Source organism: Triticum urartu, chromosome 3A (genome assembly GCF_056163025.1).
Source record: "Triticum urartu cultivar PI428250 chromosome 3A, HENAU_Tu73, whole genome shotgun sequence".
Taxonomy (NCBI): domain Eukaryota; kingdom Viridiplantae; phylum Streptophyta; class Magnoliopsida; order Poales; family Poaceae; genus Triticum; species Triticum urartu.
In genome coordinates this window covers 206,373,650-206,444,227 of record NC_141875.1, presented here as the reverse complement: position 1 = coordinate 206,444,227, position 70,578 = coordinate 206,373,650, and the positions used below count along the sequence as shown (strand labels likewise).

General features: G+C 46.8%; 6 protein-coding genes across 11 annotated transcripts; 3 read left to right on the top strand and 3 right to left on the bottom strand.

The window, feature by feature from the left end:
- Positions 1 to 9,102: 9,102 nt before the first annotated feature.
- LOC147979214 (uncharacterized) lies at positions 9,103 to 9,531 on the bottom strand. The gene has a single exon (XM_087515086.1). The coding sequence runs from the start codon at positions 9,529 to 9,531 to the stop codon at positions 9,103 to 9,105; it is 429 nt and encodes a 142-aa protein (XP_087371212.1).
- A 1,021-nt stretch (positions 9,532 to 10,552) lies between these two features.
- On the bottom strand, positions 10,553 to 11,437 carry LOC147979213 (uncharacterized). The gene has a single exon (XM_087515085.1). The coding sequence runs from the start codon at positions 11,435 to 11,437 to the stop codon at positions 10,553 to 10,555; it is 885 nt and encodes a 294-aa protein (XP_087371211.1).
- A 14,724-nt stretch (positions 11,438 to 26,161) lies between these two features.
- Positions 26,162 to 28,043, top strand: LOC125548255 (peroxidase 72). Its single transcript, XM_048711909.2, has 3 exons — positions 26,162 to 26,498; positions 26,904 to 27,095; positions 27,213 to 28,043. The coding sequence occupies exons 1-3, from the start codon at positions 26,268 to 26,270 to the stop codon at positions 27,795 to 27,797; spliced, it is 1,008 nt and encodes a 335-aa protein (XP_048567866.1). The 5' UTR covers positions 26,162 to 26,267; the 3' UTR covers positions 27,798 to 28,043.
- A 1,634-nt stretch (positions 28,044 to 29,677) lies between these two features.
- LOC125548254 (peroxidase 72) lies at positions 29,678 to 31,452 on the top strand. Of its 2 annotated transcripts, XM_048711908.2 has the most exons (3): positions 29,678 to 30,018; positions 30,388 to 30,579; positions 30,664 to 31,452. In XM_048711908.2, exons 1-3 carry the CDS (start codon positions 29,788 to 29,790, stop codon positions 31,246 to 31,248), a joined length of 1,008 nt encoding a protein of 335 aa, XP_048567865.1. In that variant the 5' UTR covers positions 29,678 to 29,787; the 3' UTR covers positions 31,249 to 31,452. The 2 variants fall into 2 exon arrangements, with proteins under 2 accessions (XP_048567865.1, XP_087402926.1); XM_087546800.1 differs by having other exon boundaries at positions 30,388 to 31,452.
- Positions 31,453 to 32,281: 829 nt separating this feature from the next.
- LOC125543583 (G-protein coupled receptor) lies at positions 32,282 to 49,810 on the bottom strand. Of its 5 annotated transcripts, none has more exons than XM_087546798.1 (19): positions 49,558 to 49,810; positions 49,196 to 49,307; positions 48,438 to 48,541; positions 48,314 to 48,352; positions 48,135 to 48,197; positions 46,038 to 46,115; positions 44,716 to 44,781; positions 44,551 to 44,593; positions 43,331 to 43,379; positions 41,710 to 41,803; positions 41,585 to 41,637; positions 40,547 to 40,631; positions 40,092 to 40,194; positions 39,923 to 40,015; positions 39,130 to 39,196; positions 38,904 to 38,970; positions 38,753 to 38,806; positions 36,014 to 36,181; positions 32,282 to 33,262 (listed from the first exon to the last, which is right to left on the bottom strand). In XM_087546798.1, exons 2-18 carry the CDS (start codon positions 49,257 to 49,259, stop codon positions 36,047 to 36,049), a joined length of 1,257 nt encoding a protein of 418 aa, XP_087402924.1. In that variant the 5' UTR covers positions 49,260 to 49,307; positions 49,558 to 49,810; the 3' UTR covers positions 32,282 to 33,262; positions 36,014 to 36,046. The 5 variants fall into 5 exon arrangements, with proteins under 5 accessions (XP_087402924.1, XP_087402925.1, XP_048562914.1 ...); XM_087546799.1 differs by having other exon boundaries at positions 36,018 to 36,181; XM_048706957.2 differs by lacking the exon at positions 32,282 to 33,262 and having other exon boundaries at positions 35,912 to 36,181.
- Positions 33,682 to 35,887, top strand: LOC125543584 (peroxidase 9). The gene is made up of 4 exons (XM_048706966.2): positions 33,682 to 33,948; positions 34,145 to 34,336; positions 34,729 to 34,894; positions 35,293 to 35,887. The coding sequence occupies exons 1-4, from the start codon at positions 33,682 to 33,684 to the stop codon at positions 35,712 to 35,714; spliced, it is 1,047 nt and encodes a 348-aa protein (XP_048562923.1). The 3' UTR covers positions 35,715 to 35,887.
- Positions 49,811 to 70,578: the final 20,768 nt, after the last annotated feature.

The following is a 70,578-nucleotide window of genomic DNA, read 5'->3' as shown; positions in this document are numbered from 1 at the left end:
GGTCACCAAGGTAGAGTTCTGTAGAACTGTGTAGTGTGCTTGAGACCAAGAATGCCCGTCCCTACATATTATTGAGTCCGCTCCTAACGTGCCTTTTCCAGTCAGTCTCCCATCATACCGTGATTTAGGGAGACCTATCTTCTTAAGGCCAGGAATGAAGTCAACACAAAACCCAATGACATCCTCTGTTTGATGGCCCATGGAGATGCTTCCTTCTGGCCTAGCACGGTTACAGACATATTTCTTTAGGACTCCCATGAACCTCTCAAAGGGGAACATATTGTGTAGAAATACGGGGCCCAGAATGACAATCTCGTCGACTAGATGAACTAGGACTTGCGTTATGATATTGAAGAAGGATGGTGGGAACACCAGCTCGAAACTGACAAGACATTGCGCCACATCACTCCTTAGCCTTGGTATGATTTCTGGATCGATCACCTTCTGAGAGATTGCATTGAGGAATGCACAAGCTTCACAATGGCTAATCGGACGTTTTTCGATAGAAGCCCCCTCAATGCAACCGGAAGCAGTTGCGTCATAATCACGTGGCAGTCATGAGACTTTAGGTTCTGAAACTTTTTCTCTGGTATATTTATTATTCCCTTTATATTCGATGAGAAGCCAGTCGGGACCTTCATACTAAGCAGGCATTCAAAAAAGATTTCCTTCTCTTCTTTGGTAAAAGCGTAGCTGGCAGGACCTTCATACTGCTTTGGAGGCATGCCGTCTTTTTCGTGCAAACGTTGCAGGTCCTCCCGTGCCTCATGTGTATCTTTTGTCTTCCCATACACGCCCAAGAATCCTAACAGGTTCACGCAAAGGTTCTTCGTCACGTGCATCACGTCGATTGAAGAGTGTACCTCTAGCTCTTTCCAGTAGGGTAGGTCCCAAAATATAGATTTCTTCTTCCACATGGGTGCGCGTCCCTCAGCGTCATTCGGAACAGCTAGTCCGCTGGGACCCTTTCCAAATATTACGTGTAAATCAGAGACCATATCAAGTACGTGATCACCGGCACGCATGGCGGGCTTCTTCCGGTGATCTGCCTCGCCTTTGAAATGCTTCCCTTTCTTTCGACATTGATGGTTGGTCGAGAGAAATCGACGATGGCCCAGGTACACATTCTTCCTGCATCTGTCTAGGTATATACTTTCGGTGTCAGCTAAACAGTGCGTGCATGCGTGGTATCCCTTGTTTGTCTGTCCTGAAAGGTTACTGAGAGCGGGCCAATCGTTGATGGTTACAAACAGCGACGCGTGCAGGTTAAATTCCTGCTATTTGTGCTCATCCCACGCACGCACACCGTTTCCATTCCACAGCTGTAAAAGTTCTTCAACTAATGGCCTTAGGTACACATCAATGTCGTTGCCGGGTTGCTTAGGACCTTGGATGAGAATTGGCATCATAATGAACTTTCGCTTCATGCACATCCAAGGAGGAAGGTTACACATACATAGAGTCACGGGACATGTGTTGTGATTGCTGCTCTACTCCCCAAAAGGATTAATGCCATCCGCGCTTAAACCAAACCATACATTCCTTGGGTCACCTGCAAACTGAGCCCAATACTTTCTCTCGATTTTTCTCCACTGCGACCCGTCAGCGGGTGCTCAACTTCCCGTCTTTCTTACGGTCCTCACTGTGTCATTGCATAAACTTGGCATGCTATTTGTTTCCGAACAGTCGTTTCAACCGTGGTATTATAGGAGCATACCACATCACCTTCCCAGGAACCCTCTTCCTACAGGGCTCGCCCTCAACATCACCAGGGTCATCTTGTCTGATCTTATACCGCAATGCACCGCATACCGGGCATGCGTTCAAATCCTTGTACGCACCGCGGTAGAGGATGCAGTCATTAGGGCATGCATGTATCTTCTCCACCTCCAATCCTAGAGGGCATACGACCTTCTTTGCTGCGTACGTACTGTCGGGCAATTCGTTATCCTTTGGAAGCTTCTTCTTCAATATTTTCAGTAGCTTCTCAAATCCTTTGTCAGGCACAACATTCTCTGCCTTCCACTGCAGCAATTCCATTACGGTACCGTGCTTTGTGTTGCCATCTTCGCAATTGGGGTACAACCCTTTTTTGTGATCCTCTAACATGTGATCAAACTTCAGCTTCTCCTTTTCACTTTCACACTTTTCCCTTGCATCAACAATGACCCGGCGGAGATCATCATCGGGCACATTGTCTGGTTCCTCTTGATCTTCAGCTTCCCCCGTTGTAGCATCACTGTATTTAGGGGGCACATAGTTGTCATCGTCCTCTTCTTCTTCGTTGTCTTCCATCATAACCCCTATTTCTCCGTGCTTCGTCCGAACATTATAGTGTGGCATGAAACCTTTATAAAGCAGGTGGGTGTGAAGGATTTTCTTGTTAGAGTAAGACCTCGTATTCCCACAATCAGGGCATGGACAACACATAAAACCATTCTTCTTGTTTGCCTCAGCCACTTCGAGAAATTTACACACGCCCTTAATGTACTCGGAGGTGTGTCTGTCATCGTACATCCATTGCCGGTTCATCTGCGTGCATTATATATAATTATGTGTGTCAAAAGTAAGAAAATTAGACAAGTATCTATCTAAAGTAAGATTTTTTTTCTTTCAGAAAGAAGATAAGAACAAGAGGCTCGCCACGGTGGTGCCGGCGACGAGATCGGCGCGGGCGATCGACGGCGGTGAAGACGAGGACGGGGCGTGACGGACTGCTAAACCTAAACAAATCTCGGAAAAAATGGAGCTCCGAGGTCGAGCTTCGAGAGGAGAAAACTTAACTAATGTGGCTCGGGCATTTCATCGAACACCTCACATGCATAAGAGGTGAGCTAGAGCACCCAAATGCCCTTCCTCGCCGGCTAGCAAAAAACAGAGCATTGTGGAGTGCTCTGCTCGCCGGCGATGGGGTATATATAGGAAGCTCATTTGTCCTGGTTCGTGGCTTGAACCGGGACTAAAGCCCAGCCTTCTATCTCGATTTGAGTCAAGAACCAGAACCTATGTTTGTGGGCCAGGAGCGAGGCCCATTGGTCCCGGTTCGTGCCAAGAACCGGGACAAATGGGCCCAGAAGAACCGGGACCAATGCCCATGAGGCCCCGGCCGGCCCCCTGGGCTCACGAACCGGGACGAATGCATCCATTGGTCCCGTTCATGGCAGAATCGGGACTAATGGGCTGGCCAGGCCCGAACGAAAGCCCCTTTTTTCTACTAGTGCTCGTTCATGCATTTGATAGCGTCACGTCGATGTGCTACGTAGTACGTAATACATGCATCCTCGAGCCGCTCCCTCGAGCGTCCTCGGGGGAAACCCTAGCGCGCCGCCCCTCGTCCTCCCTTGTCGATCTCTCCCCCCGTCGCCACCGTACAGCGCCGCCGGGCAAAGTCCGGCCGGCGTTGGTGGCGGCGGGGATCTTGCCCCTCTCCTCGCGGTTGGCGTCCGGTGTAGGACGGCGCGACGCGAGACGGTGCTGGGCTGGGCGGGGTCCAGCGGCGCGGCGGAGGGCGTGCTGGGTGGCGGCACCCCTGCCTGGCGGCGATGCAGCTGCGGCTTGGGGCCCCTCCAATGCGCGGCGGCTGCGGCTTCTCTGGCGGCGGCGCGAGTTATCCCGGCGGCGGCGTGGCGCGGCGAAGCTCCGGCGATGACTCGGCGGCAGACTGGAGGGCTAGGCACCGTCCAGTGGTGCTGCCTCCGCGGCGGTTGTGGTTTGGGGCCCTTGACCCTGATCCGATCTGGATCTGGTGGTGCTTGGGTCTGGGCCATGGCTGCTGGCGAGGCATGGTGTTCGTCGGGGCTTGTCGGCCTCTAGGCACCATGGGGGTGCCGGCGGCGACGCATGCCCGGCGTGGTGACGTGGTGGACGTGGTGGTCATCTTCTCCTGAGATGGCCGGCCAGAGGCTAGGTGATCGGATCTCGAAATCCATCATCTTGTCCCGGCTGCGAGTAGGGGAGACATGGTTGCCGGTGAAAACCGAGCCGACGACAGGCGATGGCGGCGTTCTCGCCGTTACCTTGTTGGAGGCATCGTCGTGTAACTATTGTCGACCCACTCGTGCTGCTCCGGGGGAAATCCTAGGATCTGATGTTCCAGATCGGACGATGGCGGCACTGCGGTGTCGTTTCTCTTTTGGGAGCATCGTTTGCGGAGCAGCGCTGGAAGTCAGAGGCAGGAGATGGAGCGGCTTCGTCTTGCACGGAGCTCCGGTGGTGATGTCAAGTCATGCCTGACCGACAGGTGCTACGCTTTGTCATGCCTGGTCGGCAGGTGCTACGCACGACAGATCTTCCAAGGACTTCAAGCTGTGTCGGCTAGTGATACCTGACAGCATGGCGCTGAGGTGTATCGGTGGCAACCGCGACGTGCTCAGCTGTTTGCGCGCAGGGAGGAGGTACCGTTTGACGCCGTGGTGGCGTCAACGATAGCTAGACCGAGCAAGGTTGATGCATCAGTACAGTTCTGAAGATGGAGCGATGGCAGTTGGCGGCGGCGGCCTCTGAGAGCACGCCAGACCAGTGTGTGCTCCAGACCCGGCAAGAGGCTATGTTAAGGTCTCAGGTCTTAGATGTTAGGCTTGCCTGCGATGTCTGTTTGGTATTAGGCCCAGACTATCTGCGTCCCTTCATCAACTGAATAGGTATAGCGACAGTTTGTTACTTAGACGGCGGCTTTAGTTTTACTTTTGTATGATTTTGTAAGATCTTGTGAGAATAATTAATAAAGTGACCGTATGCATCGCCCAGATGCTCTCAGATCTTAGATATTAGGCTTGTCTGCGATGTCTGTTTGGTATTAGGCCCAGACTATCTGCGTCCCTTCATCAACTGAATAGGTATAGCGACAGTTTGTTACTTAGACGGCGGCTTTAGTTTTACTTTTGTATGATTTTGTAAGATCTTGTGAGAATAATTAATAAAGTGACCGTATGCATCGCCAAGATGCAAAGGCCGGGGATCATCCTCCTTTTCTAAAAAAACATAATACATGCATGCATGTTGCATGGTCGATCCGTTCACTGTCATTGACCTAGCTAGGAGAGCTGGAAAGAGCCAGCCAAGATGCCTGCATGATTAACAAACGAGTTACAACTCAAAAAGAAATTAGACAACTCGAAAAAAAAGATTAACAAACGAGTACTCAAAAAGGAGCCGACCGGTGCAGCCGGCCGGTCACCTAGATTTCCCGGCGGCCTTAATGCCGGATGCTACATCGACTTTGACACTGTTGTGTGCTGTCGCGTCGTCGCGTCAACTGCTGCACTACAGGTGAAGTTGCTGCCTTGCGCTGAGTGAGTAGCTCTATTCATGGCCCATCAATCTAGCTAGCCCCGCGCCGGTGTGGGACAGGGATCAGCTTTGCATGTCACTGTGTGACTTGCGGCCTAAATTCATATTTAAACATTGTAAAAAAATCTGAAAAAAATCATATATGTTCATAGCACATATTAAGATAATCCCTAAAAAATTCAGATCAAAATTCAAAACATACACCAAGAAGCAAAAAAGAGAAACTCATATATGAATAGTATAAGAGAGCCATTTGCAACTATTCATAACAGATTTCTCTTTTTTGCTTCTTGATGTATGTTTCGAATTTTGATCTGAATTCTTTAAGGATTATTTTAATATGTGCTATGAACATGCATGATTTTTTTAGATTTTTTTACAATATTTAAATATGAATTTAAGCCGCAAGTCACACGGTGACATGCAAAGGTGCATGTCACCTGATCCCTGTCCGCCGGCGTGGTGTTCAACTGTTCCTAGGCTAATTAACTTCTACTTCCTCCATTTCTAAATATTTGTTTTAGAGATTTCAAATAAACTACCACATATGGATGTATATAGACATATTTTAAAGTGTAGATTCACTCATTTTGTTCCGTATGTGGTCACTTGTTAAAATTTCTAGAAAGACAAATATTTAAGAACGGGGGAGTATATATGGCGGCACACCTATTTTAGGTAGTACATAGTAGGGTTTGGCAGGCCCGGAGGCGGATCTTTGGCCTATGGCCCACACTAATATATATACATCCTATATGAAAAAATAGTAATTTAAATAAAAAGTCAAAAAAATCTAAATATATTTTTGAAATAAACTTGACCTTCCATTGCACAGTACCTGTAAAGAAAATTCCACAAAAAGAAAAGCCCATGTCGACTTCTTAAAAAAACAAAAAAATCAGTCAAAATAGTGTGAATATTGCCTATAATAACAAAAAAAATTGAGTTTTTGCCCTGGAGTCAACGCTAGGTTCTTATTTGTGAAAATTTATATACTAGTGCAAAAGAAAGTCACATTTATTCCAAAAAAATCTAAACTTATTTGACTTTTTGTATTTATTATTTGACTTTTTTGTAAATAAAATTTACCCATATAGGGTGTATCTACAACCAGCAACCAAGGTGTATTTTCCTGGCAGCCCCCTCCTATTTTAGGTTAAAGTTTGACCTATAAATTGAACTAATAAAATATAAAATATATCTCATAAAAATTATACCGTTGAAAAACTCTTTCGAATACAAATCCAACAATGTATTTTTTTGTAGCATATACTTTATATTTTAATGGTCATATATAGATGGTTAAAGTCTAACCCAAAATATGAGGGGGGCCCAAATAATAGGGATGGAGGTAGAACGTACTACTTTGTCTCATAAGATTAGTAAAATCAAAAAATTAACCAGGAAAATAAAAATGCTGAAATATTGCGGTATCAAACATGGTCGATCATTCTAATCATGTGCAAAGTTTTGTGAAGAAACGACATCCGTGGTATTCTTAGTGAAGAAAATATAGTCCAACCTATGATGCATTCACACATTTTTTTCTATACAGTCGAATTTTTGGCTTATCCGCTGAGAATACCACGGACGACATTTCTTCACGAAACTTCAAACATGAGTAGAATGATCGACCAGATTTGATACCCTGAATTTTCAGAATATTTTGATTTTTTCTTGGTAATTTTTAAATTTTATTATTCATACAGGGTTCACGGGCACCAAGAGCCAAAAATCTGTGTCCCCCAAATCACCATATATTCTTGCATAATCACCTGAGTATATAAACCAAAGTACACTAAATATGAGCCTCTAACCCAAAATTAATGGAAATTTTTGGCATAGAAGTTGTTGGTTCACAGCTGACCATAGCTAGTATTGCTTCAACACTTCTATAAATATTTCTGTTTTTAATTACAGCGTGCAGATACACCCTGTGAAATACTTACCCACACGCCATACTTTGGTATTGCTGATCTAGTAGGTAGTAAAGCACTCAGGAGTGTGTTTTTGGTGAATCATGGAAACGAACAATTGACCATGCATATAATATATCGCTGTCAAACCAAAGGGTTTGATAGAGAGCACTAATTGCTGTCCATTCGTTATCTTCGTAGCACAAATGTAGCTAAGCTGCTCCACCGTACTAGCTCAATAATGCTCCCTTCTCTCTCAAAAAAAAAAGAAGGAAGGGTCAATAATGATCCTAAAAATAGGAGATGGTCTGTGACTAAATCATCTCTTAACGCAAGCGACGACACCACAGTTGTCAAAGAGAGAAGAAATACAATATATGTTGTCGAAGATTATGGGTCTTGACCTAAAGAACTATATAGAGAATTTCAATAAATTCTTTAGCAAAACATACACTAGATAAACATCATGAAGATATTTGAATCGCAAAGTCAAGCCGTTCTCTAGGTTCCATGCGCAGTTGCCGGCGGGCCGGCGGGGGCAGGTGAAAAGGCCCGGCTGGAAGAAGCGGACAAATACAACGGCTTCGACAGAGTTGGGTGGGTCCTCTCTAATCTCTAATTCGTTCACCACTAATCCTTTTTTCCCTAAAAAACCGAATCTTTTTTTCCTGGTTAGCCGTATCTTCTATCTAAATAGCTAGCCCTCATTAACTATTTTTCTCAACATGCAAGCATGTCACAACATCGACAACATACATCTATACTAAATAGCTAGCCTCCATTGACTATTTCTCTCAACATGCAAGCATGCCACATCATCAGACAACATGCATGAGAAAAAGCCCCACCTCCACTACCATATGTTTCTCAACATATAAGCATGCCACTTCATCATGAAACATGCATGAAAAAAACTACATGAGGATTTTCATTCTATTATGTTATTTATATTTGATAAATATTTTACAACTATATAGTCTAAAACATAATAAATTATATGTATTTTTAGTTTTAGCCTTTTATAATTACTACTTCAAATATTTATATTTCATACATTGAATCACATTGAAATATGTTGTAAAATATTCCCGCAACAACGTGCGAGGTATCATCTAATTTTCTTCAACGTTGTGGTGCACTTGTAGTAGGTTTTTGCTTCTTTTTTCTGCGGTGGCATACTGGCTTTTTTGTATCATGATTAAACTGGAGTGTTTTGCCTTCTTGAGGATCTTTTTCAATTATGTGCAATTGTGATCCGGATGTTGCCTACTTTTTACTAGCGATGACAGGACGACTCACCTTTCCTCTTTCTCGACTTCTCAGTATTAGTCGAGAAAGTTTTTTTTCAAAACGGAGGCAAAAGCTTTGCCTCATCCATTAATTAAGAAGGAGTTTAGAGTTGCTTTTACAAGAAAAGCGAAAGAAAATATTACAAAGCCGCTACTCTTCCGGCATGATTTGACCCAAGTGCTTAGCACCCGCAATTACCCAAAGGTTGGCGTCACTCTTAATGTTGGAGAACAATACAGACGGAAGCGTGGATTTGTGACGAAACACCCGTGCATTTCTCTCGCACCAAATGGTCCAGCAGGTTAGCATAGCAAGAGAAGCCATCGCCTTTCGGTTGGGCATGCTGGAGTTGGACATGTTGAGCCACCAGTCCTTGATGGAACGCATCGTGATCCAGGAGGAGATGTCGAGGTAGTCGAGTTTGAGCCAGCCTTTGATCATGCCCCACAGTCTAATGGAGTACCGACACTTGAAGAAGATGTGGCTCACCGATTCCAACGTCTGCTTGCAGAGTGGACATAGGCCGCAGTTCGGCCACCCTCTCCTCTCCAATCTATCTATCGTCCAGACTCGGTTTTGGATTGCCAGCCAAGCAAAGAATTTCATCTTAGGGGGAGCCCATGCTAACGGCGAATTCCATGGGCGAGCTGACCAACCCAAGGAGTTGCGCACTGTACGCGGATGTGGCGGAGTAGATTCCGCTGGCAGTATGCTTCCAGGTGATGGTGTCCTCGGCGTCCACCGCGAGGGGGATGGCCCTCAGCCGAGCCCAAAGCGTGACAAGCTGTCGGATGTGCTCCATTGTCCAGTTGTTGGGGAGCTTGATTTTGGACAGCCACGCGCCCGCATGCATGGCCTCCTGTACCTTCCATTTCTTCCTCGTGGAAGCCTCGAAGATGAGAGGTGCTATGATGGAAGGTTTCTCGCCATTAACCCATGGGGAGTCCCAAAATGGAGTGCATGCCCCGTTGCCAATGGTTATGCGCGTCGAGGCATAGAATAGATCACGGTCAAGCTCATCACAAGGGTTGTCCATTCCAATCCACGTCTTGGAAGGTTCAGTCCACTCGAACCACAACCATCTAAGCCGAAGGGCTCTCGCAAACTTAGCCAAGTCCAGGACAAAGCCCTCCGAGGTCAGTCGGCTGACAGACTGATCCCCAGTTAACCTTACACTTGGCCCTAGTTGTCTTATTAGAGCCCGCCCATAGGAATGCCCTCTCCAATTTTGTGATGTTCAGCAGGGTGCCCGATGGAGGCCAAAGGGCGATGATGTGGTAAATGACCTGAGAGGTTAGCACGGACTTGACAAGCGCCCCGCGCCCAATGGCGGTAATATTCTCTCCGTCCCACGGCACCAGCCTGGCCGCCACTTTGTCCTCAAGGAATTGGAACTCGCCTCGCCTCAGCTGCCGAACCGATAAAGGTAGCCCCAAGTACTTGATGGGGAAAGTTGCGCGGGAGGCCGGCAAGGCTGCTAGGATGTGGTCGAGGTTGATGTCTCTACATCGAATTGGGACGACCGAGCTTTTCTGGAAGTTTATGCAGAGGCCCGTGACCTGGCCAAAGTAGTTTAGGATCTGAGCGAAGTTGTCGATATCTTCCTTAATAGGAGCCATGAAGACCGCCGCGTCGTCGGCATATAGGGATGTGCGGAGAATGGCACGACGCCCTCGAAGCTTGTGTAAAAGTCCACGACGGGTCGCGAGGTCGAGAATTTGCTGCAAAGGGTCGATGGCAATGACAAAGAGCAGAGGAGAGATCGGATCTCCCTGCCGAATGCCGCGACCATACCTGATAATAGGTCCTGGGACCCCGTTGAGGAGGATTCGCGGGGAAGATGAACGAAGCAAGGCCGTGATCCACTCCCGAAAGCGCGGAGGAAATTCCCTCCGCTGCAGGAGGTCAATAATGTACTCCCACTTGACGGAGTCAAACGCCTTGCGGATGTCGAGCTTGAATAGCAGTGCTGGAGTTCTGCTTTTATGGAGGCGGCGGGCAAGGCCCCTCACATACATAAAGTTGTCATGGATGCATCTCCTCTTGATGAAGGCACTCTACGCGCTGGAGATGAGGACGTGCATGTGAGGGCCAAGCCGTAGAGAAAGGACCTTCGCGATGATCTTGGGGATGGCATGGATGAGGCTTATAGGTCTGTAGTCAGCTATCTCTTCCGCCCCATCTTTTTTGGGGAGAAGCACGATGTTCGTAGCGTTGAGCCAGTGTAGGTTTGCCGAATGCAAATTGTTGAAGGAGTGGATGGCTTGCATGATGTCAGTCTTGATAGTGAGCCAACATTTCTTGAAAAAAATTCCAGTGAAACCGTTCGGGCCGGGCGCTTTATCATTGGGCATCTCATTGATGGCAGCTCTCACTTCCTCCTCAGATATGGGGATGTCGAGGTCGGAGAGGTCATGATTACCAAAGTCGAGAGCGTCCCAGTTGAAGTCCACGGGATAGGGAGTCCCACGCCCCATCACGCTGGTGAAATGCTCGTGCATCAAGGCCTCCTTCTGCTCATGTCCAGTGACCCAGCCACCGTTATGCTTAATTCTATGGATGTGGTTCTTTCTCCGGCGTGCATTCACCCTTCGATGGAAAAACTTGGTGTTGGCGTCTCCCTCCTTTAAGTTTGAAATCCTAGAGCATTGCTTTCTCCTCGCCCGCTCAAGGACTGCAAGACTGACCACTCTTCTCTTTAGCTTTGCCCTCAAGTCTTTCTCCCCAGGCGAGAGCTCCCAGTCTTCTTGGGCGACGTCAAGGCGGAGTATCACCAAGAGGGCCACATGCAAGTGAAGCTTCTCCTTCGAGAAAAGTTTTCGACTCCACTCCGCTAGCCTGACACTAACTTTTTTCATCTTGTGGAAGAGTCGCAGGTACGGCTCCACATGAGGGCACACCTCGCTCCAAGCCTTGTCCACCACCTCCTGGAAGCCCGGCATGGACATCCAAAAATTCTCAAACTTGAAGCAACGCGGTCTTCTTGGTCCACTATCATCCGCGAGAAGGAGAGGGCAGTGGTCCGAAAGTGAAGTGGAAAGAGCATGCAGCACGTGGGTGCCAAAGGCAAGATCCCAACGCGTTGCAGAAAAATGAATCGAGCTTGCAAAGGGTGGGGTTGTCTCGCTCGTTGCTCCAAGTGAAACGACGATTTTGCAGGTGTATCTCGCTGAGTTCGCATGCGTGGAGGGTGTTACGAAACCGGTTGATGCGGCCATGGTTGATGTTCCGCTTATTCTTGTCGCGCGCGCGTTGTATTTGGTTGAAGTCACCCAGAGCAAGCCATTTGGTCCCTGGAGGTGGCTTTTGAGCCAGGAGCTCCGCGAAGAAGGCGTTTTTGCAAGAAGAAGCAGTAGGGCCATAGACCGCCGTGATCTTGAAGGAGACCCCAGACTCGCGGATGAGGACTGTGGCCGATAGGCAGTACACCGAGAGCACAATATCAGACACAACCACAACGCCGTCATCCCAAAGCAGCAGGATGCCGCCCCTAGTGCCCAGTGTCGGCCGGTGGGCAAAGCTTTTGAGCCTGGCCCCTCCCAGGAAGGAAGCCGTAAACTGGTCCAACACCTCAAGTTTGGTCTCCTGTAAACAAGCCAAATGACACGAAGTTGCAGCGATAGTCTCATGAACAGTGGCCCGTCAGTTTGGGACAGTTTAATCCCCTTACATTCCAACTAAGAAAGTTAATTGGTTGTCCTAACATGATAAACTAGAGACCCTGACAGCACAACAAACGAACACAACCTATGTGCTGGATTGCACCTCCTCCTCATGGTCCAGTGTTGCTGCGCCCCCATGACCAATGAGGGCCTCCTCCATCGCAGCAGCATGCGCGTTGTCGATCTTGAAGAGGCCACGGAGAGCAGTCATGACATTCTCAGGCAGCTGATCCTTGAACTGGCGCTCAAATTGGTCGAGAGCCCGGGCGGTGACGTCTTCGCCGTTGCGGATGATGCCAATAGTGCGGCAGACCAGCCCCTGCGCTTCCTTTGCCATGGAGGTGGCGAAGCCCACCTTGCGCGTCTGAACGCGGGCACTGGTACGACGAAGCGAGAATCCCCCACCCTGGGATGTGATAGCAACCCCGGCCAACGTTTTGCGTCTCCTTGTTGGTGCCTTGACCGGGGAAGACTGAGGAGTCGGAAGTAGAGTCCGTTCCCGCTCCCAGAAAAGGGCCTCCATTGGCGCGGCCACCGCAGTCACCCCGCCAGCAGCGAGCGGGGTTCTAGGAGGGGTCCTGCTTGGGAAGATTGGTGGAGTTGGCGATGGTGAGAACCCAGCAGCGCGCGGCAACGGTGGTGTTGGGAGCGACAGCCGCAGAGGAGAGCACAAACCGGCCACCAGCGCACTAGCCCCCTCCACCCTGACCGCCACTGCCGTGTCCCTGGCAGCAGAGCGGGCATCATCGCGCCTTGAACTTGACGAGGACGGCAGCATCGACGTAGGGGACAGCGGTGGAGAAGCCTATGGCGTCAGGTTGTCGTTGGAGCGGTTCCGTTCGGAGCGTGGCGAGGGGTGACGAACGCGGGAACGGCCACGCACAGGCGGAGGCACCGCAACGTCCACGATCTGCATGCCCTCAGTCGCCCGCACCAACGCGTTGCTAGTAGCACCCGACCCGTCCAGGAGCGCCGGCGACGGCTCCGACCCGCTTTGCCTGCGCCTCCCGTCTCGCCTGTCGTGCCGATCTCCATGACGATCATCACGGCGGCGCTGCTCATTGCGCCGCCCTCCATCTTCTCGCTTGTTGCCATCCGCTCGGGATCTGCTCCGGAAGATCCTGCCCGCCCAGGATAGGCCGCGGTCACCCTGCCTGCCGCGGTGGTCGTCGTGGTCCTCATGATCATCATCACGCCGCTGGCCCGCCCTCGGGCAGCATGGGAGTTGTGGCTCTCCCTTGTCTACCGCTCGCCGTCGATGACGCCCTTGGTCCAGTCGAGGGGGTGGCGTTGGGCGTTCCTCGGGATGTTGCCGGCGGCGTCCGGGCTGAAGTCCTGGATCAGCTCAAGGTGGATCAGCACCCTGTCCTCCAGCCCCGGCCCAGCAGGGGTGGCGCTGCCGATAGGCTGTTGGCCAGGCCTGTCGACGATGGTGGACCACATCACCTTGGGGATGGCCGACGGATTGGTAGTCCAGGCCCATAGGCTCATCATCGAGGCATCCTCCTTCTGCAGAGTAGCGATGTCGAAGTAGTGTAGAATGGTGTTCTTGCCTAGGGTCTTGGCGATCTCCTCCTCTCCCCAAGCGTGCAGGGGAACATTCTCCAAGCAGAGATGGACGTGGTAGTCCATCTTGGCGACCTTGGAGTGGGCGTTGGCACGCCACTTGGTGGCATGGATGTCGAGGTTGCGGTGCGGGAAGCGGCCCCTGGTGGTGAGCTCGTCGCGGTGGTGGGGGTGCCGGAAGGTGACCAGGAAGTCCTCCGGGAAGAACGGGACGTCGTTGAAGTAGCCCCTGGCGATGTTGGTCTCTGCCTCGATGGCGCGCGCAATTTACTCCGCATTGACCTGCGGCCGGTCCCTGTTGGAAATATTCCCTAGAGGCAATAATAAAATGATTATTATATTTCCTTGTTCATGATAATTGTCTATTATTCATGCTATAATTGTATTATCCGGAAATCGTAATACATGTGTGAATACATAGACCACAATGTGTCCCTAGTGAGCCTCTAGTTGACTAGCTCGTTGATCAACAGATAGTCATGGTTTCCTGGCTATGGACATGGGGATGTCATTGATAACGGGATCACATCATTAGGAGAATGATGTGATGGACAAGACCCAAACCTAAGCATAGCACAAAGATCGTGTAGTTCGTTTGCTGTAGCTTTTCTGGATGTCAAGTATCATTTCCTTAGACCATGAGATTGTGCAACTCCCAGATGCCGTAGGAGTGCCTTGGGTGTGCCAAATGTCACAACGTAACTGGGTGACTATAAAGGTATATTACAGGTATCTCTGAAAGTGTCTGTTGGGTTGGCACGAATCGAGACTAGGATTTGTCACTCCGTATGACGGAGAGGTATCTTTGGGCCCACTCGGTAATGCATCATCGTAATGAGCTCAATGTGATCAAGTGGTTGATCACGGGATCATGCATTACGGTACGAGTAAAGTGACTTTCCGGTAACGAGACTGAACGAGGTATTGGGATACCGACGATCGAGTCTCGGGCAAGTAACATACCGATTGACAAAGGGAATTGAGTACGGGATTGATTAGGTCCTCGATATCGTGGTTCATCCGATGAGATCATCGAGGAGCATGTGGGAGCCAACATGGGTATCCAGATCTCGCTGTTGGTTATTGACCAGAGAGTCGTCTCGGTCATGTCTGCTTGTCTCCCGAACCCGTAGGGTCTACACACTTAAGGTTCGGTGACGCTAGGGTTGTATAGATATGAGTATGCAGTAATCCGAAAGTTGTTCGGAGTCCCGGATGAGATCCTGGACGTCACGAGAAGTTCCGGAATGGTCCGGAAGAATTATATATAGGAAGTGTTATTTCGGCCATCGGGAAAGTTTCGGGGTCACCGGTATTGTACCGGGACCACCGGATGGGTCCTGGGGGTCCACCGGGTGGGGCCACCCATCCCGAAGGGCCCCAAGGGCTGAAGTGGGGAGGGGAACCAGCCCTTAGTGGGCTGGTGCGCCCCCCCCTTGGGCCCCCCATGCGCCTAGGGTTGGGAACCCTAGGGGAGGGGGCGCCTCCACTTGCCTTGGGGGGGTACTCCACCCCCTTGGCCGCCGCCCCCCCTAGGAGATCCCATCTCCTAGGGCCGACGCACCCCTTGGGGGGTCTATATAAGGGGGGGAGGGAGGGCAGCCACACCTCAAGCCTTGGCGCCTCCCTCTCCCCTGCTACACCTCTCCCTCTCGTAGAAGCTCGGCGAAGCCCTGCTGCGGTGACTGATGTATCCACCACCACGCCGTCGTGCTGCTGGATCTTCATCAACCTCTCCTTCCCCCTTGCTGGATCAAGAAGGAGGAGACGTCACGCTGACCGTACGTGTGTTGAACGCGGAGGTGCCGTCTGTTCAGCGCTAGGATCTCCGGTGATTTGGATCACGACGAGTACGACTCCCTCATCCCCGTTCTTTGAACGCTTCCGCTTGTGATATACAAAGGTTTGTAGATGCATCCGATCACTCGTTGCTAGATGAACTCATAGATGGATCTTGGTGAAAACGTAGGAAAATTTTTGTTTTCTGCAACGTTCCCCAACAGTGGTATCAGAGCTAGGTCTATGCGTAGTTCTCTTTGCACGAGTAGAACACAATTTGTTGTGGGCGTAGATGTTGTCAACTTTCTTGCCGCTACTAGTCTTATTTTTCTTCAACGGTATTGTGGGATGAAGCGGCCCGGACCAACCTTACGCGTACGCTTACGTGAGACCGGTTCCACCGACTGACATGCACTAGTTGCATAAGGTGGCTGGCGAGTGTATGTCTCTCCCACTTTAGTTGGAGCGGATTCGACAAAAAGGGTCCTTATGAAGGGTAAATAGAAGTTGACAAATCACGCTGTGCCTTTAACGTAGGTAAGAAAACGTTCTTGCTAGAACCCTCTTGCAGCCACGTAAAACTTGCAACAATAATTAGAGGACGTCTAACTTGTTTTTGCAGCAAGTGTTTTGTGATGTGATATGGCCAAAGTTGTGATAAATGATGAATGATATATGTGATGTATGAGATCATGTTCTTGTAATAGGAATCACGACTTGCATGTCGATGAGTATGACAACCGGCAGGAGCCATAGGAGTTGTCTTTATTTTTTGTATGACCTGCGTGTCATTGAGAAACACCATGTAAATTACTTTACTTTATTGCTAAACGTGTTAGCCATAGTAGTAGAAGTAATAGTTGGCGAGCAAATTCATGGAGACACGATGATGGAGATCATGGTGTCATGCCGGTGACAAGATGATCATGGAGCCCCAAGATGGAGATCACATGAGCTATATGATATTGGCCATATCATGTCACTATTATTTGATTGGATGAGATGTTTATCATGTTTTTGCATCTTGTTTACTTAGAACGACGGTAGTAAATAAGATGATCCCTCATAATAATTTCAAGAAAGTGTTTCCCCTAACTGTGCGCCGTTGCGACAGTTTGTTGTTTCGAAGCACCACGTGATGATCGGGTGTGATAGATTCCAACATTCACATACAACGGGTGTAAGACAGATTTACACATGCAAACACTTAGGTTGACTTGACGAGCCTAGCATGTACAGACATGGCCTCGGAACACAGAAGACCGAAAGGTCGAGCATGAGTCGTATAGAAGATACGATCAACATGAAGATGTTCACCGATGTTGACTAGTCCGTCTCACGTGATGATCAGACACGGCCTAGTCAACTCGAATCATGTTATACTTAGATGACTGGAGGGATGTCTATCTAAGTGGGAGTTCATTGAATAATTTGATTAGATGAACTTAATTATCATGAACTTAGTCTAAAATCTTTACAATATGTCTTGTAGATCAAATGGCCAACGTTGTCCTCAACTTCAACGCGTTCCTAGAGAAAACCAAGCTGAAAGACGATGGCAGCAACTATACGGACTGGGTCCGGAACCTGAGGATCATCCTCATAGCTGCCAAGAAAGATTATGTCCTAGAAGCACCGCTAGGTGACGCACCCGTCCCACAGAACCAAGACGTTATGAACGCTTGGCAGACACGTGCTGATGATTACTCCCTCGTTCAGTGCAGCATGCTTTACAGCTTAGAACCGGGGCTCCAAAAGCGTTTTGAGCGACACGGAGCATATGAGATGTTCGAAGAGCTGAAAATGGTTTTCCAAGCTCATGCCCGGGTCGAGAGATATGAAGTCTCCGATGAGTTATTCAGCTGTAAGATGGAGGAAAATAGTTCTGTCAGTGAGCACATACTCACAATGTCTGGGTTACATAACCGCTTGACTCAGCTGGGAGTTAATCTCCCGGATGACGCGGTCATTGACAGAATCCTCCAGTCGCTTCCACCAAGCTACAAGAGCTTTGTGATGAACTTCAATATGCAGGGGATGGAAAAGACCATTCCTGAAGTATTTGCAATGCTGAAATCAGCAGAGGTAGAAGTCAAAAAGGAACATCAAGTGTTGATGGTGAATAAAACCACTAAGTTCAAGAAAGGCAAGGGTAAGAAGAACTTCAAGAAGGACGGCAAGGGAGTTGCCGCGCCCGGTAAGCAAGCTGCCGGGAAGAAGCCAAAGAATGGACCCAAGCCCGAGACTGAGTGTTTTTATTGCAAGGGAAGTGGTCACTGGAAGCGGAACTGCCCCAAATACTTAGCGGACAAGAAGGCCGGCATCACGAAAGGTATATGTGATATACATGTAATTGATGTGTACCTTACCAGTACTCGTAGTAGCTCCTGGGTATTTGATACCGGTGTGGTTGCTCACATTTGTAACTCAAAACAGGAGCTGCGGAATAAGCAGAGACTGGCGAAGGACGAGGTGACAATGCACGTCGGGAATGGTTCCAAGGTCGATGTGATCGCCGTCGGCACGCTACCTCTACATTTACCTACGGGATTAGTTTTAAACCTTAATAATTGTTATTTAGTGCCAGCTTTGAGCATGAACATTGTATCAGGATCTCGTTTAATACGAGATGGCTACTCATTTAAATCCGAGAATAATGGTTGTTCTATTTATATGAGAGATATGTTTTATGGTCATGCTCCGATGGTGAATGGTTTATTCTTGATGAATCTCGAGCGTAATGCTACACATGTTCATAGTGTGAATACCAAAAGATGTAAGGTTGATAATGATAGTCCCACATACTTGTGGCACTGCCGCCTTGGTCACATAGGTGTCAAACGCATGAAGAAGCTCCATGCAGATGGACTTTTAGAGTCTCTTGATTACGGATCATTTGACATGTGCGAACCATGCCTCATGGGTAAAATGACCAAGACTCCGTTCTCAGGAACAATGGAGCGAGCAACCAACTTATTGGAAATCATACATACTGATGTGTGTGGTCCAATGAGCGTTGAGGCTCGCGGTGGCTATCGTTATGTTCTCACCCTCACTGATGACTTGAGTAGATATGGGTATGTCTACTTAATGAAACATAAGTCTGAGACCTTTGAAAAGTTCAAGGAATTTCAGAGTGAGGTTGAGAATCAACGTGACAGGAAAATCAAGTTCTTGCGATCAGATCGTGGGGGAGAATACTTGAGTCACGAATTTGGCACACACTTAAGAAAATGTGGAATAGTTTCGCAACTGACGCCGCCTGGAATACCTCAGCGTAATGGTGTGTCCGAACGTCGTAATCGCACTCTATTAGATATGGTGCGATCTATGATGTCTCTTATCGATTTACCGCTATCATTTTGGGGCTATGCTTTAGAGACTGCCGCATTCACTTTAAATAGGGCACCGTCGAAATCGTTGAGACGACACCGTATGAATTATGGTTTGGGAAGAAACCTAAGCTGTCATTTCTAAAAGTTTGGGGATGCGATGCTTATGTCAAGAAACTTCAACCTGAAAAGCTCGAACCCAAGTCGGAAAAATGCGTCTTCATAGGATACCCTAAAGAAACTATTGGGTATACCTTCTACCTCAGATCCGAAGGCAAGATCTTTGTTGCCAAGAATGGATCCTTTCTAGAGAAGGAGTTTCTCTCGAAAGAAGTAAGTGGGAGGAAAGTAGAGCTTGATGAAGTACTGCCTCTTGAAGCAGAGAGTAGCGCAGCTCAGGAAAATGTTCCTGTGGTGCCTGCACCAATTAGAGAGGAAGTTAATGATGATGATCAAGATACTTCTGATCAAGCTCCTACTGAACTTCGAAGGTCCACAAGGACACGTTCCGCGCCAGAGTGGTACGGCAACCCTGTCTTGGAAATCATGTTGTTAGACAACGGTGAACCTTCAAACTATGAAGAAGCGATGGCAGGCCCGGATTCCGACAAATGGCTGGAAGCCATGAAATCCGAGATAGGATCCATGTATGAAAACGAAGTATGGACTTTGACTGACTTGCCCGTTGATCGGCGAGCCATAGAAAATAAATGGATCTTTAAGAAGAAGACAGACGCGGATGGTAATGTGACCATCTATAAAGCTCGGCTTGTCGCTAAGGGTTATCGACAAGTTCAAGGGGTTGACTACGATGAGACTTTCTCACCTGTAGCAAAGCTGAAGTCCGTCCGAATCATGTTAGCAATTGCCACATTCTATGATTATGAGATATGGCAAATGGACGTCAAAACGGCATTCCTTAATGGTTTCCTTAAGGAAGAATTGTATATGATGCAGCCGGAAGGTTTTGTCGATCCTAAGAATGCTGACAAGGTGTGCAAGCTCCAACGCTCGATTTATGGGCTGGTGCAAGCATCTCGGAGTTGGAACATTCGCTTTGATGAGATGATCAAAGTGTTTGGGTTTATGCAGAGTTATGGAGAAGCCTGCGTTTACAAGAAAGTGAGTGGGAGCTCTGTAGCATTTCTCATATTATATGTAGATGACATACTTTTGATGGGAAATGATATAGAGCTTTTGGACAGCATTAAGGCCTACTTGAATAAGAGTTTTTCAATGAAGGACCTTGGAGAAGCTGCTTATATATTAGGCATCAAGATCTATAGAGATAGATCAAGACGCCTCATAGGTCTTTCATAAAGCACATACCTTGATAAGATATTGAAGAAGTTCAATATGGATCAGTCTAAGAAGGGATTCTTGCCTGTGTTGCAAGGTGTGAAATTGAGCTTAGCTCAATGTCCGACCACGGCAGAAGATATAGAAGAGATGAGTGTCATCCCCTATGCCTCAGCCATAGGGTCTATTATGTATGCCATGTTGTGTACCAGACCTGATGTAAACCTTGCCGTAAGTTTGGTAGGTAGGTACCAAAGTAATCCCGGCAAGGAACACTGGACAGCGGTCAAGAATATCCTGAAGTACCTGAAAAGGACTAAGGAAATGTTTCTCGTTTATGGAGGTGACGAAGAGCTCGTCGTAAAGGGTTACGTCGACGCTAGCTTCGACACAGATCTGGATGACTCTAAGTCACAAACCGGATACGTGTATATTGTGAATGGTGGGGCAGTAAGCTGGTGCGGTTGCAAGCAAAGCGTTGTGGCGGGATCTACATGTAAAGCGGAGTACATGGCAGCCTCGGAGGCAGCACACGAAGCAGTCTGGGTGAAGGAGTTCATTACCGACCTAGGAGTCATACCCAATGCGTCGGGCCCAATGACTCTCTTCTGTGACAACACTGGAGCTATTTCCCTTGCCAAGGAGCCCAGGTTTCACAGGAAGACCAGGCATATCAAGCGTCGCTTCAACTCCATTCGTGAAAGTGTTCAAAATGGAGACATAGAGATTTGTAAAGTACATACTGACCTGAATGTAGCAGATCCGTTGACTAAACCTCTCCCTAGAGCAAAACATGATCAACACCAGAATTCCATGGGTGTTCGATTCATCACAATGTAACTAGATGATTGACTCTAGTGCAAGTGGGAGACTGTTGGAAATATGCCCTAGAGGCAATAATAAAATGATTATTATATTTCCTTGTTCATGATAATTGTCTATTATTCATGCTATAATTGTATTATCCGGAAATCGTAATACATGTGTGAATAGATAGACCACAATGTGTCCCTAGTGAGCCTCTAGTTGACTAGCTCATTGATCAACAAATAGTCATGGTTTCCTGGCTATGGACATGGGGATGTCATTGATAATGGGATCACATCATTAGGAGAATGATGTGATGGACAAGACCCAAACCTAAGCATAGCACAAAGATCGTGTAGTTCGTTTGCTGTAGCTTTTCTGGATGTCAAGTATCATTTCCTTAGACCATGAGATTGTGCAACTCCCGGATGCCGTAGGAGTGCCTTGGGTGTGCCAAACGTCACAACGTAACTGGGTGACTATAAAGGTACATTACAGGTATCTCCGAAAGTGTTTGTTGGGTTAGCACGAATCGAGACTGGGATTTGTCACTCCGTATGATGGAGAGGTATCTCTGGGCCCACTCGGTAATGCATCATCATAATGAGCTCAATGTGATCAAGTGGTTGATCACGGGATCATGCATTACGGTACGAGTAAAGTGACTTGCCGGTAACGAGACTGAACGAGGTATTGGGATACCGATGATCGAGTCTCGGGCAAGTAACGTACCGATTGACAAAGGGAATTGAGTACGGGATTGATTAGGTCCTCAACATCGTGGTTCATCCGATGAGATCATCGAGGAGCATGTGGGAGCCAACATGGGTATCCAGATCCCGCTGTTGGTTATTGACCAGAGAGTCGTCTCGGTCATGTCTGCTTGTCTCCCGAACCCGTAGGGTCTACACACTTAAGGTTCGGTGACGCTAGGGTTGTATAGATATGAGTATGCAGTAATCCGAAAGTTGTTCGGAGTCCCGGATGAGATCCTGGACGTCACGAGAAGTTCCGGAATGGTCCGGAGGTGAAGAATTATATATAGGAAGTGTTATTTCGGCCATCGGGAAAGTTTCGGGGTCACCGGTATTGTACCGGGACCACCGGATGGGTCCTGGGGGTCCACCGGGTGGGGCCACCCATCCCGGAGGGCCCCAAGGGCTGAAGTGGGGAGGGGAACCAGCCCTTAGTGGGCTGGTGCGCCCCCCCCCTTGGGCCCCCCATGCGCCTAGGGTTGGGAACCCTAGGGGAGGGGGCGTCTCCACTTGCCTTGGGGGGTACTCCACCCCCTTGGCCGCCGTCCCCCCTAGGAGATCCCATCTCCTAGGGCCGACGCACCCCCCTAGGGGGTCTATATAAGGGGGGAGGGAGGGCAGCCACACCTCAAGCCTTGGCGCCTCCCTCTCCCCTGCTACACCTCTCCCTCTCGCAGAAGCTCGGCGAAGCCCTGCTGCGGTGACTGCTGTATCCACCACCACGCCGTCGTGCTATTGGATCTTCATCAACCTCTCCTTCCCCCTTACTGGATCAAGAAGGAGGAGACGTCACGCTGACCGTACGTGTGTTGAACGCGGAGGTGCCGTCCGTTCGGCGCTAGGATCTCCGGTGATTTGGATCACGACGAGTACGACTCCCTCATCCCCGTTCTTTGAACGCTTCCGCTCGCGATCTACAAAGGTATGTAGATGCATCCGATCACTCGTTGCTAGATGAACTCATAGATGGATCTTGGTGAAAACGTAGGAAAATTTTTGTTTTCTGCAACGTTCCCCAACAGTCCCCCCCCCAGCCAGATCAGGGCCGCGTTGGAGGCGAGAAGGGCCGCCTGCAGCTCCATTGTCGGGGTGGAGAGGAGCACCACGTGCCCCTCGGTCGGACGAGAGGCCGCGTCACCCAGGCGTGGCATGGCGCCGCGGTTGGCCGGGAGCGGCGGGGGGCCTGGCGGGAGGATGGCGGCCAAATTGGTGGGCGCAGAAGCTGGAAGCGGGGGGGACGACGGGCGCAGGGGCCGACAGGGGGGAGCGGACAAGGGGATTATGACGAATCGGCTGCTGCTGGAGCCGGAGCGAGCACCCGCGAGCAAAGTGGCCCTGCCGGTCGCAGTAATTGCAGCACAGCGGGTCTCTGCACTCCCAGGCGAAGTGGCCGGTGCCCCGGCAGTTGAAGCAGAGTAATTCACCCCTTCTCTTGAATGCACGCGACGGAGGTCGCTGGCGATTGAACGCATCTTGCGACCGAAGCGTCGGGCGCCTTGAATGCAGGGGAGGGATGGCCGGTGAGGAGCGCCACCAAAACGAAGGCCTCACCACCTGCCACTCCGCGGTCAGGCGACCCGGTGGAGAGGGGGCGCACCGCCCAACATCAGCACGGGGCGGCGAGAGACTTGAAGGCACCCAGCCCGGGTTCGCGGACGGAGTGAATGCCTCAGCCACCGCGCGGCGGGAGGCCGCCAGCTGGGCCGCACCCCGCACCGCATCAGCGGCCTGGCACCAGAACGCAGACGGCGTCTCAGGCACAAAGGACACAGAGGCGGCAGGCGCGGCTGGCCGAGCAGGCAAACCCAGATCCGGACCGGATCCAGCCCAACCCAGGCGCGGCGGGGGCGAATCGAACCCCGGTGGCAGCAGCAGCGAGTCACCCGAGCCACCAGCGGACGGAGAAGCGGGGGACGGCGGGCGGGGGACGGCGGTGGCGGTGGCTGCGGGCGCCGGAGCGGCGAGTCGCAGGAGCGTGGGTGCCATTTTCCTTTTCTTAACTCTCGTTGAGGATAGTCGAGAAAGTAGATGAAGCGAATATATAAGGTGGCTAGTTGCTTAATAAATCGAGATGATTGAGCTGTTCTTCTTTAGTTTTTTTTTTTTTGATCATTTTATTGGTATGAATGAAAGCTTGCGGGTATTGACACAACATCTTGCAACTGTGCCACAAAACATAATACATTAACTAAAGCAAGTCCTTCCGGGAACCTGCAGCTGTCGACATGAATCATCGCGCGTCCCGGCCGTGTCCCACAGAGTTGGTACATCATCACGTAGCCTAGATTTGTTATGATTCTAGGATATTATATATGCCTGAATCCCAGCAATGTTTGCATGATCACCAAATCAACATAACAAAACCCCACAATGCCCACAGGGTCCTGCATTTGCATTAATCATTACCCGCGTCCCACCGGTAACCATGTTTGCGTGTGTAACCAAAGTAGTGATTACTTCGAAAGCAAACTGTCCTTTCCTTTTGGCTACCAGCGCTTTGTTTACTTATAGTTACTTAATTACTTTGGAAGCTTGGTTTCAAATATTGGCACGTGTTGGAAAGGCTAAATTCTTTAAATATGGTTGGGTTTAAAGTGAGAGATACTACTTCCCACAGCAACAACAACAAAAGTAAGAGATCTATGGCTGGCCAGCTGACAATTGTACGCTAAATTTCAACCTTTGAGACAATAAAAACAGTACTTTTTTTCCTCTTTATTACTCCCATTTTTCCAAAATTTAATTCACCTTTTAATTCACTAAGATAAGACTTTGATCGACAATTACTTTTTTAGACGGTCGCCATATAGCCCCGCTAGGGATTACCAGGCTACAAAGATTGGCATACAACACACCACACATACACTAAGAATATGAACTTCAAAACAACAACAGTAACCATAAACAGTCGAGCTCAAAGTTTTCTAGAAGTATCACGAGACTGTCTAGAATTGCCATCGTAGGTGTTTATAAATATGAATGTAATAATATTAATAATATATCATATTTATCAATATTTTATGTTGAAATAGTCGTGTGCATCAGTTGATGCAGAGGCCGGGCCGGGTACATCCCTTTTTGGGAAAAAAAATACATATTGAATGAACATACACCTTGGGTTAACTTATATGTTTCAGAAATAGAGCCCCAAACAATACGCTTCTCGTTGCTTTGGATTGTTGATGTGAAATTTGTTGTGTCAATTGTTATAACTTATATGTACATGTTAGACGCACATTTGGAAGCACCGCAATGCATATATCTTCAATGAGTCTCGTCCCTCCCTCAACCAAGTGATGCAATCCATCCAGGAAGACGCTCGATGTGTTGGGCTAGAGCTGGTGCCACCAAAATCAGCAACATTATCCCAGAGAGTTAGGACCTCTTTTGTGTGTGTGTGGGGGGGGGGGGGGGGGGGGCTCTTTCGGGTCATCATAATCGCGCCTGCTAGTGTATTTGATATGTTATGTAACCTAACATGTATTTTTTTTCTACTCTTTCTATCAATGGAATGGTACCCGAAAGAGGGGGACACCCCCTCTTTCGGGTCATCATAATCGCGCCTGCTAGTGTATTTGATATGTTATGTAACCTAATATGTATTTTTTTTCTACTCTTTCTATCAATGAAATGGTACCCAAGCTTCGCATACTCGTAAAAATATATTGGTTAATTTTGAGGATTTCTGTTTTTCCATTGTGGCCAGTTAGATATGGGCCATGCTACTCGTCGGCCAGCGGATCTTTTAACTTTTTAAAAGATCCGCCGCCTCAGTCGCAGTTAGAGCTATCCAGCGTCTAACACTGTCGTCATTATTGAAATGTTGCGGAATTCTTTGCAATAAATCTTATGTTGCAAAAATAGTTTGCAACATAGGTGATGTTGCAGTTTTATTTTCTTTACTATTTTTATAACATTGGTGTTGTTGTGGAAGAAATTTTTGCAACGTAGATGATGTTGCAAAAAATATTTGCAGTTTTTTCCGTCTTCATTTTTTTGCAACATGGATGTGGTTGCGGAGTGCAATTTTGCAACACACAAGATGTTGCAGATTTTATTTTATTTTTTGCAGAAAGAGACACTCAAAGAACACGTGTCACACAGAGGAGGAAGCGGATCGCACGGCTGAAGGCAAGCATTTCCCATTAGATATTGTTGTTCTTTTTATGAGTAGTCCGCATGTCATGTAAATAGAGGTGTTTGCAAGAGATTTCGTTGCACGTAGTGAATAGGTAGAGCTGATGCTGGTTTCCCAAATCAAACAAAGACGTTAACACTAGGGCGGACCAATCTTGAAACCTTTTGGGTGAAGGAATTATTGCATGGCAGTTGAAACCAGTGACTAGCTACGTTCGATTATTTTTGAACAACTTAGCTGCCACTCAGCGTCCCGAACCACTCCACACATCTTTCCTTTCCATATGCCACCACTATATAAACAGGACCATGCCCGCCTCATCTCACCACCCACAACAAGAGAAGCAGAAGCCAGCAAATACAAGCTAGAAGCTCTCTTATCTCATCACTTGCAACGTAGTGCAAGGCAAAGTAGTTTTTCTGCATTGATAATCCATGGCGACCTCCATGGTTTGCCTGGTTGCGCTCTGCCTCGTGTCTCCGCTGCTCCTCGCCGGCGCCGTCCTCGGCAACCCGGGCTACGGCGGTTTGTTTCCACAGTTCTACGATCACTCGTGCCCCAAGGCAAAGGAGATCGTGCATTCCATTGTGGCGCAGGCCGTGGCCAGGGAGACCAGGATGGCGGCGTCCCTCGTCAGGCTGCATTTCCATGACTGCTTTGTCAAGGTATATCTGCTCTACTCAATTCCTCTAGGCTGTAGCAGTGTTCATTCTTTTTACATGCGTAGCAGTGTTCTTTACACTTCATGCTTCAACAAAGCTACGACGATATGTGCTGTACCTATATAGTTTTTACTTTGCATCTTATCTTATTTATTACTAGTTGTTTCTGCATTTAATTGTTCGAACTCATTGCTCAACATGAAGAGCTTTAACCTACAATTTTCCTTGCTATATTTGGACTTTATCTTATTTAACCATCATTTTCCCACAATATATATGTCTTGTCATCCGGTGGCTTTACACCGGTTTTATGTTCTAAAAGCTTCTCGCTAACCAATGAAAATAATGAGCCGTTTGCCTCAGTAAAAGAACATCTTCCAACAATATCTTTTTTTGCTTTGAGTGTAGGGTTGCGACGCTTCTGTCCTGCTGGACAACAGCACAAACATTGTGAGTGAGAAGGGGTCCAACCCCAATAAGAACTCCATCAGGGGGTTCGAGGTCGTCGATGAGATCAAGGTCGCCCTTGAGACCGCCTGCCCCGGCACCGTCTCCTGCGCCGACATCCTCGCTCTCGCCGCACGCGACTCCACCATCCTCGTAAGTAACAACACTAGTAATTCTGCTTAGAAACATGAAGGAACAAAGGATAGAGTGAAAATGAACAACAACAAAAAATCATGCGTCTGATTCTTTGGGGTCCAAACAAAACTGCAGGTCGGTGGCCCTTACTGGGATGTGCCACTCGGGCGGAGGGACTCTCTAGGCGCGAGCATCCAGGGCTCCAACAATGACATCCCAGCACCAAACAACACCCTTCCCACCATCATCACCAAGTTCAAGCGCCTCGGCCTCAACATCGTCGACGTTGTCGCCCTCTCAGGTGGCCACACCATCGGCTTGTCCCGCTGCACCAGCTTCAGGCAGAGGTTGTACAACCAGTCCGACAACGGCCTCGCCGACAGCACGCTGGACGTGTCCTACGCGGCTCAGCTGAGGCAGGGGTGCCCACGCTCTGGTGGCGATGACAACCTCTTCCCGCTCGACATCGTCACCTCCACCAAGTTCGACAACTTCTACTTCAAGAACATCCTTGCCGGCAGGGGCCTTCTCAGCTCGGACGAGGTCCTGCTCACCAAGAGCGCCGAGACGGCGGCGCTCGTGAAGGCGTATGCAAATGATGTGCATCTCTTCTTCCAGCACTTCGCCCAGTCAATGGTGAACATGGGCAACATCTCGCCACTCACTGGGTCACAAGGGGAGATCAGGAAGAACTGCAGGAGGCTCAACAATTTCCACTGAGTTGCTAAAAGAATGATGCTTGATTTGTGTGTTGAACTGTATTTGGAGTTTGTGCATTTATTTTTAATAAGCAAGGGAGCCTTAGATGATGCCCTGTGAGCTCTTGCTGAAAATCTTTCACACCCCTTGTAAGTGACCGACCCAAGATTTCCAAAAATGATGTTTGGTCTAATCCAGGATGCTACAGACAATGGTTCTAACATGTCATTGTTTGAACATAAAAAATGACAAGTTTGAATTCCATCATATCTTTTGGACTGGGAGTCTAATTTATATTTCGCTTGCATATTTATGTTCCTTGCGACAAAGGCTTTCAAACAATACCACTCTTGAATACATTTTGACAAGTTTTACAATTTTACCATGTTTCAAATATTAAAACTTGTTGTTCACCTCCACCGGAAAGCCCTTACCGTTGACTGCCTTGTTGTTCGGTGGGAGACCTCATGAAGAGGTATGCGCACTTTGCTCCATGGAATTCGAGTCCAATGAGCACTTCGTGCCGGCTGCTACTTCATTCACGGAGTTTGGGGCATCGTTGCCGTTTGGCTATCTATTACTCACAATTTTGCCCCGAATTTCTCTTCCCACGAGGAATGGTGGAACTTGAATCGGAAAGGAGAAAAAATTAGGCAAGGCCGTCATGTATATTTTTTGAAATGTGTGTAACGGTGTAAGGACTATGACAAAGAGAAGAGGGGGCAGCGGGTCACGTTGCCGCAGCCCCCTCCCATGTTTGATCTGGGCACCGGAAATTTCTTTTTTCTCGAGAGTACGCCAATAACGTACCGTATTTTTATAGAAGGGAGAAATATAGTTTATAAGAAACCGTAACAGATGTGAGCATCGTCACGGATACACCAACTCCAACCGGAAAAAGAAGAACCTACTCTCTCACAAATCGGGCACCGGAAAATTCATTGAGAAACATCCTTAAAGTGGATGTCGATAGGAGGGCGGCGACCCAGTTGCAAAAATCTAGGGGTCCCTTTTGCAAAATATCAAAAATGTTGCCCCACGTCCAGGGTGCGGTGGCTCACTGTAACAGTGTAACAGGTAACAACATGTAGGCATGCACGTTGTTTCCTTGAAGAAGAGTTGATTCACGAGTCCTTCCGGGAACTAACCTGCTCCTGGCGACATGTACGTAGGCCAAGCGTGCGTGTCCCGTGTCATCCAGAGTTGGTACATCATCCACTTTGACCGACCGGATTCGGTACGCGAGTCCGGACAAGGTGTAGGTTGAATGGTCGATCGATCACCCCAGCAAAAAAATAAGAAAACCCGCCATGCCAACACAGTCATGCATGCACTACACGGAGCTGCATTAATCAATAACGCGGACCGCGCGTCCAACCTGTAAGTAACCATATTTGCTTATAACAAAAAGTGGCAGCATTAGTTTGGAAGCAAAAACCTCTACTTTTCAGCTCAAAAAACCTCTACTTTTGCCTATACGCGCCTACTTTCTTATCAATGATTTCTGATTAATTACCTTTGTATTGCCACGTTCTGCTCGTTGCTAGTTAAATATGGTTGGAGAGTTAAAGTGAGACCTCTCACGACTCCCCTGGGGTCTATTGCATGATCCAACCTACGCTTACGGAAGGTTCATCTTGGAGACGCTCCATTGTGGCTAGTCTAAAAAAGTAAGACTAGCAGCATGCAGTCATAAGCCTTGGCTTGGGAGTAAGTTTTGAAGACTTGGGAGTTGCTTGATGGCAGAATTATTGCTGAAGCAGTTGACAACAGTGCCTAGCTACTCGATATGCCTAACAACCCTGCCGGCTGCTGCACCTCACCGTGTCGGCGGCTCCTCTGCTCCAAACCACTCCTCTTCGCTTCCATCCATCCCCATGCCTGCTATAAAAACCCACTCCATCTTCACTTCATCTCACCACCCACCCACAACAAGAGAAGTGCAGGAGCACACAAGCAGCAGCTAGCTACCAGCTCTCTTCTCAACGTAGTGCAAAGCATACATCCATCAATGGCGACCTCCATGGTTTGCCTGGTTGCGCTCTGCCTCGTGTCTCCGTTGCTCCTCGCCGGCGCCGTGGTCGGCAACCCGGGTTACGGCGGCCTGTTCCCGCAGTTCTACGACCACTCGTGCCCCAAGGCCAAGGAGATGGTGCACTCCATCGTGGCGCAGGCCGTGGCCAGGGAGACCAGGATGGCCGCCTCCCTCGTCAGGCTGCATTTCCATGACTGCTTCGTCAAGGTACCTCCATACTTTGAGCACCATAAGATGCGCCTTTTATTTGCTAATTTAAACTAGCTGTTGGAACACATAGCTCAACGTCCAAATTTTCACCTATTGGTATAGGAAAAGTTATCCTCATTCCTCAGCAGCATGGAAGAATCTGTACTGCGGGTTTTAGGCTTACTGTTAAACGCTGATTAAGCTATATCCTACTACCAACGTAGCGCATGTGGGTAGTGCACTGTTTTTTTGTCTGGGTGGCATCATCGATACCATGATTGCTCCCTTCTTCTTTCCAAAGAGAGAGTGATTGATTAATCCAATGTACAATAATGCTGCCTCTGTGGAATGTTCTTGTCACAAATATGTCTCTCTTCCTTTTTCTAGGGCTGCGACGCGTCCGTGCTGCTGGACAACAGCACCAACATCGTTAGCGAGAAAGGGTCCAACCCCAACAGAAACTCCATCAGGGGGTTCGAGGTCGTCGACCAGATCAAGGTGGCCCTCGAGACCGCCTGCCCCGGCACCGTCTCCTGCGCTGACATCCTCGCCCTCGCAGCCCGCGATTCCACCATCCTCGTATGTTCGCCACCTTTCCTCTCCTCGCACAAGTCGACCAACCCAGCCAGCATGTGTGACTCTTTGACCCTGATCAAACTGCAGGTCGGTGGCCCGTACTGGGAGGTGCCGCTCGGGCGGAGGGACTCCCTGGGCGCGAGCATCCAGGGCTCCAACAACGACATCCCAGCACCCAACAACACCCTCCCTACCATCATCACCAAGTTCAAGCGCCTGGGCCTCAACGTCGTGGACGTCGTCGCGCTCTCGGGCGGCCACACCATCGGCCTGTCCCGCTGCACCAGCTTCCGGCAGAGGCTGTACAACCAGTCGGGCAACGGCCTCGCCGACAGCACGCTGGACGTGTCCTTCGCAGCGCAGCTGAGGCAGGGCTGCCCCCGCTCCGGCGGCGACAACAACCTCTTTCCGCTCGACGCCGTCAGCTCCACCAAGTTCGACAACTTCTACTTCAAGAACATCCTCGCCGGCAGGGGCCTCCTGAGCTCCGACGAGGTGCTGCTGACCAAGAGCGCCGAGACGGCGGCGCTGGTGAAGGCGTACGCCGACGACGTGCACCTCTTCTTCCAGCACTTTGCCCAGTCAATGGTGAACATGGGCAACATCTCGCCGCTCACCGGGTCCAAGGGGGAGATCAGGAAGAACTGCAGGAGGCTCAACAACTACCACTGAGTGTTTGGATGTTTAATTGTACGTGGAGGGGAGTTGGTGTCATGTTCTGGTTTAATAAGCAGGTGTGTGGTTGTAGACTTGTAGTCTGGGAGCCCCAGATGGTGTTTTGTGACGAACGAACTCTAGATTTCTGCAAGGGATGCTATGTAAGAGAAAGAGAGAAGTATGCGGTACCAATGATGAAATGACAAATTGTTTTTTTTACATCATCTTAAAATATTTGATCCTTTTCGAAAAATAAATCTTACAATATTTAAGATTATATCGATAATTCATTTCTGAGCCCAGACTCATCTGCACCTGCGCTGACAAAAAAAATTCAAAACAAATACTAGAAAAATTCAAAAAAATTCAAATTTTTTGTGTGGTAGATAATTTGATGCGTGAGGTTCGTTCCAATTTTCAAACCATTTCGACATCTGAGTAGCTCTCAACAAAAAAGACAAATTTGGGGTCTGTAAAAGAGTTTATTGTTCATGCACGGTTCTGACCTGATTTGTCTTTTTTGATGAGAGCTACTCAGATATTCAAATGATCTGAAAATTGGAGCGAACCTCGCGCATCAAATTATCTACTACACAAAAAAATAGAATAATATAAGTCGTTGTAGATCACTGTAGAGTAGGTTCTTCTGTGTTGCATACTAGAAATTTCGGCAAAATAATTTAGTAACCACTTTCTAATGTGGGTCCACACATATCATTTTCTTCGTTACGAGCTGCATGTAAGATACTCAGCACTGCGGAACGTAATCCTCGTAACAAACTTGCTTTGAATATTTCCCTAGGAAAAAAGAAAGCTTGCTTTGAACATTGTTGGATAATAAATGATAAACGATGAGAACAATATTATAGCTCCCCATCAACAGTCCAAATAGCAATACACAAGCTCTTCAAGATGAACAGCATTGACAGTATGTAATTTTCTTCAGTTTTAATCGATATATAGGTCAAATCCAATGGTCTAGGAAAAAATCAATATTGCTCGACATGGGAGAAATTACAAATAGCAAAAAAAAATCCCTCAAAAATTAGCAAAAAGATGTTTGCATTAGAGTGTGTCCGTGCTATTTATTTTTCTCGAATACGCTAAGCAGTATATCATTGCATTGATAGAGGGAAAGAAGCAATTACAAGGGTGGATGCCGTGGCCTCGTACACACGAATGGCGAGCCCGCGACACCCGGTGGAGCAGAAGGAATGGGGTTGCTCAGCCCCAAACAAGCTACGGGCTTAGGTTACAAGCGTTTGTGTGTTTATCCCTCGAACTCCTGCCGCGGCCTAGGAGCGAGCTTCGTCTTTGATTGCCTGAATAAGAGCAAGGGCAGACGGTGTGATCTTGTCAAAGATGGCGGCGTTCCGGTGATGCCAGATCGACCAGGCCGTGAGCGCAGCAATAGTGGCTAGTTTTCGTCGCCGAGATGTCGGGGTGAGCAAAAGAGCCGAGGAGAGCCAGTTGAAGTAGTCGACGGAGCCGTCCGGAGCTAGGGTCGTCGGGGTTTCGTGCCAGGTAATACGCGCAAAAACGCAGCCCACAAGATGTGGTGCAGTGTCTCGTACTAGTAGCTAACTTTGTTTTCGTCTCCTACAGACCCTTGTGAATTCTTGGTCTTAACTCTCCCAAGAAGCCGCGCCGTCGGAAGCAGGCAGAGCAGAGCACACGCCGGCCAGTATAACCAGAATTTCCGGCGCGCCCTTTAATGCCGGACAGTCAGACACGGCTTGTTTCTTCTACTAGTAGTACCCCACCACATGTCGTCCTATCAGCACGTCAATGCAAGTCCAGGCCTTACCTAACCTCAGTTCGTCCTGGCTGAGGTGACATGCACGCACATGATAACATTAACAATTTACTACGTGCTCCTTTGGCATATATTGCCATGCAATTCAATGTCTCCTCGAAATTACTTTTTTCTTTGTAGGGTATCCTCAAAATTACTTGATACGCTTTTCCTTCCACTTGTCCCATCGACCAAGGATCATTTGGAGTAGTAGGTGCAGCTGATACCATCATTCTGCATTCATTATAACCGGTATGATTAAGATAAACTAGGTGGAGCAGATGCGTTAACACTTTCTCTTCCCAACAAAGCAAAAACTCTAATGAATGCTGCCCATGCACAACCATATCCATATAGTACTAAAGAAACAATTGCCGTCGCTCTCCATTTGGAACCAGACCAATCATAGGAGAAAGTAGGCGATGGTTTAGAGCATGAGATAGTGGAAAATGATCAAGGAACTAAAACAAAAGCTATCTCTAGATCAGGTGCACCTGAAGCACATACATGGTTCCTAATCTTACCACGAGTGGAGTGGATGGAACGATGCATGCGGTCGAACTTGAATCACATTAGTATGTACTAGTTCTATAAAATGGAAGCAGTGTGCAAGAACCAAATCACAGCAGCATTGCATCAAAGGCTCAAAGCTCATGGATTCATCCAAGAGATGCCTTGCTGCGATCCTCCTTGCCTCTTTCTATTTCTCAGCCTCTCTTGCCTTCTTCCCTACTCACAACCATGAGGGTGCCCATCCAATTGGACACAGTCCAAAGCCAGGCCTTTCTCCACATTTCTACAGGTCCACATGCCCGCAAGCTGATGAGATTGTAGTCTCCGTCTTGAAGAAGGCGATTGCCAAGGAACCGCGCATCGCCGCGTCCCTTCTCAGGCTCCTTTTCCATGACTGCTTTGTCCAGGTAATTATTACTATTAAGCACGGTTCAAATGCACATCAACTAGTAAACAACATTCCTACAACCACAATGTTCACCATAAGTTTAAATTGTGCATTTCCTTGATAACCCGGAACACCGTGATTTGAGCTACTACTACAACCAGTCATGGTTAGTTCAGCTATTATAGATAAGGAAAAACATTTTCGTCAAATTTCAGGGTTGCGATGCATCAGTTCTGCTTGATGACAGCAAGGCAGTGGCAAGCGAGAAAAACGCTCTTCCCAACAAGAATTCTATTAGAGGATTTGAAGTCATAGATGAGATTAAAGCTGCACTGGAAGAAGCATGCCCACACACAGTCTCTTGTGCTGATACTATTGCCCTAGCTGCCAGAGGTTCAACAGTATTGGTAAGTATCTGCTTTTTACATGTTATATAAACATGTGCTCATTTACTAAAGAAATAATATAAACCTTGCTAGACTGCTTCTGTAGTGGGGGAAATAGAGAATTTCTCAAAGGAACTACTTTACGTTATCGTATTTAAGAGGAATAGAAGACTGAAAAGTACTGATGTATAGTGGGGGGAAACAGAGAATTTCTCAAAGGAACTACTTTATGTTATCGTATTTAAGAGGAACAGAAGACTGAAAACTACTGATGTATAGTGGGGGGAAACAGAAAATTTCTCAAAGGAACTACTTTATGTTATCATATTTAAGAGGAATAGAAGACTGAAAACTACTGATGTCCTCAATTAAATGTGTGGTTGTGATGTTGTTACACATATTTGATATGACAGAGTGGTGGACCATACTGGGAACTCTCGCTGGGAAGGAGGGATTCAAAGACAGCATATATGAAGCTAGCAAATAAGAACCTGCCTCCACCCAATGCAACACTGCATCGTCTTGTAAAATTCTTCGGAAGGCAAGGACTGGATAAAACGGACCTTGTAGCACTATCAGGTATATCACCTTTCCAATGTTCGAAGTACTCCACATTGAGGTAAAGTCATAAAATAAAAAGGTTTGTTAGGGAAGTCAAATAGCCTAGAAATGGCATGGTTGTGCACTGGCTTCCTGTCATAAACTTAAGCTTGAGATAACAGTAAGAAAAAACATGCAGTAGATAAACAAAAGGGCATAAAGTTGTAAGTAATGTATCTGCCGGAAAGAGATGACTGGAACAACATAAAAGTAGATCATATAATCATATTAGGTGTTCCAGTTAGATCAGCGTTGCAGGCCTTGAAACCAGCAGTGCAACTTCAAATTTAACACCACAAAAATACTTGATACCGCTGGCCATCGGGTCAGCATATTCTCATATCAATGACACCTTCCATCTTGCTGCATTCCAACAGGTAGCCACACCATTGGAATGGCCAGATGTGTTAGTTTCAAACAACGGCTCTACAATCAGCATAGAGATAACAAACCGGACATGACACTGGAGAAAAGGTTCTATCACAAACTGGCATCAGTCTGCCCACGCACCGGAGGTGATAACAACATCAGCCCGCTAGACTTTGCCAGCCCTCCGAAATTCGACAACAGCTATTACAAGTTGATAGTGGAGGGAAGAGGCATTCTTAATTCAGATCAGGTTTTGTGGACCGGAAAAGACCCAGAAATAGCACACCTGGTCAAAAGTTATGCAGAAAATGAGTCCTTGTTCTTTGAACACTACGTGAACTCGATAATCAAGATGGGGAACACAAATCCCCTCTTGGGTTCTGACGGAGAAATCCGTATGAACTGCCGCAGGGTTAATCATGTTCGCTAGTCAACAAGTTCAATGGGTTCCTTTGCTTGTGATTTCCACAGTTTGTCATTTAAATGTCATCCTGCTAATGTTCGGTGACATAGTTTGAAATGTGGCTTCAGATTGATTTTTCATTCAGAAATGTAATTTTATTCCTTTCAATGAAAGATATCTCATCTTCTTTTGCTCTGAAACATTTGGTTTCTTTCGATGGAAGATGCAAAGAAGAAAACTCGGAGAGCTGATTTCAGATGCAGTTACATATGTACAAGAAAAAGATATTAAATAAAGACCAAGTAAAATGAGTAAAAAGTGCAAACCTACAAGACAAATTCCACAAAACTAAGCATGGCTCATATTGTCCCATATCTTCCATCATTTGTCCTCTGTGCTGCTGGTGTGGTAACAGAAGTGTTCTCCCACGATACTTGGCTTGAATGATTTCCACTAGGATCACCTGCTCTCAGGTAGCCTCTTGGTCTTCCAACCTGATGAATGGTTATTAGGTTACAAAGTACTCCCTCTGTTCACAAATATATAAGATGTTCTAACTTTTTTGTGAATCGGATGTATATAGACACGTTTTAGTGAATTAAAAAATGCATTGGAAAAGTGCAAGGCACCATCTCTCTCCTCTTTAATTAACCAACCTCCAATGAGCTAAGTGCATGTAGAAAGTAAGAAGACCATGTGTAGATTGCTATTGGTCTTGAATACCGTGTGATGAGAGAGAAGTATTCTTTTTCTACTTTAAAGTGCATTGGGAAGATAGAAGTACACTCTTTTGTGGACAAATTTTGAAGCCAAACGAACACTCCTTAGGCTGGTTGTAGTGGGGGATATCATATACTAGTATCATGCATTGATACTAGTGTATGATACTACCTCCCTAGTGTGTGGTATCATATATTAGTATCATGTAGTATTTTATTTATTGCCATGCATGACACATACTAGCCTAGCATTTATTATGATACAGTATCATGATATGATACTCAACTCTCTCTTTCTTCATTTAATTCTATGACACATCATCAAATTTGCCTAGTTGGCATGCATGATACTAGCTATGATACTCCCATTACAACCAGCCTTACCGGACGGAGGGAGTAAGTAAACTAGCATGTGTTAAGCTTCATGCACTAGCCAACGCAACCAAAAGTCCGAGCTGATGGAAAGGGCTAGTGCAATCCACATATACTATAACACCGACTCTCTCGCCAACCCGCGAGCGGGTGGGGGGGGGGGGCAAATCCCGTCTGCGCCGCCGCTAGCCCCTCCTCTTCCCCTCGCCGCCGCCGAGCTGGGCCCTAGTCTCTCGTCCCTCGAGGTGGTCTGATGCGGGGCTGCCCCCTCGAGCTGATGCGTGGCGCTTGGCGGGGCGCGACGGCGCGGCACCGGCAGCAGCCAAGGCGACGGCGGTGGCTGAGGGCAGTGGCGTGGAGGGCTGCTGGGCCTTGCGGGGAATGGTGCTTGGGGGCTGGCGTGCTTGGAAGCGGTGGCAGGGTGTGCTCGAAGTGGCGGCGAGGGTTTCCCAGATCTGATCTGGACGGTGGTGGATCCTCCGGCCGTCGCTTCGCGGGCGGCACGGGCTGCGGCGGCGCGCAGGGGCTGTTGCGCTCGTTGGCGGCGGCATGGTGGTGGTGGTGGTGGTGGTGGTGGTGGTGCGTGCCGGCCAGATTTCGCCTTTTTTTCGGCTGGCGGCGCGGGTTTGGGGCCCCGGCCCAGCGTGGCTGCGGTCCCGGCTGTGGGTGGCGGCGGCAAGGTGGCTTCGCTGTGCCGGCTCCATGGCAGCTCGGCGGGTCGACTGGGCCGGCGGCTGGCTTTCCGGCGTCGGCTCGTCTGTTGGCGGCCCGTTTCGACCTTCGGCCCTCTCCTCGTCATCTGGTTGCTACCTCCGTCGAAGGTTCGGCCCTCCCCCGACTATGGTCCATCGCTTGTCTCGCGCTCGGCAGCAGGACCGAGCTCGTTTCGGGCCCGGCAGCAGGACCGACCTCGTCTCGCGCCCGGCAGCAGGACCATGCTCGTCTCGCGCCCGGCAGCAGGATGGGTCGATGGAGGCCAATTTTGGCCGACCTTTGGGTTTTGGCATTAGGGGCAGCCCAGGGGTGCGAAAGGCGATTGCTTTCCGCTCGCATCTTTGGTTGAGGTAGCGGTGGGTCTCGAGTGAGGTGGATTCCAGGTCTTGGATGCCAGGGCGGCGGCCCTGGGGGTGGCTCCGCGATGCTCCTGGGCAGAGCCCGTGGTTAGGTGCTGCCCGGTGGCCATGGCCGTGTGGGCGGCGTGGTCAACGGGATGTGGCGTCCGGTGGTGGTGAGTGTTGGCCAGGGTGAAAACCTGATCTATCTTCGGATGGACTGGCGGCGACGAAGCTCGCTCCCTTCTTGAAGGCGTCGTCGCAGCTCTCATTGCCCGTCGTGTTGCTCCAGGGGAAACTCTGATCCTCGGGTCGGGCGGTGACGGCGCTCTGGTGTCGTAACCTTCCTGAAGGCGCCGCCTTGGAGCACACGGTTCGTCATATGCGGCTTCTTTCTCTTCGCGTTGGCATGTCCACGGTTGAGGACTCCGGTTGCTCTTGTAGTACTAGGGGTAGTGTTGCCGCGCTCAGCGCCTATGTATCCAGCCGTGGGTGTGTGCGTGTGTTGTGGTGGCGTGCGTTTGTATCTGAGCTGTGGTTGGTCATTGCTTTATATATAAAGCGGGGCGAAAGCCTTTTTCGGTATATACTATAACACCCCCTCTCACGTGTGACGGGGAAGACAAGTCAACACGTGCAACCAGAAGAGAGCGCCAGCGCGCCAAACTAACATATGACTCAAGAGGCCACTATGTGGACACAACGGGGGGGCTACCAGCAATTTTTAATAAATTGTGAAAGTCAGGATTTGAACTCAAGACCTTAGCTCCAATACCATGTTAAGCTTCATGCACTAGCCAACGCAACCAAAAATCCGAACTGATGGAAAGGGCTAGTGCAATCCACATATACTGTAACAGCATGATCGTCAATGATTTGGTCAGGAAATAACGAGGCTCAGAATTCAAATCGAAGTACTTACAGCATCCAGAAAGGCAGACACGGTAGTCATCCCAGGCAGTGCATGTAAACCATCCTGAAATTGGTTCAGAGGTGCCATGTTTTCAAGAGAGCTTCCAATATGGCAATGTCCATAGCCAAACAAAAAGTTTAATGAAGTTCGAAAATAAAACCTGATGCTCTACACGACTTCTGTAGATGAACCCCCCACAACAAAGTAGGCTCGAAAAGACAATGAATCTGCACACAAAGAGCACGTAAGTCAGAACTGTAAACACAATGAGGAGCAACACACGGACAAGTAGCAACAACACAGCAATTATGGCAATAATATAAGAGAAAATCATGATAGAATTGACATTACCATCAATAAAGTTCTAAAGTTCAAGAAACACATACATGCAAGAGATGATTCCAAATGTTGCCCACCCTCTCATAGAATCACTCTCTTTTTCTTGTGTGTAACCTACACAGACAACGGATATTACAAAAAGAAAACTAGTCTGAAATTTACAGGATCACAGAAACTGACCTAAAATGTTATATATCATATGTACAAAAGGAGAACAATGATAAATTATTAAAACAGTAAAACTGCTCTGACATATGAATATTTTTCCTTATATAAGAACACTTGCAGTAGCTATTCATATGTTCCCAATAATACAAATTATCACAAGTATCATTAACATGGCGTTCTGTTCTATTATAATCCCAATTTACAAAGTTGCCATTTTACAAGTAAATTAACGAAAACACAGCAACTTTTTGTCACAACCAAAATACATTTGACGTGCAACATTTTTCAACCTCTGTCGAGATTGCAACATGTTTATCCATTCCACAGGTTAAATATTCAGAAAATGCTTATGATATATATCTTTTGAATTATTTTCCACAGTATCTAAAATTAAACCTATTGAATCAAGTGTGAAGTTATCTCTATTATGGATGCACTTTATCTCTATGGCATAGCCCAAGGGGGGTATAAACATTACACAAGACTTGGGGTGCAAGGAAGGAAATATAGGCCAATACTAATACTCCTTGACAATCTCAACTGAGATTTGCATAAGACCCATCTTCTGCAATATTTCTAGAACACCAATCAAGATCTAGTGAAGCTCATGTAACAATTTCCAATACATGAAAATCTATATGCACAGCTGGTGATTGTCTGAATAGAACCAACCACATTCTTTGGTAAGCGTGAATTCGATTGGATCGTAGCCCGCCACTGGGATTGAAACATTCACCACATATGGATTGCTTCGAATGATTTCACCTACAAAATGTACGAACTCATTTGTTAATAGTAAGTACAAAATGGCATCAGTATGTGGAGACAAAAAATCACTAACATATCCAATTCACATTCAGAACTGTTGGAGACAGGGCAGTAGGCACGGCACCATTGGCCCCTGATCCTGTAAGCATAACATCAAGCCCTTTCATCGGATTAACCTGTGTAGTGGGAAAAAAACAAAAGAAAATTATATGGTTAGCACCAACGGTGGCAGCAGTCTCTCAAGACTCGCCTGGTATAGCTACTGGTTTCAACAACAATGCACTCATTTGTTTGGTTAGCACTAATGATTGCGGGGTAGTTTACTAGTGTTATCTGATATTCTCAGCATCTGGTTTTAACAACAATTGTACATCCATTGACCAACACCGACAACAAAGTTAAGGGACACCACTTACCCAAAGAAAAACTAACTATATGTGCAAAACCAAAATAAAATGAGGTAACATAAAGAAAACCATAAGGGCATAGAATGTGTAGTTTTTACAGTCCCCAAGTCTTTTTCCTTACCCTGAAGGTAGGTTTTCCAACTAGGTCTGCGAAAGAAGACATGGCGCTAAGATATAAAGACACGTGAATCTGCTCACTTGGAAAGCTGCACAGAAAACAGAACTGCAATGATTTATATGTATCCATGTCAAAATTCTTAGATAATGTGGATCAGAACTGCACAGAAAGCTTTTGAATCAGACCATATCAAAATTCTTAGATAATGTGGATCAGAGATAGCTCTGGTTGCTAGACGCTACTCAATCCATATTTAATATACAGTGCTATTAATACACCATCAAGTCTTGACCACATCTCGTAAATATTTCGGCTTTAGGCAGTTGACATGTGGTCACATGTCTTACCGTATATACTCAAGTTGACAGTACAAGTGTGGCTTCAGAATCCTTATTCACTATGATAAAGTAACCAAAGAGGGGAGGGAAGCCCGGTGCATGTAGCTCCCGCTTGCGCAGGGACCGGGGAAGGGTCCGACCACTTAGGGTCTATAGTACGCAGCCTTTCCCTACATTTCTGTAAGAGGCTGTTTCCAGGACTTGAACCCATGACCTCATGGTCACAAGGCAACAGCTTTACCACTGCGCCAGGCTCCCCTTCATAAAGTAACCAAAGAGATCAACAACAAAACTAAACACACACAAAGGATTCTTGAAAGGTGAGCTAAGTATAAATAACATGTATCATACTGCAATTCGGTAGCGATTAACTGACTTAGGATCTGTTTGAACCTTGTGGTTCTTCCATCAGGCGGTAGATGGATACCGGTTTCCAAGCAAGAATTCGAAGTTTGTTTGAGGATAACCCATTATGTACAAATATAGTCTTTAAGAAAGTACATATTACAGAAACCCGGTAGAACCAAGTGAACCTAGCCAGCTGAACCTTATATACAATTAGCATGACTTATGTGTTCACATGAAAGCAGTTAAACCTTCTAGTTGGCATTTAATAAGGCTTGGATAAACTGAAACTTCAACTATGCTCGAAAAATCCCCTAATCTCATTAAATTGGAAGGATATTTTGATATGATCTCTTACCTAAACCCATGATGAAGTTGTTCGAATCCCAGTTGAGTCAATCCATTGTAAACCTAGAGGAACCAAGCTGAGATGTAACATCAACTTAATCGCTGATTAATACCCAAAGAAAGAACTAGCTTTACCACTTCGGATGACCGGGGGTGGAAGCCCACAGTGAAACCCTTAAAAACTATTGGGCCTCTTTTAGGACAAGGAATGGCTAGCTCAACAACCGTCCTGGACAAAAAGGGAGCATGTTTAGCTGCAACGTACACAAGAAAAATAATGCCGTAAGCACACGAAAGCAGGCAACAGATCAGCGAAAATAAGCAGTACAGGCACATTTAAAAGTATATGATGCTCAAAGTTCTGGCTACTGCAGTTCTTTTGGTTTTAGAGAATTTGGAGCCGTATTTTTATAGATCAAACATTTTCATTTCTCTTTTCCTTGTACCAAACATAAAGAGAATTCAGGTAATGAGAACTTTAGCATATATAAAGCTCCCATGGACGAAACACAAAACGGGGATGAGGCAGCATGAATGGAAGAGTGCTGCATGGATTCCACCCCTGCCGTCGCCCAGGACAGGCTTATCCTCATTGATAATGCTCCAGCGTGGTGGATATAGAAGCAGCCCAACGCTGAGAGAGGCAGAGGCATGGTTATTGGCTAGAGCAGGAGCAGTGTCCAGCGGTTATCAAGTGTAGTTGGAAGTCCAATTGCACTTCGAGTTAAAAGGCTTTGCCTGACTCATGGTCAAAGATAGGTTCAACACAAGGGAGTATGGACTTCATGGATAGAAAAATTGGCAGCCCCTCTGTCCCTTCTTCTCCCCTGTCCTCCCTATGTATACTGTCACATTCTCTTTATACGGTTCCTCCATCTTGTAAATATGTTTTCTTACTTAATACTCCCTTCTTTCACAAATATAAAATGTTTTGGATATTTCAATATGGAGTACATACGGACTGAAATGAGTGAACAAACACACTAAAATGTGTCAATATACATCCGATTTAGAAAAATGTTAGAACATCTTATATTTGTGAACAGAGGGAGTAATATTTACTGTCGGGGCCTCCCTCACAGTTTTTCGATCAGAAAAAATACATTGAGACGCAAAGCCTATGCGTTTTCTCGAAAAAGGAAAAAAAGAAGCTGCATGTGCCGCAAATTTCCGTGTCAAGTGCTGATAGTCATCGTCTTGCAGGAAGGTTAATGCATATGTCCAACCTCGCTATGATGCTACATAACAACAGTGACAGTACCTGTTACTATGAAGCGCCAGAATTTAAAAAGACCGTGATTGGCTATTTGAAAGCCAAAACATTTTAGATTCAAAATAGGTAGCGAACTGGTGGTTTCTGCATTTTTATATATTTTCTGCACCAAAGTTGTTTTCTTTATACTTTTAGAATATTTACCAGTGTGCATACTAAGAAAATATACCCATTCATCTTTCCCCTGAAATGATCTGCTATGTTCAACTCAAATTTATTCCTCCCATTTGTACAAGGTGCAAGAAATCATCATGAGCATGTTGACTGTGGTCAGCTGATCTACATACTAACATGGATGAAAAATTAGACTTCATAAGACATTTAACTACAAGTGAACAGCTCTTTTTTGTAGCAAACACACAGAAATTAGGAAAGAAGTTGCAGCTTCTTCACTTTTTGACATCAATAGAAAGAAATCGATTAACTAATATCGATTAACTAATTCTTTTAACAAATACTACAAAGAAAAGTCGTCATGGTTACCTGCACATCCTTTCATCATAGGATACGCTGCAAATGCATCCATGTTCATCTGCAAAACTATCAATGTTAAGTTTTTTTCTTTCGCAAAAAGGCATGCACCCAAAAAGAATCAACACATTGGTCAACCAATCATGGTTGATAATTCTGGCAATAAATATTTAAGCAAGGTAGTAAGTGTTAGACAGAACTCCGCCTATGTCTTCTAGGCATAGCCAGTCCCAAGCCCGGGTAAAGGAGGAGGGTTGTGATAGGCTTGGCAAGCCAACGTAAAAACTAGCCAGTCCCATGGGTATGAAACCCATTTGAGCGAGAGTAGTACTAGGATGGGTGACCTCCTGGGAAGTCCTCGTGAAAAGATTTCATATCTAAGGGTTGTCATAGGCTTGGCGAGCCAACGTAAAAACTAGCCAGTCCTTTGGGTATGAAACCCATTTGGGCGAGGGTAGTACTAGGATGGGTGACCTCCTGGGAAGTCCTCATAAAAGGGTTTCATATCTAGCCTAACCCAACTTGTTTGGGACAAAAGGCTTAGTCAGTAAGTAAGTAAGTAATTGTTAGACAGACAAGCAAAATGGCTAAAAACATGTGTTAACATAAAAAAATGAGCATCAGACTGGTTACATGAAAAATTTGATAATCAAAACGACTTTAGTTATATGATATACAAAACGTTGGCTAAAGCGGGGAAGAGTCTCCTTTAACTGTCCGTTGTTTAGGTGGGAGGTGAGACCTCTCCGTGATCTAACAAGGATAGCACACCAGCGGGGTCCGCTGCACGGACTCGGACACAGGTGGGCGGGTTAGCCACTGCAAACTCCAGCCACTGAGCTAGCGCTCAGTTCTCCATAACTTTATTATGATTGCATATAACTACATATTGGAGACTGAATCAAAGTCTAAAGCAATGCTTATGTTGAGATGGAAGGGACTGACTATTCGCCACCAAGGTTTCCTAAACATAAAATGTTTGTGTCCGTAAATGAGGTAAGTGTTAAACACAACTTGGTACAAGTTTGCAGAAACTCAGATTCAGTTAGCATAACATGACCAAGAATAGTTTATGCCATAAGACATCCCTAAACGTGCATATAATCACATAAAAATATATGTGTAACCATGGAGCTTTAACAACAAACCGAATGCTAATTTTACTTTAGTCAGGTTGCAACATATTTGGTGGAAGAGTATTAAAAAAAATGTAAACAGAAAAGACAGCTGACCTTTGCATACTTTATTTGAGCATCGTCCACACATAATGTTGACCTGAAATATCAAATATGCTCATTGATGTTAGTCCAGATATCTAAAATGAAACTACACAAGAAAATAGGAAATTCTAAATATTAGTGAAAACAGCAAAGTATCTCATCGAAGTTAGAGCAAACCTGTGCAGTACGGCCCATCTCTTCAAACGTAGTTTCACATTTCGCTAAATCACCATTGTGAAATCTCTGAAATAATGTGACAGATTAAGGAATAATGAAGGCTGAGAACCTACTATGAGAAAAGATGCCAGAGCAATTATGGAAAACAACAAAGATGCTTTAACAAATATTCTGTTTAGTGATTGCTTATTAAGAAAGCTTGGAAGTACTCTGCTGGAAATGTTTGCATTGATAAACTCGCAATGAATTGATAATTATAGTATTTTTGGCCTAGACAGACTACATCCAATTCAACCATCAGCTTGAAGATGAGTTTATACCCTGGACTTCAAGACCCTAGTGTACACCTTTAAATTTGTTCCCTTCAATGTAGAAAGTGTTAAGCTTCATGCACTAGCCAACGCAACCAAAAGTCTGAACTGATGGAAAGGGCTAGGCAATCCATATATACACTTCGACACCCCCTCTCACGAGTGACGAGAGGCCTATACGTGGACACAGAGGGGGAAACAACGATTTTTGGATAAAAATTGAGGAAGCCAGGACTTGAACTCATGACCTTAGACCCTGATACCATGTTAAGCTTCATGCACTAGACAACGCAACCAAAAGTCCGAACTGATGGAAAGGGCTAGGCAATCCACATATACACTTCAACAGAAAAGAACACACCAACTCGACAAATAACTGGTGGAAAACTTGAGACTGTAAATCAACACTCCTTATGACCTTTTAGTTCCATTCAAGATACTGAAACCAGGTAACCAGTACCTTGCTCACCTCATAGTGATTATACAATGTAATCGACCTTATACACGGTTTTTCCAGTAACCTAGGAGAGTACCTAGTACTCTTAGTCTGTTACACGGCCTAGTAGACATAGTTTTAATACATTAGTGTTCTTGTGCTTTCTTCCCCTTAACTCAATACACTACTTCAATGTTCTGATTAAGTTTGCAAGTTTTACTCTGATGCGTAACTTCCATGCACCCTTTCCTTCTATTCATATGTTAGTGTGAATAGAAAAGTGGACAATGCAACCTACGTAAGAGGCTTCTAACCGTGTGGGATGAACCATTAGGATATTATAACATTATTAGCTTATTATCCGTAGTACGATATACAGCAGATATGTTACACGAGATACCTATTGAAAGTTAGACATCACCGGCTATTGGCCAATACCTCCCATCTAGTCCTGCTCATTTCTAGGAAAATCACAGAACTTTGAAGATGTAACCCTGTCTTGAACTATGTGGCAATGACACATCAAAGGCACTGTTTTATCGCATACAAAGTTAATATAATTACGGAAGTGTTACCTGGATGTAGTCAACCGGCTTTGAACCAGTCTCAAAAGAGCGATGATTGGTAAAGCGGCCAAAATCAATGAAACCACCCTGGGAGAGAAGAATTATTGAGATTGACCAAGACAAAAGCATTAGATAATTGTTAGATATGTGTATACTATTTGTGTAATACCCCGTTGCATAGGGGTTTCCTGCATATTTGCCACCTGCATGTCGATATATATTGGCCTATCTGCCTCATTTAATAAAATTTATCTTTATTGCAACATGGTATATATTAATATAATCAAATATAAAAATCAAACTGTCTACGATGAATTTGAACAAGAATTTTCACATATAATAAGCATGCTAAACGAGAAAGCGCAGATGAGCAGATAAATGATGATTGACATAGTTGAACCTGAAAGATGAAGATGTTGGAAATAAGAGGGTACATGTTGAATTGCTGCTCACCTACATAAGCTTATGCTTCTACCTGTATTATATTTCTGTACTTTTGCATACATGTGGGTACATACAAATACAATTATATGAAGCTAATAATTTCTTTCTCTATGGAAGTGTGGTTCACTATAAATAATTGTTAAAACGTACTCCCTCTGTAAACTAATATAAGAGTGTTTAGATCACTAAAGTAGTGATCTAAATGCTCTTATATTAGTTTACGGAGGGAGTACTAAATGAAGCACCTATTCGGAAATTTCAATGGCCCACCAAGTCCCTGATCTGGTCCGGTGGCGCCTTGAGCCGTCAGGCCAATTCTCCACCAAGTCCCTCTACCGGGCCATTGCCCCCTCCTCCGCCCCCCCTCCCCTCTCGGCGGTTTGGTCCATCCGCCTGCCTCTGAAGATTAGGATCTTCATGTGGCAATGGATTCGCGGGCGGACCCCGTCTAGGGTGGAGGTTCGCAAGCGTAATGGTCCTGGTAGTGGCCTATGCCCGCTCTGTGGTGTCCCCGAAGACTCGAATCACATCTTCTCTTGTGTGTCCGCTCAATTTATGTGGAGCTGCTTCCGAGAGGTGGTTGATGGCAGTTGGTGCCACACCAATTTCCCCGACCTGTTCGCCGAACTCCAGAACTCCCCCCTGCCTTCTCGCCACATTAGGTGGCTGGAGATTGGGGTCCTCGCTTGGACGCTCTGGACGATCCGCAGTAGACTTGTGATTCAGCGCATTCCGCTTCGACGTGCTACTGACGCCCTCTTCAAACTCTCTGGTTACTTGCAGCTATGGCGGCCGCTTAGCCGCCCACGGGACCGAGACGCCATTTCCGCCTTCATCGCCGACCTCCGCTCGATGGCTGTTCGTCTGTCGCCGCCGTCTCCTCCGCCACCCCCCCCCCCCCCCCCGAGCCAGATTAGGGGCCAGGCGCTCTCTCTGGCCTCCCTCGGCCGTTCTTTTTCCTTTGTTTGGGCTTGTTGAGCTGTGCCCTCAGCAGAACCTATTGTACTTGTTGTCGTGAGACTTGGGTGTGTGTGTTGTGGACTAGTCCTTGTATGGTTGCTCTGTGGCGGTTTGCTTTATTTATAAAGCAGGGAGAAAGCCTTCTTCGGTAAATTTCAATGGCTCACATGGCCAACATACTGCAGTGTATCTTCTCTACACCCTGGAAATTCATATTATGTTGTTGGCACCTTAGAACATAGGTACAACTGTCGTGCCTGCACACTGGTGTGCGAATGACTATAGAATCACAACGATGGTGGGAATCATTTTATGCCTTGCCTATGTAAGTGCGAAGGCTCCTGACACACTGAAACATCACTGGGCAGTTTGTAGCATTTTGTGTTAGTAAGTGATTGCCAGATTTATCGTGTGTTTAGATGGAGTCGTTGAATTGAATAAGGTAGTTTCACCATGTAAGGGACTCCCCATCCCCGCCCCGTTTGAATATTTGCCATCTCAGAATATTTTCAATTTCATTAATGGCAGTGTATGTCGATACTGCATTCAGACAGGTTGTGCAATGAAACGAGCATGCAAGCAGGATGTCATGCTACTCAATCACCTTTTAATTAAAAAGTGGAATATTTGACCATGGCAAACTTTAAACAAGATGAAGGAAACACCATAGATCATTGATACAAAAAATGACATAATACATACCGCCTGAGACCTTCTCTGAACATCTTTGCATAACTGGACAACCAAGTCAGAAGTTACTGAGCCCTGATAATGACAACGCAGTGTTAGTGTAACTGGATACACTTCCGGTGAAACGGGATACATGCAAGTAGACTATATGGTTTTTCAGAATAACTTGTAATGAACGTATGATAAATTACCTCCTCGTTGTATTCAAAATTCTTCCCGGACAGGTGTGTCTAGCAACAGCTGAGGAGATAATGGTATGAAAGAACCTGCTGTAGTTTCTAAGTAGGCGAATGAGTAGTGGGATTATAAGGATACGAAGTCAACAAGGTGGCTATCACTGTCGAAGGTATAACAATGAGAACTTGGAACAGCAACAATAGCAGTGGCTGGCACATGGATGTACGCAGCCACCAACAGCACTGCAGAGAGTAATGGAAATTTTAAGGATATGCTTAATAGGGGATACCTAGTATGGAAATTCAAATGAATTTAAAAGCACAACTGTGTTGATTTATCATACTGAATACACTAGTATAGTATACTTAAGAACCATATTTCTGTGGCAGTATGAATGTGGAAATAAGAGAGCAGAGGATTCTGGCAGTAAACAATTACAGTATCAAACTAACATACACTGCTATAAATAAATTATCAAATAAGAATTGACACATGATATAGTAACAGAACCTACTATAAGAAATAATACTAGCAATGTGCAACTTGGTAAGTTTGCTCATCACTAAATGGGTGGACAACTGATCCATGAAAGCTTTTCATTGAATAGTAGTTGCTCGGAACAGCAGATACAATGTATTAACTCAAGAAATACTGGGGGGTTTTTTTTGCCAGAACCAGATGCACAGGATGACAAAAGCTGTGAATATCCATCAATATTTGTTTGGCCGCCAACTGACCTCACACTTTACGCCAAATCAAAGTAGTACCTCTTATCTAGTATAACTATGAAATTGTCTCAATAAAATCCTAAGATGGTTTTCTGATGATCAAAACACACCACCAGCGGAGTAACTTACTTGTCAGTGCTTCTAGAAGCACAAGGGTGAGAAAAATACCTATGATGAACGGGCGAAAAGCATCGAGGGGGCAGGATGCGAAGGTGCTCCATTTGACCAGCATGCTTATTCAGGTCTCAACAGCAGTGAAAAAATGATGTATGGCAAGGCACTGTCAATATTTTATGGCATGTCAGTAACTAGTACTCCAATTCTGTATTTAACCAGACGTATCACAAAGGCAAAGGGATTTGGGCAGGCAACATATAAAGTTCCCCTGATACTATTCTCCCATGCGGGGGCAAGGAATGGACATGGTGGTGCCGCCGCTAAACCCCAATCGTAGAACAATCCAAGCAAATCCGCTGGCATCTGGGTGCTATCCTTTATCCAAGCAAGGCGGGTTAGGGCATTTTCCTTACCAATAATGCAAGGGGAAGAGATGAGGCACAGACTGAAGCTGAATGTATCCCCTCCAGCCCTCTCCACTCCAGATGAGATGGGAGCGAGCGGAAGCCTTGGAGGTGCCGCGGCAGCCCCCAGCTTCTCCAACGGCGGGGCGGGGCGGGGCGGGGCGGGGAGGGGAGCGAGGTCGGCGGCGCTGCTATCTGTCTTCTCCGCAGCGGGGGAACCGAGGAGCGTGGAGTGGAGTGGTGAGTGTAACGCCCGTAGCTTCTTTTCTTTTCTTTTTTTCTTTTAGAATCGCGCCCGTAGCTGGAGCAAAGCAAAATCTGGCTGAAAGAACCTTTTTTTTAGACGATCTGGCTGAAAGAACTATGGGCGTGTTTGGTTTCTTGTATTGCATCTGGCTCGCACCCGCCATGCAAATACTGGATGTTTGGCACCCTGCATTAACTGGGCCTGGTCCGATGGATGCAAAAACGGCCTTGCAGCCAGGCTGAGCGGAAACGCATGTTTCTTGCGTTTCTCGCGTGCAGGCTCGGTGGTCGGCTTTTCTTCCTCTCCCCTCTGTCTCGCGTCCAGACCAAGCGTCGTTGCCGTCCGCCAGAGCATCTCGTCAAGCGCCGGCCCGGCCCCCCATCAAGCGTCGCGTGGTGAGGTGAGCTCCGCTTCCACATCGCCCGCCGTCGTCGTCAAGCGCCGCTGCCTCGTTTGCCTCCATCAAGCGTCGTCGCCGCCGTCCATGGTCAAGCGCCGCCGCCACTGTCCTGGTCAAGCGCTGCCGCCACCGTCCTCGTTCATCGTCCACGCCGGATCCAGTCATCTTGCGCCGCCCCACACCAGGTCCTGCCACCGCACGCCGGGTCAGGCTGCCTTGCGTCGCCGCAAGCGAGATCCCACCGTCTAGAGCCGTCGAATGATCCCCGTTTCTCTCTGATTTCAGTGACATTCAAAAGAATCTGCACCTCATACAGCTATGTGGTACAGGTTCACCAAACACCAATCTTGGTTCATTCTTGCATCGGCTCAACCAGGCCACACTCAGCCTGCATCCCCCGTGCAATGCAGTCTGAACGTACCCAGGGAACCAAACACGCCCTATGTGGAGACGACCGCTCAGCCAATGCTGGCATGGGCCGGTCTGAGCAGCAAACAGATGGCGTTGAATGCGACGTTAAGCATTTTAGAATTTTAAACCAGCTCCCTCGAGTTGTGCTTCACGTATCGATCAGGACGCTGACTGTGAGCGCCTCCCCCCGCGCTTCCCCCCAACCGCCGCTCGCCACTCCGGCGGCGGCGGCCACCTTCCTCCCGTCGTCCACCACTCCGGCCACAGCGGCCATCCTTCCTCCCCCCCCCCCCCGCCTCCCCGTAGCGCCATGGATGCGAGCCTGCAGTCCATCAACTCCTCCTTTCGCCGGAGCGGAGAGCGGCCGGTGGTGTCGGGGCTTGGCCTCTCTTCCGACTAGGAGGCGTCGGGCGGGAGGGGCGCTCCGGATCCGGTTGACGATGGCGAGTCCAGGCAGAGGGGCGTGCCGTGGGTGAGGCCGCCGCCCTCGAAGAAGACGCTCTGGAAGCGTCGCGTCGGGTTGGAGGTGGAGCCGGGGGCTCTGCCTCGCGCTCCGCCGGCGCGTCCCTCGCCGCCGCCGCGCAGAGAGGTTTCCTCGGAGATGGAGAACAAGTGCTTTCGCTGCCTTCTAGAGGGGCACTTTCGCAAGGACTGCACCAACGACATCGCCTGTTTCAGATGCGGGCTCCCGGGCCATGGCTTCCGCGACTGCAAGCGCCCCGGAGTCCGTCTGTCGTGGAAGATCTGAGGCGCGAGGCGGTGGCCAAGTCGGCGCGCCGTGAAGCTGACAGGAGGGGGACTGCCTTTCGCCCCACGGCGGCCTCGCCGCTTCCTCCCCCCCCCCCTCCCCTCCGCCGCCGCCGTCGGTGAGGCAGGGTCTGCCGCCGACGCCAGTTTGGCCGGCCCTGTTCATCCCACATCTGGAGGTGCGCTCTGACCCTTCTCTGGAGGCAGTGGAGCCGGCGGACATTTGTGTGGTGCGTCGCTCGCAGTCCATGGAGGACTTGGAGCGGCGCCTGCAGTTCGCCATGGTGGCGTACGCCGGGGGTGCAAGGAGAGACCTTTCGCCAGAGTTTGTCCTGGATGCGCTCAAGGAGCTGTTAGAGGTGGATCGGGAGTGGGTCTCGGTAATCAATTACAACCCAGAAGATTTCCTGGTCGTGTTTGGTAGGGCGGAGCACTGAAGCAGGGTGAGCGCGCGGCCTTTCCTGGAGCATCATGGGGTCCGTCTGTACTTCAGGCCATGGAATCGGCAAGAGCAAGCGGTGCATGCGTTGATGGGGTTCAAGGTCCATTTGGAGATGGAGGGCATCCCTCCCCATGCTTGGGAGCGAGAGGTGGCAGAGCAGCTGTTGGGCTCGTCATGCTTAGTGGATGAGGTGGCGCCGGAGACAAGCAACAGGTCCGACCTCTCGTCTTTCAAGCTCACGGCATGGACGGCGGACCCGGAGGCGATCCCCTCACTTCATTGGTTGGCCGTGCCAGAGCCCGGGCAGAGGCCGCCGTTGAGAGAGCCGACACTGCTTCAGTACAAGATCTTGATACATTTGGATGCGGTGACGGACTACGCCGGCGTGGTTGAGCCGACCTGGTGTGCTGTCGATTCGTCTAGCAGTGGACAGAGTGGAGTGCCGAGCCCTGGCTCCTACTCGGGTGGGGCGAGGCCGGTTACGACGCGTCGACAATGGCAGAGAGGCACTAGGGATGTGCGGGGAGGCTGGGCGGCGACTTCGGATGGCAGCCATCGCCGGAGTGTGGCTGGGAGCGGGAGCGCGGTCGCCGGTTCACCGCCGGCGGTGCAGGATTGGAGACTGCCGCCCATGCCACCGGTGGTGGAGCCGTTGGAGGTCCGTCCAAGAGTGATGGTTCGGGATAGGATTTCCGTCAGGCCGTCAGCTTTTGACCGTCTTTCGGGACCAGGTGTGCCAGCCATCAACAATTCTAACCCGGAGGTGAATGGAGACCGTGGACTGGCGGAAGCTTCGAGAGTGGCTCCCCCAATGATTGGCAATGATGGGAGGAATGAGGAGGAGAACATTCTGGTGTCCATTGCACGACCGCCAGCTAGCGAGCTCGTGGTGGGGGCAGGCACGGGGTTGGAGGTGGAGACAGAGACGTGTGTGGGGGCGCAGAGTTCAGAGGAAAGAAGGGCCCCATCGCAGGGGGATAGGGAGCAGACAGGATCGCCTCCGCCAGGGGTGGCCCCGCCACTACCCACGATAGAGTATATGTCACCAACGACAGCTGGAGCAGCGATGGAACTAGCTGTGCCTCCCATGATTGGCATTGGCGGGACGCTGGAGATGGCTATAGAGACGCCGCACTCTTTGGCGCCAACCGAGGAAATCATGCACCAGGAAGAGCGTGGGCCAATCATTGCAACCAATGAGAGTTCACCAAGTCAGCATGGCATGGAGGTGGGGCCAGAGCAGTTGGATGGGAATCATGCATGGGTCCTCACACTTGCACGTACGAATGTTGAGGGCGCTACAGTGCAGCAAGATGGGAATCTTGCACGGGCCCACACCCATGCACGTACGGTTGCAGCGGGCGTTTCAGAGCAGCAAGAGCTTGGGCGCTCCATGGCAGCGGAGTCTGAGCAAGTGGGAATGGGCAAGCTCACGCTAAGCTTGGCTGACATTGCAGAAGATACAGAGGAAGGGGAAGCAGCGAAGGAAGTGGAACTGGCAGCGCTGACCAAAGAAATGACACGACAAGAGGCAGCAGCATTCGCCAAGCTCAAAACCTTTTGCTCCAACATTGTTAAACGGCTTGCTCCGCCCCTGCTCAAGGAGGTCCAGGCCTCGACTTTAAGGGTGGGGCCAGAGCCATGCACTCCTAGGGCACCACGAGAGCCTCCAAAAGATCAACAACGACGTCGGTGATGAAAGCCACACCAGCTGAGAATGTGTTACTGAGTGCGCTAGGGTTAGTCCCGGCTGATCTAGTGCCACATGAGGAAGATGTTCAAGAGCTCAAGGAGCTATTCGATTCACCCTTGCGTGACCAACATGTCCGTATCATCGCGGCTTTGTTTGGCAAGCCGTGTTGGGGAATGTAGTAATTTCAAAAAAAATCCTACGCACACGCAAGATCATGGCGATGCATAGCAACGAGAGGGGAGAGTGTTGTCCATGTACCCTCGTAGACCGAAAGCGGAAGCGTTAGCACAACGCGGTTGATGTAGTCGTACGTCTTCACGATTCGACCGATCAAGTACCGAATGTACGGCACCTCCGAGTTCAGCACACGTTCAGCCCGATGACGTCCCTCGAACTCCGATCCAGTTGAGTGTTGAGGGAGAGTTTCGTCAGCACGACGGCATGGTGACGATGTTGATGTTCTACCAACGCAGGGCTTCGCCTAAGCACCGCTACAGTAATATCGAGGTGGACTATGGTGGAGGGGGGCACCGCACATGGCTAAAAGATCAAACAATCAATTGTTGTGTCTATGGGGTGCCCCCCTGCCCCCGTATATAAAGGAGCAAGGGGGGTGCGGCCGGCCAGGGAGAGGGCGCGCCAGGAGGAGTCCTACTCCCACCGGGAGTAGGACTCCCCCCCTTTCCTAGTTGGAATAGGATTCGGGAGGGGGAAAGAGGAGGGAGAGAAGGAAGGGGGGCGCCGCCCCTCTCCTTGTCCTATTCGGACTAGGGGGGAGGGGCGTGCGGCCCTGCCCTGGCCGCCTCTCCTCTTCTCCGTAAAGGCCCACTAAGGCCCATTTACCTCCCGGGGGGTTCTGGTAACCTCCCCGTATTCCGGTAAAATCCTGATTTCACCCGGAACACTTCCGATATCCAAACATAGGCTTCCAATATATCAATCTTCATGTCTTGACCATTTCGAGACTCCTCGTCATGTCCGTGATCACATCCGGGACTCCGAACAACCTTCGGTACATCAAAACATATAAACTCATAATATAACTGTCATCGTAACGTTAAGCGTGCGGACCCTACGGGTTCGAGAACTATGTAGACATGACTGAGACACGTCTCCGGTCAATAACCAATGGCGGAACCTGGATGCTCATATTGGCTCCCACATATTCTACGAAGATCTTTATCGGTCAAACCGCATAACAACATACGTTGTTCCCTTTGTCATCGGTATGTTACTTGCCCGAGATTCGATCGTCGGTATCTCAATACCTAGTTCAATCTCGTTACCGGCAAGTCTCTTTACTCATTCTGTAATACATCATCCCGCAACTAACTCATTAGTTGCAATGCTTGCAAGACTTAAGTGATGTGCATTACCGAGAGGGTCCAGAGATACCTCTCCGACAATCGGAGTGACAAATCCTAATCTCGAAATACGCCAACCCAACAAGTACCTTTGGAGACACCTGTAGAGCACCTTTATAATCACCCAGTTACGTTGTGACGTTTGGTAGCACACGAAGTATTCCTCCGGTAAACGGGAGTTGCATAATCTCATAGTCATAGGAACATGTATAAGTCATGAAGAAAGCAATAGCAACATACTAAACGATCGTGTGCTAAGCTAACAGAATGGGTCATGTCAATCACATCATTCTCCTAATGATGTGATCCCATTAATCAAATGATAACTCATGTCTATGGCTAGGAAACATAACCATCTTTGATCAACAAGCTAGTCAAGTAGAGGCATACTAGTGACACTTTGTTTGTCTATGTATTCACACATGTATTATGTTTCCGGTTAATACAATTCTAGCATGAATAATAAACATTTATCATGATATAAGGAAATAAATAATAACTTTATTATTGCCTCTAGGGCATATTTCCTTCAGTCTCCCACTTGCACTAGAGTCAATAATCTAGATTACACTGTAATGATTCTAACACCCATGGAGCCTTGGTGCTGATCATATTTTGCTCGTGGAAGAGGCTTAGTCAACGGATCTGCAACATTCAGATTCGTATGTATCTTGTAAATTTCTATGTCTCCCACCTGGACTAAATCCCGGATGGAATTGAAGCGTCTCTTGATGTGCTTAGTTCTCTTGTGAAATCTGGATTCCTTCGCCAAGGCTATTGCTCCAGTATTGTCACAAAAGATTTTCATTGGATCCGATGCACTAGGTATGACACCTAGATCGGATATGAACTCCTTCATCCAGACTCCTTCATTTGCTGCTTCCGAAGCAGCTATGTACTCCGCTTCATATGTAGATCCCGCCACAGCGTTTTGCTTAGAACTGCACCAACTGACAGCTCCACCGTTCAATGTAAATACGTATCCGGTTTGTGATTTAGAATCGTCCAGATCAGTGTCAAAGCTTGCATCAACGTAACCATTTACGATGAGCTCTTTGTCACCTCCATAAACGAGAAACATATCCTTAGTCCTTTTCAGGTACTTCAGGATGTTCTTGACTGCTGTCCAGTAATCCACTCCTGGATTACTTTCGTACCTCCCTGCTAGACTTTTAGCAAGGCACACATTAGGTCTGGTACACAGCATTGCATACATGATAGAGCGTATGGCTGAAGCATAGGGAAAATCTTTCATTTTCTCTCTATCTTCTGCAGTGGTCAGGCATTGAGTGTTACTCAACTTCACACCTTGTAATACAGGCAAGAACCCTTTCTTTGCTTGATCCATTTTGAACTTCTTCAAAACTTTGTCAAGGTATATGCTTTGTGAAAGTCCAAGTAAGCGTTTTGATCTATCTCTATAGATCTTAATGCCTAATATGTAAGCAGCTTCACCGAGGTCTTTCATTGGAAAACTTTTATTCAAGTATCCCTTTATGCTATCCAGAAATTCTATATCATTTCCAATCAGTAATATGTCATCCACATATAATATCAAAAATGCTACAGAGCTCCCACTCACTTTCTTGTAGATACAGGCTTCTCCAAAAGTCTGTACAAAACCAAATACTTTGATCACACTATCAAAGCATTTATTCCAACTCCGAGAGGCTTGCACCAGTCCATAAATGGATCGCTGGAGCTTGCACACTTTGTTAGCTCCCTTTGGATTGACAAAACCTTCTGGTTGCATCATATACAACTCTTCTTCCAGAAATCCATTCAGGAATGCAGTTTTGACAACCATTTGCCAAATTTCATAATCATAAAATGCGACAATTGCTAACATGATTCGGACAGACTTAAGCATCGCTATGGGTGACAAGGTCTCATCGTAGCCAATCCCTTGAACTTGTCGAAAACCTTTCGCGACAAGTCGAGCTTTGTAGACAGTAACATTACCGTCAGCGTCAATCTTCTTCTTGAAGATCCATTTATTCTCAATTGTTTGCCAATCATCGGGCAAGTCAACCAAAGTCCACACATTGTTCTCATACATGGATCCCATCTCAGATTTCATGGCTTCAAGCCATTTTGCGGAATCTGGGCTCACCATCGCTTCTTCATAGTTCGTAGGTTCATCATGATCTAGTAGCATGACTTCCAGAACAGGATTACCGTACCACTCTGGTGCGGATCTTACTCTGGTTGACCTACGCGGTTCAGTAACAACTTGATCTGAAGTTTCATGATCATCATCATTAACTTCCTCACTAATTGGTGTAGGTGTCGCAGAAACCGATTTCTGTGACGAACTACTTTCCAATAAGGGAGCAGGTACAATTACCTCATCAAGTTCTACTTTCCTCCCACTCACTTCTTTCGAGAGGAACTCCTTCTCTAGAAAAACTCCGAATTTAGCAACAAAAGTCTTGCCTTCGGATCTGTGATAGAAGGTGTACCCAACAGTCTCCTTTGGGTATCCTATGAAGACACATTTTTCCGATTTGGATTCGAGCTTATTAGGTTGAAGCTTTTTCACATAAGCATCGCAGCCCCAAACTTTTAGAAACGACAACTTTGGTTTCTTGCCAAACCATAGTTCATAAGGCGTCGCCTCAACGGATTTCAATGGTGCCCTATTTAATGTGAATGCGGCCGTCTCTAAAGTATAACCCCAAAACGATAGCGGAAAATCAGTAAGAGACGTCATAGATCGCACCATATCTAGTAAAGTACGATTGCAACGTTCGGACACACCATTACGCTGTGGTGTTCCGGGTGACGTGAGTTGCGAAACTATTCCGCATTGTTTTAAATGAAGACCAAACTCATAACTCAAATATTCTCCTCCACAATCAAATCGTAGAAACTTTATTTTTCTTCTTACGATGATTTTCAACTTCACTCTAAAATTCTCTGAACTTTTCAAACGTTTCAGACTTATACTTCATTAAGTAGATATACCCATATCTGCTTAAATCATCTGTGAAGGTGAGAAAATAACGATATCCGCCACGAGCCTCAATATTCATCGGACCACATACATCTGTATGTATGATCTCCAACAAATCTGTTGCTCTCTCCATAGTTCCGGAGAACGGCGTTTTAGTCATCTTGCCCATGAGGCACGGTTCGCAAGTATCAAGTGATTCATAATCAAGTGGTTTCAAAAGTCCATCAGTATGGAGTTTCTTCTTGCGCTTTACACCGATATGACCTAAACGGCAGTGCCACAAATAAGTTGCACTATCATTATCAACTCTGCATCTTTTGGCTTCAATATTATGAATATGTGTATCACCATTATCGAGATTTAGCAAAAATAGACCACTCTTCAGGGGTGCATGACCATAAAAGATATTGCTCATATAAATAGAACAATCATTATTCTCTGATTTAAATGAATAACTGTCTCGCATCAAACAAGATCCAGATATAATGTTCATGCTCAACGCTGGCACCAAATAACAATTATTTAGGTCTAATACTAATCCTGAAGGTAGATGTAGAGGTAGCGTGCCGACCGCGATCACATCGACTTTGGAACCATTTCCCACGCGCATCGTCATCTCGTCCTTAGCCAATCTTTGCTTAATCAGTAGCCCCTATTTCGAGTTGCAAATATTAGCAACAGAACCAGTATCAAATACCCAGGTGCTGTTGGGGAACGTAGTAATTTCAAAATTTTCCTACGCACACGCAAGATCATGGTGATGCATAGCAACGAGGGGAGAGTGTGATCTACGTACCCTTGTAGATCGACAACGGAAGCGTTTTGGTTGATGTAGTCGTACGTCTCCACGGCCCGACCGATCAAGCACCGAAACTACGGCACCTCCGAGTTCTAGCACACGTTCAGCTCGATGACGATCCCCGGACTCCGATCCAGCAAAGTGTCGGGGAAGAGTTTCGTCAGCACAACGACGTGGTGACGATCTTGATCTACTACTGCTGCAGGGCTTCGCCTAAGCACCGCTACAATATTATCGAGGACTACGATGGCTGGGGGCGCCGCACACGGCTAAGAATAAGATCACGTGGATCAACTTGTGTGTCTCTGGGGTGCCCCTGCCTCTGTATATAAAGGACTAAAGGGGGGAGGCTGGCCGGCCAAGGAGGGCGCGCCAGGAGAGTCCTACTCCCTCTGGGAGTAGGATTCCCCCCCCCCCAATCCTAGTTGGAATAGGATTCGCGGAGGGGGGGAAAGAGAGAGAGGGGCCGGCCCCCTCTCCTTGTCCTATTCGGACCAAGGGAGGGGAGGGGCGCGCGTCCCATGTAGGGCTGCCTCTTCTCTTTTCCACTAAGGCCCATCATGGCCCATTTAGCTCCCGGGGGGGTCCGGTAACCTCCCGGTACTCCGGTAAAATCCCGATTTCACCCGGAACACTTCCGATATCCAAGCATAGGCTTCCAATATATCAATCTTTATGTCTCGACCATTTCGAGACTCCTCGTCATGTCCGTGATCACATCCGGGACTCCGAACAATCTTCGATACATCAAAATGCATAAACTCATAATATAACTGTCATCATAACCTTAAGCGTGCGGACCCTACGGGTTCGAGAACAATGTAGACATGACCGAGACACGTCTCCGGTCAATAACCAATAGCGGGACCTGGATGCCCATATTGGCTCCTACATATTCTATGAAGATCTTTATCGGTCAGACCGCATAACAACATACGTCGTTCCCTTTGACATCGGTATGTTACTTGCCTGAGATTCGATCGTCGGTATTCCAATACCTAGTTCAATCTCGTTGCCGGCAAGTCTCTTTACTCGTTCTGTAATACATCATCCCGCAACTAACTCATTTAGTTGCAATGCTTGCAAGGCTTAAGTGATGTGCATTACCGAGAGGGCCCAGAGATACCTCTCCGACAATCGGAGTGACAAAACCTAATCTCGAAATACGCCACCCCAACATGTACCTTTGGAGACACCTGTAGTACTCCTTTATAATCACCCAGTTACGTTGTGACGTTTGGTAGTACCCAAAGTGTTCCTCCGGTAAACGGGAGTTGCATAATCTCATAGTTATAGGAACATGTATAAGTCATGAAGAAAGCAATAGCAACATACTAAACGATCGGATGCTAAGCTAATGGAATGGGTCATGTCAATCAGATCATTCTCTTAATGATGTGATCCCGTTAATCAAATAACAACTCATTGTTCATGGTTAGGAAACATAACCATCTTTGATTAACGAGCTAGTCAAGTAGAGGCATACTAGTGACACTTTGTTTGTCTATGTATTCACACATGTATTATGTTTCCGGTTAATACAATTCTAGCATGAATAATAAACATTTATCATGATTATAAGGAAATAAATAATAACTTTACTATTGCCTCTAGGGCATATTTCCTTCAGTCTCCCACTTGCACTAGAGTCAATAATCTAGATTACACAGCAATAGTTCACATCACCATGTGATTAACACCCATAGTTCACATCGATATGTGATAAACACCCAAAGGGTTTACTAGAGTCAATAATCTAGTTCACATCGCTATGTGATTAACACCCAAAGAGTACTAAGGTGTGATCATGTTTTGCTTGTGAGATAATTTTAGTCAACGGGTCTGTCACATTCAGATTCGTAAGTATTTTGCGAATTTCTATGTCAACAATGCTCTGCACGGAGCTACTCTAGCTTATTGCTCCCACTTTCAATATGTATCTAGATCGAGACTTAGAGTCATCCAGATCTGTGTCAAAACTTGCATCATCGTAACTTTTTACGACGAACCTTTTTGTCACCTCCATAATTGAGAAATATTTCCTTATTCCACTAAGGATAATTTTGACCGCTGTCCAGTGATCTACTCTTAGATCACTATTGTACTCCCTTGCTTAACACAGTGTAGGGTATACAATAGATCTGGTACACAGCATGGCATACTTTATAGAACCTATGGCTGAGGCATAGGGAATGACTTTCATTCTCTTTCTATCTTATGCCGTGGTCGGGCTTTGAGTCTTACTCAACTTAACACCTTGTAACACAGGCAAGAAACTTTTTCTTTGACTGTTCCATTTTGAACTACTTCAAAATCTTGTCAAGGTATGTACTCATTGAAAAACTTATCAAGCGTCTTGATCTATCTCTATAGATCTTGATACTCAATATGTAAGCAGCTTTACCGAGGTCTTTCTTTGAAAAACTCCTTTCAAAACACTCCTTTATGCTTTGCAGAATAATTATACATTATTTCCGATCAACAATATGTCATACACATATACTTATCAGAAATGATGTAGTGCTCCCACTCACTTTCTTGTAAATACAGGCTTCACCGCAAGTCTGTATAAAACTTATATGCTTTGATCAACTTATCAAAGCGTATATTCCAACTCCGAGATGCTTGCACCAGTCCATAGATGGATCGCTGGAGCTTGCATATTTTGTTAGCACCTTTAGGATTGACAAAACCTTCTGGTTGTATCATATACAACTCTTCTTTAATAAATCTATTAAGGAATGCAGTTTTGTTTATCCATTTGCTAGATTTCATAAAATGCGGCAATTGCTAACATGATTCGGACAGACTTAAGCATAGATACGAGTGAGAAACTCTCATCGTAGTCAATACCTTGAACTTTGTCGAAAACCTTTTGCGACAATTCTAGCTTTGTAGATAATAACACTACTATCAGCGTCCGTCTTCCTCTTGAAGATCCATTTATTTTCTATGGCTTGCCGATCATCGGGCAAATCCATCAAAGTCCATACTTTGTTCTCATACATGGATCATATGTCAGATTTCATGGCCTCAAACCATTTCGCGGAATCTGGGCTCATCATCGCTTCCTCATAGTTCGCAAGTTCGTCATGGTCTAGTAACATGACTTCCAGAACAGCATTACCGTACCACTCTGGTGCGGATCTCACTCTGGTTTACCTACGAGATTTGGTAGTAACTTGATCTGAAGTTACATGATCATCATCATTAGCTTCCTCACTAATTGGTGTAGTAGTCACAGGAACAGATTTCTGTGATGAACTACTTTCCAATAAGGGAGCAGGTACAGTTACCTCATCAAGTTCTACTTTCCTCCCAGTCACTTCTTTTGAGAGAAACTCCTTCTCTAGAAAAACTCCGAATTTAGCAACAAAAGTCTTGCCTTCGGATTTGTGATAGAAGGTGTACCCAACAGTCTCCTTTGGGTATCCTATGAAGACATATTTCTCCGATTTGGGTTTGAGCTTATTAGGATGAAACTTTTTCATATAAGCATCACAACCCCAAACTTTAAGAAACGACAACTTTGGTTTCTTGCCAAACCACAGTTCAGATTGTGTCGTCTCAACGGACTTAGATGGTGCCCTATTTAACGTGAATGCAGCTGTCTCTAATGCATAACCCCAAAATGATAGTGGTAGATCGGTAAGAGATATCATAGATCGCACCATATCTAATAAAGTACGGTTATGACATTCGGATACACCATTATGCTGTGGTGTTCCAGGTGGCATGAGTTTGTGAAACTATTCCACATTGTTTTAATTGAAGACCAAACTCGTAACTCAAATATTTTACTTCTGCGATCATATCGTAGAAACTTTCATTTTTTGTTACGATGATTCTCCACTTCACTCTGAAATTCTTTGAACTTTTCAAATGTTTCAGACCTTTGTTTCATCAAGTAGATATACTCATATCTGCTCAAATCATCTGCGAAGATCAGAAAATAATGATACCTATCGCGAGCCTCAATATTCATCGGACCACATACATCAGTATGTATGATTTCCAACAAATCTGTTGCTCGCTCCATTGTTCAGAAGAACAGAGTCTTAGTCATCTTGCCCATGAGGCATGGTTCGCAAGCATCAATTGATTCATAATCAAGTGATTCCAAAAGCCCATCGGCATGGAGTTTCTTCATGCGCTTTACACCAATATGACCTAAATGGCAGTGCTACAAATAAGTTGCACTATCATTATTAACTTTGCATCTTTTGGTTTCAATATTATGATTATGTGTATCACTACGATCGAGATCCAACGAACTATTTTCATTGGGTGTGTAATCATATAAGGTTTTATTCATGTAAACAGAACAACAATTTATTCTCTTACTTAAATGAATAACCGTATTACAATAAACATGATCAAATCATATTCATGATCAACGTAAACACCAAATAACACTTATTTAGGTTCAACACTAATCCCGAATTTACAGGGAGTGTACGATGATGATCATATCAATCTTGGAACCACTTCCAACACACATCGTCACTTCACCCTTAACTAGTCTCTGTTTATTCTGCAACTCCCGTTTCGAGTTACTAATCTTAGCAACTGAACTAGTATCAAATACTGAGGGGTTGCTATAAACACTAGTAAAGTACACATCAATAACATGTATATCAAATATACTTATGTTCACTTTGCCATCCTTCTTATCTGCCAATCACTTGGGGTAGTTCCGCTTCCAGTGACCAGTCCCTTTGCAGTAGAAACACTTAGTCTCAGGCTTAGGACCAGACTTGGGCTTCTTCACTTGAGCAGCAACTTGCTTGCTGTTCTTCTTGAAGTTCCCCTTCTTCCCTCTGCCCTTTTCTTGAAACTAGTGGTCTTGTCTACCATCAACACTTGATGTTTTTCTCGATTTCTACCTTCGTCAATTTCCGCATTACGAAGAGCTTGGGAATCGTTTCCGTTATCCCTTGCATATCATAGTTCATCACGAAGCTCTACTAACTTGGTGATGGTGACTAGAGAATTCTGTCAATCACTATCTTATCTGGAAGATTAACTCCCACTTGATTCAAGCGATTGTTGTACTCAGACAATCTGGGCACATGCTCACTAGTTGAGCGATTCTCCTCCATCTTTTAGCTATAGAACTTGTTGGAGACTACATATCTCTCAACTCGGGTATTTGCTTGAAATATTAACTTCAACTCCTGGAACATCTCATATGGTCCATGACGTTCAAAACGTCTTTGAAGTCCCGATTCTAAGCCATTAAGCATGGTGCACTAAACTATCAAGTAGTCATCATATTGAGCTAGCCAAACGTTCATAATGTCTGCATCTGCTCCTGCAATAGGTCTGTCATCTAGCGGTGCATCAAGGACATAATTCTTCTGTGCAGCAATGAGGATAAACCTCAGATCATGGATCCAATCTGCATCTTTGCTACTAACATCTTTCAACACAATTTTCTCTAGGAACATATCAAAATAAACATATGAAAGCAACAACGCGAGCTATTGATCTACAACATAATTTCCAAAATACTACCAGGACTAAGTTCATGATAAATTTAAGTTCAATTTAATCATATTACTTAAGAACTCCCACTTAGATAGACATCCCTCTAATCCTCTAAGTGATTGCGTGATCCAAATCAACTAAACCATGTTCAATCATCACGTGAGATGGAGTAGTTTCATTGGTGAACATCGCTATGTTGATCATATCTACTATATGATTCACGCTCGACCTTTCGGTCTCCGTGTTTCGAGGCCATATCTGTATATGCTTGGCTCGTCAAGTATAACCTGAGTATTCCGCGTGTGCAACTGTTTTGCACCCGTTGTATTTGAACGTAGAGCCTATCACACCCGATCATCACGTGGTGTCTCAGCATGAAGAACTTTCGCAACGGTGCATACTCAGGGAGAACACTCCTTGATAATTAGTGAGAGATCATCTTAAAATGCTACCGTCAAACTAAGCAAAATAAGATGTATAAAAGATAAACATCATATGCAATCAAAATATGTGACATGATATGGCCAGCATCATCTTGCGCCTTTGATTTCCATCTCCAAAATACTGTTATGATCTCTATCGTCGCCGGCATGACACCATGATCTCCATCATCTTGATCTATATCAATGTGTCGTCACGTGGTCGTCTCAACCATAAGGATTTTGCCAGTTGCCGATAACTTCAACAAAACATGATCATCTCATACAACAACTTATATCTCATCACGTCTTGACCATATCACATCACAACATGCCCTGCAAAAACAAGTTAGACGTCCTCTACTTTGTTGTTGCAAGTTTTACGTGGCTGCTACGGGCTTAAGCAAGAACCAATCTTACCTACGCATCAAAACCACAACGATAGTTTGTCAAGTTGGTGCTGTTTTAACCTTCGCAAGGACCGGGCGTAGCCACACTCGGTTCAACTAAAGTTGGAGAAACTGTCACCCGCAAGCCACCTATGTGCAAAGCACGTCGGGAGAACCGGTCTCGCGTAAGCGTACGCGTAATGTCGGTCCGAACCGCTTCATCCAACAATACCGCCGAACCAAAGTATGACATGCTGGTAAGCAGTATGACTTATATCGCCCACAACTCACTTGTGTTCTACTCGTGCATATAACATCAACACATAAAACCTAGGCTCGGATGCCACTGTTGGGGAACGTAGTAATTTCAAAATTTTCCTACGCACACGCAAGATCATGGTGATGCATAGCAACGAGGGGAGAGTGTGATCTACGTACCCTTGTAGATCGACAACGGAAGCGTTTTGGTTGATGTAGTCGTACGTCTCCACGGCCCGACCGATCAAGCACCGAAACTACGGCACCTCCGAGTTCTAGCACACGTTCAGCTCGATGACGATCCCCGGACTCCGATCCAGCAAAGTGTCGGGGAAGAGTTCCGTCAGCACGACGACGTGGTGACGATCTTGATCTACTACTGCTGCAGGGCTTCGCCTAAGCACCGCTACAATATTATCGAGGACTATGATGGCTGGGGGCGCCGCACACGGCTAAGAATAAGATCACGTGGATCAACTTGTGTGTCTCTGGGGTGCCCCTGCCTCCGTATATAAAGGACTAAAGGGGGGAGGCTGGCCGGCCAAGGAGGGCGCGCCAGGAGAGTCCTACTCCCTCTGGGAGTAGGATTCCCCCCCCCCAATCCTAGTTGGAATAGGATTCGCGGAGGGGGGGAAAGAGAGAGAGGGGCCGGCCCCCTCTCCTTGTCCTATTCGGACCAAGGGAGGGGAGGGGCGCGCGTCCCATGTAGGGCTGCCTCTTCTCTTTTCCACTAAGGCCCATCATGGCCCATTTAGCTCCCGGGGGGTTCCGGTAACCTCCCGGTACTCCGGTAAAATCCCGATTTCACCCGGAACACTTCCGATATCCAAGCATAGGCTTCCAATATATCAATCTTTATGTCTCGACCATTTCGAGACTCCTCGTCATGTCCGTGATCACATCCGGGACTCCGAACAATCTTCGATACATCAAAATGCATAAACTCATAATATAACTGTCATCATAACCTTAAGCGTGCGGACCCTACGGGTTCGAGAACAATGTAGACATGACCGAGACACGTCTCCGGTCAATAACCAATAGCGGGACCTGGATGCCCATATTGGCTCCTACATATTCTATGAAGATCTTTATCGGTCAGACCGCATAACAACATACGTCGTTCCCTTTGTCATCGGTATGTTACTTGCCTGAGATTCGATCGTCGGTATTCCAATACCTAGTTCAATCTCGTTGCCGGCAAGTCTCTTTACTCGTTCTGTGATACATCATCCCGCAACTAACTCATTTAGTTGCAATGCTTGCAAGGCTTAAGTGATGTGCATTACCGAGAGGGCCCAGAGATACCTCTCCGACAATCGGAGTGACAAAACCTAATCTCGAAATACGCCAACCCAACATGTACCTTTGGAGACACCTGTAGTACTCCTTTATAATCACCCAGTTACGTTGTGACGTTTGGTAGTACCCAAAGTGTTCCTCCGGTAAACGGGAGTTGCATAATCTCATAGTTATAGGAACATGTATAAGTCATGAAGAAAGCAATAGCAACATACTAAACGATCGGGTGCTAAGCTAATGGAATGGGTCATGTCAATCAGATCATTCTCTTAATGATGTGATCCCGTTAATCAAATAACAACTCATTGTTCATGGTTAGGAAACATAACCATCTTTGATTAACGAGCTAGTCAAGTAGAGGCATACTAGTGACACTTTGTTTGTCTATGTATTCACACATGTATTATGTTTCCGGTTAATACAATTCTAGCATGAATAATAAACATTTATCATGATTATAAGGAAATAAATAATAACTTTATTATTGCCTCTAGGGCATATTTCCTTCAGGTGCTACTGCGAGCATTAGTAAGGTACACATCAATAACATGTATATGACATATACCTTTGTTCACCTTGCCATCCTTCTTATCCGCCAAATACTTGGGGCAGTTCCGCTTCCAGTGACCAGTCTGCTTGCAGTAGAAGCACTCAGTCTCAGGCTTAGGTTTCTTCTCTTGAGCAGCAACTTGCTTGCTGTTCTTCTTGAAGTTCCCCTTCTTCTTACCTTTGCCCTTTTTCTTGAAACTGGTGGTCTTAATGACCATCAACACTTGATGCTCCTTCTTGATTTCTACCTCCGCAGCCTTTAGCATTGCGAAGAGCTCGGGAATCGTCTTATCCATCCCTTGCATATTATAGTTCATCGCGAAGCTCTTGTAGCTTGGTGGCAGTGATTGGAGAATTCTGTCAATGACGCTATCATCCGGAAGATTAACTCCCAGTTGAATCAAGTGATTGCAATACCCAGACATCTTGAGTATATGCTCACTGACAGAACTATTCTCCTCCATCTTGCAACTATAGAACTTATTGGAGACTTCATATCTCTCAATCCGGGCATTCTTTTGAAATATTAACTTCAACTCCTGGAACATCTCATGTGCTCCATGACATTCAAAACATTGTTGAAGTCCCGGTTCTAAGCCGTAAAGCATGGCACACTGAACTATCGAGTAGTCATCAGCTTTGCTCTGCTAGACGTTCTTAAAGTCGTCAGTTGCATCAGTAGCAGGCCTGGCACTCAGCGGTGCTTCCAGGATGTAATTCTTGTGAGCAGCAATGAGGATAATCCTCAAGTTACGGACCCGGTCCGTGTAATTTCTACCATCATCTTTCAACTTTGCTTTCTCAAGGAACGCATTAAAATTCAACGGAACAACAGCACGGGCCATCTATCTACAACCAACATAGACAAGAAAGATACTATCAGGTACTAAGTTCATGATAAATTTAAGTTCAATTAATCATATTACTTAAGAACTCCCACTTAGATAGACATCCCTCTAATCCTCTAAGTGATCACGTGATCCAAATCAAGTAAACCATGTCCGATCATCACGTGAGATGGAGTAGTTTCAATGGTGAACATCACTATGTTGATCATATCTACTATATGATTCACGCTCGACCTTTCGGTCTCCGTGTTCCGAGGCCATATCTGTTATATGCTAGGCTCGCCAAGTTTAACCTGAGTATTCTGCGTGTGCAACTGTTTTGCACCCGTTGTATTTGAACGTAGAACCTATCACACCCGATCATCACGTGGTGTCTCAGCACGAAGAACTTTCGCAACGGTGCATACTCAGGGAGAACACTTTATACTTTGATAATTTAGTGAGGGATCATCTTATAATGCTACCGTCAATAAAGCAATATAAGATGCATAAAAGATAAACATCACATGCAATCAATATAAGTGATATGATATGGCGATCATCATCTTGTGCTTGTGATCTCCATCTCCGAAGCACCGTCATGATCACCATCGTCACCGGCATGACACCTTGATCTCCATCGTAGCATCGTTGTCGTCTCGCCAATCTTATGCTTCCACGACTATCGCTACTGCTTAGTGATAAAGTAAAACATTACAGGGTGATTGCATTGCATACAATAAAGCGACAACCATATGGATCCTGCCAGTTGCCTTTAACTCGGTTACAAAACATGATCATCTCATACAATAAAATTTAGCATCATGTCTTGACCATATCACATCACAACATGCCCTGTAAAAACAAGTTAGACGTCCTCTACTTTGTTGTTGCAAGTTTTACGTGGCTGCTACGGGCTTAGCAAGAACCGTTCTTACCTACGCATCAAAACCGCAACGATAGTTTGTCAAGTTGGTGTTGTTTTAACCTTTGCAAGGACCGGGTGTAGCCACACTCGGTTCAACTAAAGTTGGAGAAACTGACACCCGCCAGCCACCTATGTGCAAAGCACGTCGGTAGAACCAGTCTCGCGTAAGCGTACGCGTAATGTCGGTCCGGGCCGCTTCATCCAACAATACCGTCGAACCAAAGTATGACATGCTGGTAAGCAGTATGACTTATATCGCCCACAACTCACTTGTGTTCTACTCGTGCATATGACATCTACGCATAAAACCTTGCTCGGATGCCACTGTTGGGGAACGTAGTAATTTCAAAAAAAATCCTACGCACACGCAAGATCATGGTGATGCATAGCAACGAGAGGGGAGAGTGTTGTCCACATACCCTCGTAGACCGAAAGCGGAAGCGTTAGCACAACGCGGTTGATGTAGTCGTACATCTTCACGATCCGACCGATCAAGTACCGAACGTACGACACCTCCGAGTTCAGCACACGTTCAGCCCGATGACGTCCCTCGAACTCCGATCCAGCCGAGTGTTGAGGGAAAGTTTCGTCAGCACGACGGTGTGGTGACGATGTTGATGTTCTACCCACGCAGGGCTTCGCCTAAGCACCGCTACAGTAATATCGAGATGGACTATGGTGGAGGGGGGCACCGCACACGGATAAAAGATCAAACGATCAATTGTTGTGTCTATGGGGTGCCCCCTGCCCCCGTATATAAAGGAGCAAGGGGGGCTGCGGCCGGCCAGGGAGAGGGTGCGCCAGGAGGAGTCCTACTCACACCGGGAGTAGGACTCCCCCCTTTCCTAGTTGGAATAGGATTCGGGAGGGGGAAAGAGGAGGGAGAGAAGGAAGGGGGGCGCCGCCCCCTCTCCTTGTCCTATTCGGACTAGGGGGAGGGGCGCGCGGCCCTGCCCTGGCCGCCTCTCCTCTTCTCCGTAAAGGCCCACTAAGGCCCATTTACCTCCCGTGGGTTCCGGTAACCTCTCGGTATTCCGGTAAAATCCCGATTTCACCCGGAACACTTCTGATATCCAAACATAAGCTTCCAATATATCAATCTTCATGTCTCGACCATTTCGAAACTCCTCATCATGTCCGTGATCACATCCGGGACTCCGAACAACCTTCGGTACATCAAAACATATAAACTCATAATATAACTGTCATCGTAACGTTAAGCGTGCGGACCCTACGGGTTCGAGGACAATGTAGACATGACTGAGACACGTCTCCGGTCAATAACCAATAGCGGAACCTGGATGCTCATATTGGCTCCCACATATTCTACGAAGATCTTTATCGGTCAAACCGCATAACAACATACGTTGTTCCCTTTGTCATCGGTATGTTACTTGCCCGAGATTCGATCGTCGGTATCTCAATACCTAGTTCAATCTCGTTACCGGAAAGTCTCTTTACTCGTTCTGTAATACATCATCTCGCAACTAACTCATTAGTTGCAATGCTTGCAAGGCTTAAGTGATGTGCATCACCGAGAGGGCCCGGAGATACCTCTTCGACAATCAGAGTGACAAATCCTAATCTCGAAATACGCCAACCCAACAAGTACCTTTGGAGACACCTGTAGAGCACCTTTATAATCACCCAGTTACGTTGTGACGTTTGGTAGCACACAAAGTGTTCCTCCGGTAAACGGGAGTTGCATAATCTCGTAGTCATAGGAACCTGTATAAGTCATGAAGAAAGCAATAGCAACATACTAAACGATCGTGTGCTAAGCTAACGGAATGGGTCATGTCAATCACA

Coding starts and splice junctions, on each gene's coding strand:
- LOC147979214 (XM_087515086.1), bottom strand. CDS start 9,531: ATGGACAACCCTTGTGATGAGCTTGACCGTGATCTATTCTATGCCTCG.
- LOC147979213 (XM_087515085.1), bottom strand. CDS start 11,437: ATGCCGGGCTTCCAGGAGGTGGTGGACAAGGCTTGGAGCGAGGTGTGC.
- LOC125548255 (XM_048711909.2), top strand. CDS start 26,268: ATGGCGACCTCCATGGTTTGCCTGGTTGCGCTCTGCCTCGTGTCTCCG. Junction 26,499..26,903: donor TCCATGACTGCTTTGTCAAG/GTATATCTGCTC, acceptor CTTTGAGTGTAG/GGTTGCGACGCTTCTGTCCT. Junction 27,096..27,212: donor CACGCGACTCCACCATCCTC/GTAAGTAACAAC, acceptor ACAAAACTGCAG/GTCGGTGGCCCTTACTGGGA.
- LOC125548254 (XM_087546800.1), top strand. CDS start 29,788: ATGGCGACCTCCATGGTTTGCCTGGTTGCGCTCTGCCTCGTGTCTCCG. Junction 30,019..30,387: donor TCCATGACTGCTTCGTCAAG/GTACCTCCATAC, acceptor TCCTTTTTCTAG/GGCTGCGACGCGTCCGTGCT.
- LOC125543584 (XM_048706966.2), top strand. CDS start 33,682: ATGGATTCATCCAAGAGATGCCTTGCTGCGATCCTCCTTGCCTCTTTC. Junction 33,949..34,144: donor TCCATGACTGCTTTGTCCAG/GTAATTATTACT, acceptor GTCAAATTTCAG/GGTTGCGATGCATCAGTTCT. Junction 34,337..34,728: donor CCAGAGGTTCAACAGTATTG/GTAAGTATCTGC, acceptor TTGATATGACAG/AGTGGTGGACCATACTGGGA.
- LOC125543583 (XM_087546798.1), bottom strand. CDS start 49,259: ATGCTGGTCAAATGGAGCACCTTCGCATCCTGCCCCCTCGATGCTTTT. Junction 48,542..49,195: donor TTTTCGCCCGTTCATCATAG/GTATTTTTCTCA, acceptor TACTCTCTGCAG/TGCTGTTGGTGGCTGCGTAC. Junction 40,195..40,546: donor TTGGAAAACCTACCTTCAGG/GTAAGGAAAAAG, acceptor CCCACTACACAG/GTTAATCCGATGAAAGGGCT.